Below are 72,089 nucleotides of genomic sequence, written 5' to 3' on the forward strand. Positions count from 1 at the left end.
TTTCCTCTGGGGCCTTTTTCATGAAATATTTTTTTCATCTATTATTATTGTAATCTTTGATGGGTTTTGTATTCTGGCATGGGACCTTCCCAGGTCCTTCTGGCTCCTAGAGTCTCTATTGAAAATTCAGTTGTTATTCTAATAGACAAGAAAAGGAGATCAAAGGGATACAAATTGGAAAAGAAGAAGTCAAACTTTCACTATTTGCAGATGATATGATAGTCTACATAAATGACCCAAAAAACTCTACCAGGGAACTCCTACAGCTGATAAACACCTTCAGAAAAGTAGCAGGATACAAAATTAACTAGAAAAAATCAGTAGCTCTACTATATACAAAGATGCTAAATCTATACAATGGAAGAAAATAGCATCTTCAACTAATGGTGCTGGCACAACTGGATTCGGACATACTTGGATCTTTTTAGATTTAACGCTGTCTTTGACTTATGTCTCCATTCATTTCTTCTATATAGTTTTCAGTGCCTGGGATTCTCTCTTCCATCTCTTGTATTCTGTTGCTTAGGATTGCTTCTGAGGTTTCTGTTCAAGTTCCTAAATTTTTTCTTTCCACTTTTCCCTCAGTTTGTGTTTTCCTTATTGACTCTACTTTCATGTCTTAAGTTGTCCTTTTTATCTCATTTTATTCCACTGTTTGTGTTTTTCCTTAATAGGTTTATTCATATCTTTTTAAAGGACTCCTAACGAGTCCGTAAAGGTTATTTTGAAATCACCATCTTGTGCTCCATTTGTATCACAGTTTTCAGAGCATAATATAGTAGGGTTGTTGGGCTCTAGTGGAGGTAATGGAGATATACTGTTGTGTCTGTAATTGTCTTTATGTGCTGGCATCTAGATATACTGTTATGTCTGTAATTGTCTTCATGTGCTGGCATCTAGGCATCTGAGTCTGGAAAATTGTGATTCTGGGTTCTGATATTTGGTCTTGTCTTTATTATGTGGGTGATTCATTCTTTTATTTCTGTTGCCCTCTCTTGTTCCTAGGAAGGTGTTGCCAGGGAGGGAATTTCCTTGGGATCCTGACAGTGGCCACTGGGGGTCCTGGATAGAATGTGTTTCTATATATTAGAAGCTGACACTTAGGAATGGGGGTAGGCTAGATGAGGGAAGTTGAGACTGTTCACAAAAGGGAGGAAAACAGGATTGTCACAGGCATCTGAGGAGTTTCTTGGGAATAGAAGCAGAGAGGGAGGAAAGGTCACAGCAGGTGGTCTTCTACATAGCTGGGGAAAGAGACTGGGGGACTAGATTTGTTGGAGAGGAGGGAAGGTGAATATCAGATCACCTACCTAAGCAGTTTAATTTCTTAATATGATTATTCTAGTTTCATACATTTTATTCAAAAGCTATAACTTCATCCATCTTTAAGAAGAAAAATGCTATAGTGTATATATGACACGTTGTCTTTCCATTGCTCTTGTTTTGGACACCAAATAGATTCTAAAATTCAGGTCCTATGATTAGTGCTACAAGAAGCATTGATATTCAAGAATCTTTGTAATATGCTGATTTAGATTCCTTTAAGGAAATAACTTCAAGTTAATAGCAGAGTTTTATGGAAAATTATTTTTTTCTTTTAAGAAACACCCATACTAACTTAAAAACTGGTTTGACTACAGTATGCAAGGATTCATTTGTTACTCATGCCTTCATTTGCGTTTGTTGCTACATTCCTTCTTTTTTTCTTTTCTTTTCTCTTCTTTTTCTTTTTTTGTGAGAAACTGATTTGGTCTTTTATTAAAAATATTCTTTATTGTATTTTTTATTCGTCTCTCATATTTTACATCCTGGCCTCAGTTTCTCTTTCCCCCTCCTTCCAGTTGCTCTCCGGCCTGCCACCTTTCCTCACCCTAGATTTACCCCACTCCCCAATCTCCCCCCAGAAAAGACCAGAATTTCCAAGGTGCCACTGAAGCACAAAGTTGCTTTAATTTGCATTTTTTCTGGTGGTTTCTGATGTTGAACACTGCTTTTTATATATTTGTTGGCCTTGTGGCTATCGCTTAAGAACTGCATGTTTGCTTTCAGAATTTTTTTTTTTTACTTTTTAAGTCTTAGAGTTCTTTATATATTTTAGATATTAATCCTCTGTTAGATATGTAGTTTTCTGTAAGATTTCCTTCCATTTTTCAAGCTATAACTTCACAATTATTTGCTCTCCTGTGCAGCAGCTTTTTTATGTCATGCAGTCCCATGAGTGATTAGAGACCTATACAAATATCCTCTCCTCTACTCATTTCTTTTGTTGTTGTTGTTGGTTTATTTCAAGTCAGGGTTTCTCTATATTGCTTTGGATGTTGTCCTGAACCTCCCTGTGTAGACCAGCCTGGCCTCAAACTCACAGAGATCTGCCTGCCTATGCCTCTGGGGTGCTGGGATTAAAGGTATGTGCCACCAACTCCCGGCTTCCTCTACTCATTTCTTAAAGGATTTTTCTCTAATCAATTCTGTTTCAGATATTGTATTAATGTTCCTAATAATTAGGAATTTTTTATAGGTAAGTATAGGGAACTAAAACCATCCTTCAAAAAGTTTTACCAAAGAGATTTGTTGAAAATACTCTTCATTATCTAATTATGTTGTGTGACACCTAAAAGAAAAGCAAATATCTATAGGAAGGTAGACTAAACTCTAGTAACTCAGTTCTACCCTACAGACCTGTGTGCTTGTTTGAGTGTCAGTACCATGTGAGTTTTACTTCTATGGTATGTGGTAACTGGAGATCAGGTATGGAGACACCCTCATAGTTACCGTTCTTTTTTTTTTCCTCAGAGATACTTGGCTTATCTGGGTTCTTTAAGCAGTTTTAAAAGTTTCCATGAATAATGTCTTATGAATTCTGGTTAGATTACATTAAATCTATAGATTGCTTTGTGTAGGAAGGCCAATTTCACAATACCAACTCCATTGTTCATTGAACACCACAGGATGTTTCTATTATCTAGTGTCACCTGAGCTCTGTTCAAATTCTAAAATATTATTTACATGCATCTGATTCCTGATTTTGAGTGCCAAATTCAATAGGTGTTCAAATTTGGGTAAGTCTCTAAATGATATTGTTTTATGAGCCTTATTGATAAGCAGTATAAAAATGTATTATACTGCAGTAATTAAAAAGGTGTTACACTTAGATCAATATTCTGTTCAACTGATGTCAAACATTTTCAACATCTAAAAAACCATTTTCAAACACTTATAAATAGACATTCCTTTTGAAAGCATTATCTAAAGTACTATTCCTCTTATAGTAATTCAATAAACATTCATTTCAGTCAGAAATTTTTAGTCTGACCAAAGACCCTATGTCACAATCTGGGTTGACACCAGCACTCTAGGGATTTGTTTTTTTGCTGATGTAATTGAGGAATCTCATCATAAATTTTTAGAAACATAGAGTCCCTAACAGAGAATGGCAATGTTCTGAATACAGATGACTAAAATTTTTGTGAGTGGAAGGAAATGACTCTGATATGACAGTGTCACAAATTAACACATTGTGAAGAAGAGCTGCCATAGAGATATTTACCTGAGTTTATAATGATGCCCAGAGAATATTTGTTATAGTAACATACACATGAGCTACCATGTATTACTCTGATTAACTGAAATCTTCAAAGTTTGAAGTTTATGTTAATTTTTTCTCCTCAATGTACACTAACAATGTGGAATGAAACTTTGTTGATAATCTTTTCTTTGTCATGAACAGTAACACTAATAGAGAATCTGTAAACCTATAGTGTGAATATCTTTTAATATGTTTCATATGGTTATATTCACAGAAAGCAGAGAATTGTAAGTCACAAAGACTGAAAATTTAAAATTATGTGGTCTTTGTATTCTTCAAAAATATCTATCATCTATCTATATAGATAGATATCTGTATGAAGCTTCCACTATCCTTACAAAGAGAGTAAGAATACCAGAAATTGTGGACTGGAACACATACACACATCCACATAGTGAGATTCATCACCATTGGTACTCCATTTGCAGAGATGCCAGCTCTATTGATTTTTGACCTTGAATAGAAACCTTAATTTATCTGAGCTAAGTTACTGATTTTGAAAAATGGTGTTCCTGATTCCATTCCAGATAGTTCAATGAGGCAATGAATATTTGAATGAAATTGATAAATATACCTATTTTAATTATTAAACAGCACTTGTTTTCATGTGATAACATTTGCTTGCTCGGATTCATAATCAAACATGGTTTCTGTCCTATATAATCCTAAAACATCTCTATATTGTGTCACTATTTTTGTTCAATTAAAATAATACTAGTAAAATGTCTAGGAGAAAAGACTTTAGCACAAAACACGGAGATTGTGACCTATAGGTTGTAAAACTTGGGCTCTGGATTAAGAAAGTTTCAATTGATCTGCTCTTGTTACTTGTAGACAAAATGTTTTTTCCTTTCCATGTCACAGCTTCACCATATGCAATATGTTTGCCAATATTCCATATCTCTTGGACCTATATGAGTTAACTTTGCTGCATTAGATATAAGTCACAGCACAGTATGATATGTCATAATATATGAGTTAGGCTTAATGGTCTCTTGTGCTTCATCCAAAGTGTGAATTAAAATGGTACCATGTTTCACTAGGTTCAAAAGTTCCTTTATTTATCACAATGCATGAAGTTACTCTTTATAGTGTCATTTAAGTTCCATTGACTTTATAATTGCATAAATTAATATAATTCATCAAATAACATTATAACTCTTATGGATCTTCAAAATGTATCTTAATAAATTGGAATGCCTTGACATTAAAAGATACTCTGTAGGACAACTGCTATATCTTGTTCTATGCAGGTATGATGGTAAGCCACAGCACATCCAAGGAAGCAGCACTTTCACAGCATTACTACCTGCTGTCACCTGCAGAATATTCCTGTTGGCGTCAAAGAAAACATGTCTTGATCTTGACTCTGCACCTGGCAGACACTGTGAACCTTCTCTTTTTGCAGACATGGACACTGAAATATCTAAGAATTCACAAGAGCAATTGTCATAGATGTGTATACATCACTACACAGTTTCTTATAATCAGCTCTGTAGCAATAATTTTTTTCTATTCTCATAATATGGAAAATAAGTGAAATCAATAGAATTTATTTATATTTTGAGCATAAGACATTAACTAAACAAAAGAGTAGATATTTTAAAAATTAATATATCAAAGAAAAAGCAACTTCCTGGTGAGAAATTTTCTTGCTACATTTAATGACAAACCTTTTGAAACTGGTGTGTTTGTGTAAATAATATTGCCAAAGATATTTATATTTTCTTTCCTCTATTGTATAAATGATACCTGCCTTACATGAAGAGTACAGTTTTTAAAATGTGCTTTAAGGGCCTATTTACTGGAATTACCCAACTAGTCCAGATTTAATCACAAGAATGAATGTAAAAGAAGATAAGTAAGTGTCATAGCCATGACCAAAGCTTTTCTAGAATCTGAAAAAGGCAAACCAAAAGAAACATTCTAATAATATCACTTAAGAAGTAACCAGCCTTTTATGATGCTTTGTTTGCAACATCTTTGGCTTATTTCAGATTTCTGGCTTTCAGAACTCTAAGAGAATCAATTGTCATTCTAATTCACTAAATAAGCTAATATGCTAAGGTAACATACAATTAAAAATACACAGTAAAGAAAGTGCCAAAATGCATGTATAAGGTGACTTTATTCCTCATATACTTTCTTTGGTGCTTAGATTTCTTGTTTGAAACATTCCCACACTCTAGCTCATATGAAGGTGAAGAAAAATTATGAAGAGTCACAAATAGTCATCATTTCAACCTTTATTTGCTAAACCTACAAGCAGTATTTTATACACTTGACTCCTCCTGGTCTATGTAATCTTTTCATTGGATTTATAACAAATACATTGTCTTCTTCACACACACACACACACACACACACACACACACACACACACACACACACTCACACTCACCTTTTTTGTTTGTTTTTGCTCAGATATTGTTGTCTCTATTATTTCTGAACTTTTATTTATGTCTTTTAATGTTTCAGGAAAACTTAAACTGTTTTTCTTTTCTTTAGACTATCTCATTTAATTCCCCTTATTTAAATATATTTCATTGAAGAATCCCTGCTGTATAGCTGGCAACACTGCTAAGCTGAAATCAGGAATACAAATTAAACTGCCTGTTTTAACAATATCCACATGTGCTGATATAGATTGTTTTGTAAAAGTAACAATGATATTTCTGATCTCACCTATACTCTTTCTAGAAATGTATCACTTCTCTTTTCAGAGGTAATGTCGATGTTTTTTCTGTTTGAACCGAAGTTGAAATTTTTGATTACTGCCACAGGAGAAAGTGACCTAATTAATACCTTAACATCTAAGGCTAGGTGATAAAAGAGAATGCATGATTATACTTTCTTTCTTTCTCTTTTGTTATGCTTGTCAGTTGAACAAAGACACAATATTGTGAAGAAATCTGGGCAATGTAAAATGCTGTCTGTCAGTACTTTGGTTATAGCCCAGGGAAGGTTCTTACTGAAAACTAGTAACTATTAGACATGTAAGTGAAATTTTAGAATATTCCCTCAAGCTCAATCTACCACATAGTGGCTGTTATCAATTCCAGTAGACTAGCAGGTATTTAAGTAAAATAAATATTAGTGCTTTTATTTTTAAGATTCATTTTAATTATGTTTTTGTGTCTATGTGAACTATTGTACTCAAGTTCAGGTGCCTACAAAGGCCAGAAGAAGGCATCTGATCTCCCTGGCATACTATAGGAAGTTGTGAGCCACCAAACATTGGTGTTGAGAACTGAACTTGTGAATTTTTGCAATAGTAGCAATTGCTCTAAACCACTAATTAATTGTAGCCTCTAATGTTTATATGTTTTATTTAAAAATTTCATTTGTTTTACATACCAACCACAGTTCTCCCTCTCTCCCTTCTCCAGTTCTACCCTACATCCCCCCAAAACCTTTCCCTCATCCACTCCTCAGAAAGGGTAAGGTCTCCATTGGGGAGTCAACAAAGTCTAGCACATCAAGTTGAGGCAGGACCAAGACCCTCCCCTGTGCATCAAGGTTGAGCTAGGTATCCCACTTAAGGAACGAGCTTCAAAAAGCCAGCTCATGCACCAGGGATAGATCCTGGTCCTACTGCCAGGAGCCTCTCAAACAGACCAAGCTACACAATTGTCACCCACATGCAGAGGGCATGGTTAGGACCCAAGCACTCTCCCCAGCTGTTGGTCTAGAGTCAGTGATGTCCCATAAGCTCAGGTGGGCTGTCTCTGTGGATTTCTCCATCATGGTCTTTACCCTCTTTTCTAATATAATCCCTCCTCCCTTGCACTCCCAGAGCTTAGTTGAGTGCTTGTCTGTTGATCTCTGCATCTGCTTCCATCAGTTACTGGATGAAGGTTCTATGATGACAATTAGGGTAGTCACCAAACTTAACTGGCCTTTGCCTGTTTGTATGTTTTATATCACTCTCTTGTGCTGTAGACTTTCCCCGGGAATAATTAACTGAAAATCATGAACCATAAACATCTCAAATTTTTATCTAATTGAATGTCAATTCTTCTTTCCACTATAAATATAATTGCTACTCCTTTATCTTCCCTATTTACAGGTAACTGTCATTTTAAAAGTTAGGTCTGGATCTGTTATTGTTTCATTTAAAATCATGAAAAAATCTACACAATTTATTTATAATAAGTAACAGTTTCACTGTTTTAAATAATAAAATACTTTATTGATCTTGTACTATTAATACTTTCTTCATCTCATTCTTCCAGTGTTTGTGCTCCTTTTAAATCTTCCTGAGTATATAGACCTTTTTTATGTTCTTTACATATGTTAACAGCACTTCCTGAAATGTCCATGTGTATGCTTTTTCCACTTCCTGTTTAGTTAACTCTTCCTTGATCCAGATTTCTCCCCATTCACCATTGCATATATATATATATATATATATATATATATATATATTATTCAACAATCCACTCTTTATTCCAGTCTGTTTTTCTTTTCTCTGGATAACTTAAAAACATATATTCCCCTTAATGTTTCCCTTTTCCACTAGATTATACCTTCTATCGAGGAAGGATTTTTATACTATATGCTACCATAACTCTAATACTCTATATCTATGGCTATGACTACTTTTTCACCCTTTCATGCTTTCTTCCAAGATGTTACTATAAATGGTATTTATCATTTGTCCCTGCCTATGGATTTTCTTATCACACAAGTGCAAATTCCTCCTTCAACTAGAATTTTTAATCAAGTCTTTTCTGACCATCAATTTCGTTGCCCTCTAAATGAAGACTCTGGCCTCTTCAGGACTTAGGTAATTAAAATAACATAAGTTGCCAAATATATCTCCCCAGTGCCACTCACCCTGCTGATTTCTGTTTTAATTACTTTATCTTAAATTCCCAGCTCAACGCTGAGACATTTTTAGACATTTTTGTCTAATAAAGTTTCTATAACTTCTTCAGTACTATATTGAATATTAAACAATGCAGTTATTTGATGTAAATGATTTCACAAACAATAATTTTCAATATAGAAAAACAAAGAATAATATACAGTTGCTCTTTTAAATATGTTCATAGGTTATTATAATGCTCAAATAGCTAGTTATGTTTGAAAATTTCACATGCTGTATAAACATAAAAGATTTAATTTATAAGAGTGGTGAAATATGTACAAAGCTTGTTGTATATTGTAACAAGACAAGAATGGATGACTTTGAAAGTTAAAATAATTTTATTTCCCTTTTAGGGAAATAGATCTTTTGATGTGCCGTGATACACATCCATGTTTCATCTACTAAACCTAAACTGATGAGAACTGTGTTAGAAAACATAGCTGATTTCATGATTTTTGAAAATAAAAGATAGCCTGAGGGATATTGTAGAGTGTTAATAGATATACTTTCTTTAATTTTAATGAAATAAAGTATCTGTTTGATATAAAACATCAATCACAGAACCTTCTGGCTGGATGAGTTCTCTAGAGACAAAAGAGCCTACCTCATTCCACTTCTCAAGAGAAATTTGGTGCAAGTTGTGCCTAAACAAAGAATATTTGGATCATCTGAGCCATTAAAAACTCATGTGTCATATAATCATGTCATTAAATTAGAATGTGTGGGTGATGGGGTTTTAGAAGTAATAAACTTAAGGCTGCAGTGTGACTTGTCTTTGGAATTATTAATGTTTTTATAAATTATCACATTTATGAAGTTATGTTTGAGAATCTACACTTAGATGCTGTGCTTTTTAGAAGGAAATAATTTTTCTTCCACTTAATAATTTGATTTTGGACAAATTCTACATTATTGTACCTCATTTTTCCAACCTTTAGATGAGCCTATGCTATAGTTCGAATCTATAAAAAGGACATGTCAAATGTTTTGTTTCATGGGAATGTGATGAAAACTCTAATTGGTTCAGTATATTTTTGATATTAGATTCTTTGAGAATTTTATTCATGTATGTGATGAAATATGATACTAACTATGCTCATTTCAATCTCCAAATCTCTTTTAGATGTCTCTCCTACTGTCCCTCTCAATTTCATGTTTTTCTTGATTTCTGAAAAGTAATTCACTATTCCAGTTAGCACTGCACAGATATTCAAAAAAGATCAGAGATCCACTAGATCATTCATAACCATTTGTAGCCACATCCTCAAAACCCCCAAATTCCTCTTCCCCTGCAGCAATCAACTTCTAATAGCTCATTAGGAAGAAGTAAGTCTATGAGTGTTGTTACCTTGTTTATGTTGAAATATTGACAGGCTTAATCTTGTGTAGGTCTTGTGCAGATAATAACAGCTACTGTTTGCTCACAAGTGTGATAGATACATCAAGTATATAAGACAGCATTTTGCGGCTCTCCTCCCCAGCTCTCTTCCCCAGCTCTCACATTCTTCCTTCTTCTTCTTTTGTTACATTCCCTGAGAAATGGTTGTACCTGCAGGTGTGTATGGGGGTAGGGTGGGATCAGTAGTGATACAAGTATCCTGTTTATGGTTGAGCACTCAGTCTCTTTTTCTTAGCGTTTTGACAAATTATAAGTCTCTGCAATGACTGCTATCAAACAGAGCTTCAATTTTCTTCTAACCAAGATTGAAAACAGAGATGAAATAAATTTTTAGAAGACTAATACACAACATCATGATTTAGCTGAAATTTGTATTGTTTGCCTTTGATAAGGAACTTAACTATTCATATACTTGTTACTTGTGCATGCTTATAGCATGTGGCTATAAGGGAAATTATAGAGTCAAATGTTATATTTCTTTCCTTCTTGTTATATATCAAAATATCTTTCTAATTTGTAACCATGTAAATCTTTTTAATTTTTTTAAAATTTAAATTAGAAACAAATTGATTTACATGTCAATCCCCTTTCCCGCTCCCTCCCCTCCTCCCCTGGCCCCCACTAACACCCTACCTATCCAATACTATTTCTGCTCCCCAGGGAGAGTGAGGCCTTCCATGGGAGGGGTCTTCAGAGTCTGTTATATCCTTTGGGATATGGCCTAGGCCTACCCCCTTGTGTCTAGGCTAAGGGAATATCCCTCTATGTGAAATGGGATTCCAAAGTCCATTCCTATGATAGGGATAAGTACTAATCTACTACAGGAGGCCCCATAGATTTCCAAGGCCTGCTCACTGTCACCCACATTTATGGAGTCTGGGTCAGTTCTATGCTGGTTTCCAAGTGATCAGTCTGGGGGCCAAGAGCTCCCCCTTTTTCAGGTCAGCTCTTTCTGTGGGTTTCACCACCATGGTCTTGACTACTTTGCTCATCACTCCTCCGTCTCTGCAACTGGATTCCAGTTCAGTTCAGTTTTTAGCTGTGGGTATCTGCTTCTACTTCCATAAGCTGCTGGATGAAGGCTCTAGGATGGTATATAAGTTCCATGTAAATCCTATAAGCAATGTGTGAGTTTGCTTTGCATCAAATCTCGGATATTCTTTTCTATAACTTATTATAATTTTTAAGTGTTTTAGTGTACCTTCATTTTTCTTAATTTGTATTTTCCCTAGCAAATGATATTTATTATTTTACAAAAATTAAAGTACTTTTGAGTATGCATATGCAGCAGTATTGTGAATTATATACCCACAGTAAGAAAAACTGAGAAATCTTAAATTCCATGACTATCCCAATTATAATGTATTATACATTGATTTATTTTACATGAAGAAATTACATTCCAAGGCTAGAAGCAGGAGATAGCATCTGAGTTAATAGGAAATATGAACCTAAGAAAATGAAGGTTGATTACAGATATGGCATGTCAGGATGCCTATAACCTTTAACTTCTATTAAAACAACCATTCTGCAGTCATCATTTAAGCTTTCCCAGAAGTCTTCTGATTTAACAGGAAATATTAGAATTCATTGCAAAATCAGTATTGGGCTTTATTTATCACAGACAATCCAAGTTTGAAATGTTCCCATATGGGCTCATTAAATTCATCTGCAAACTGCTTGCTGAGTCTTTTTGTTAAAATATGTACAACATTTCAAAGTAAAATAGAACCAGTTTAAAGAGAAAAGTATAGTGAAGTCCAGGTTTCTGTAATGGGTTAAGAAACCTTTGTTCCTTTTAAGAAAAACCTTATAATTTTGTAAGTATGGTATAATGTATGTATGTCAAAGCAGCAAAACTCTCCAGAAAAATGTGGGGTAATTTTGAAAGTAAAATTTCTTATAAGCAGAGTTTCAAAGATTGCCAAAATAGAGTGTATACTTTTTCTAGGCTGTAGCTGGTTGAAGTAGCAAAGATATGACTCAGAGATATTGCTAGAAAATATCTTATTCTTCCCATTTCATTAACAGCTACTTTCTATGGAGTGACATGATCATTGGTCAATGCAGCAATACCAAACTACATAAAGTTCAGATAGTAAATATGCTTGACTTTGTGTGTAAACATATTTGTCTCACAGCTATGAACACTGTCGATATAAGACAAAAGTCACTGAGAATAATAAATATGGATATCATTCCTTAAAATAATATTTACCAAAAGAGATGACAGATGGGATATGGACCATGGGCCTTTGTATGTTAAGTGCTGTTCTAAAATGTAACAAGGAAATACTTTCAAATTCAGAATTTCTAGATTTAAGAGCAGTATTTCTATAATGAAAACAATCATCATTCAAAAATTATTATTTGGGTTAAGTATCATAAATAGGAGAAAACCTTTTTGGAAATTCTGCATAAATCTCATTCTTAAGTACAGAATTTAAACACTCAAATCCCAGTGCTTAAAACTTTTATTATCATTTATAATTCTCAAAGAAAAGAAAACAAGCTCTAATATTATGGGTCAAAAAGTATCACTATTATGAACACATAGTGTTTGTTACCAAATGTTCATAATAAAATGCTGTAGAGATTGAGAGGGCACCAGTCAAAACAAAGAAAAGAAAAAGACCAAGGCTAATTAAATCATAAAGAAAAGTAAAAATTATGCAGAAGCTCATTATGTCATGGCAAATGTATTCTATTAAAATTTAGTGGAAGAGTTCCAACACATGGAGGGCTCATCCTTTATAATAGAAACTATTTAGAGAGATAAACCATGATCCTTATAATTCCCTCTGCTGTTTTTGAAAAAAAAAATCACATTTCAAAGCACAGAAGGAAACCTGAAAGGGTTGCATTGTTCAGCTTTATATATGCAGTGAGGATTAATTAGTGTAATAGCTAGCATGTACCCAGGGCCTACTGTGTGCCAGGAATTTTCAATGTATTATCTCTAATTCTCATGCCCTTTGAATCGCAACTGTGCTACTCAATACCTTTGTGACCCAGGGACATAAACTTAATCTTTCATGAGGTATTGTTCCTGAAGGGTCTCTCTAGAGTCACATATTCCACAGAAATATGTTTGAAGTGCTTAGAGAAAAAAATGAAATTTTCTTTGTAATTTTATGTGTATACACGACTACAAACATGAATTATTCAAATTAAGCATTTGCGGAATCTGTTGGTACTCGAACTACAGAATGTTGAGAGTCATCAAGTGGGTGATATAATATGAGCCCTGGTCCTTCACAAAAAGCAACATGTTAAGCAACAAGTATTTGTAACTACTGAGCCATCTCACCAGCACTGTAATTTACTCTTGAGAGAATAGTTAGCCATCAGTAGTGATTTATAAGATGTACTGACACACAAATGTCTTTAAAATTATAATCTGAAGACTATTATGAAGCAGGAATATTGGGGATGAATATTCACAATATTTAAGAAATTGAATTAGCTGTAAAATGATTTCTTCTGGATATGTGGCCATTGAAATCAGGAAATTTTAGCAGCTAGAGATGCTTACAACAAATGTCTATAAAAAGGAGTTCAGCAAATCAACAGTCAGGCATAGATGGAGGAAGGGCTCAAGGGATTCTTACATATCACTGCTGAGTCATTTTCTATTAATAGAGTCAAGGAGAGAACATTATTGTCTTTAGTTATGTAGCCACTTACCTCCAAACCCATGATTACATAGATGGCTCAAGTTAAACTCAGTATGTCATCAATAAAACAAAAAAAAATGTAAATGGGAGAAAGGGATTTCTAGGGGTGAGGGCTATTTGACAGGGGTGAGGTGAAAATACAAGGATGAGATTGAGAGTAATCATAATGTACCATACACATGTATGAAAATGCCAAAGAACATATTTAATTATTAAAGAATAGCAGAGCTTTGAACTTTCAAATTATTGTTCATGGCAGTTTTATAAAAGTTGAGAAGTTGAGTTGAATGTGCCCCATAGAAAAGATGATGAGGACTGCTTGTGACTGATGAAGTAGAAATGTGGTTGATAAGGAATATATAAACACCTCAGGTGGCAGGCAGAGGGCAGAGAGCATGGGGGTCAAGGGTGAAGTGTGGCCAGACACAGGGTGGGGAGGAATACAGGAGGGCAAGAAAGGAGATGCCTTGATAGAGGGAGAAAGTACAGGCTTGGAGAGAGGTCTAGCACAGGGTAAATGCTAGGGGATCCACAGGGATGACTGATGGGGGAAGTACTTCTGTGTATGTTTATCTTATTGTTAAATAAAATACTGTTTGGCCAATGAGACAGCAAGTTAGAAGGGACTAGGAGTCAAAGAGGATTCTGGGAAATGTAGTAGAGAAGTGGTGATCCAGGCAGGAAGTGACATGGCAAGGAGACTCATATTTAAGAAGGAAACAGGAAGTGTTCACTCTTTTCCCTTCTGGTCCTGCTCCAGAAGCACAATGTGATCCAGTGGCAAGGAAGGACGCTGATAAGGCATCCGATAAGATAAGTCTTATAAAATATATAGGTTTATGATAGTTAAGACTGAGCTAACAGATGAGAATCCTAGTCATTGGCCAAGCAGCTTTGTACCTAATATGTCTCTGTATTATTTTGTCTATCCACGCGGCGGGCAGAAATTGGGCACCTGGCAGAGACCGCCCATGTGGCGATGGGGCTCGGGCAGCTTTTGGAAGAAAGATTTATCGTAACAGATGACCTCAACTAAGAATCCAGGCACTGGTGGAGAGCATGACATTGATGCCCTTTCCCTGTAATGTGATTGATATCTACCTTGGTTACCATTCCTAGAGCCTTCATCCAGTTGTTGTTCAAAGCAGAGACAGGAACCCACAGCTAAGGGCTGAACCATACTCCTGGAATCCAGTTGTGGAGAGGGAGGAGTGATGAGCAAAGGAGCCAAGATGGTGCTAGAGAAACCCACAGAAACACTTGACCTGACCTACTAAGAGCATTGAGATCCTAGTCATAAAGCTGGGGAAACAGCATTGGACTGAACCAAGCCCTCTGAATGTGGGTGCCAGCTAGGCGGCCAAGGCAGTCTATGGGACCTCTAAGAGTGGAGTCAGTGTTTATCCGTAGAGCACAAATGGACTTTGGGAGCCCATTCCCTTTGGAGGGATACTATTGCAGCCCAGATACAGCAAGGAGGATTTAGGCCCTCCCCTGAATGATATGAAGGACTTTGAAGGTCTCCTGTGGAGGTTCTCACTATATCTGGGGAGGAGTTGGAGGATGGGTTGGGGAGGTTGGTGGGGAACATGGGAGGATGGGAGGGTGAGGAAATGAGACGTGGATTTGTAAATATGAGTAGTAATTAAAGAATTAAAAAATAAATTTGAAATAAAAAGAAATATTAATACAAAATATTGAGAAAAATAACATTTGTAAGATCAGTAATTGATTTGTTGGATTTTATATTTTCACTATCCATCACATTTTTATACACTCATCCACCACCATAAAAAACGTACTGGTATGAATTAGAATGGTACCCACAGATTGATGGATTTGAATACTTGGTCACCATGGAGTGGCACTATTTGAAAGGATTGAAAGATGTAGAGTTGTTGGAGGCAGCGTGTCATTAGGGAAGGTGTTCATGTTTCAAAACGCCCAAGCCAGGCCCAGTGTATATGCCATCCTGTTCCCAGAGGATACAATTTTGAAACTCTCATCTACTTCTCCAACACCATGTCTGCCTGTGTGCTGCGATGCTTCATGCCATGATGATAATGGACTAACCTCTGAAGTGTTAACCACTCTCAGTTGAATGATTTCCTTTGAAAGAGTTGTTCATGGCAGCAGAACACTGACTAACATATAAATAAATGACAGAATTAAATCTAGAAAATTATTAGATTTATAACTTCTTTCACATTTCATTTTTCTTCATCTACATTCTGTCCTTCATCCCCTAATATTATTTCTTTTAGTCTCCTTTCTAAATTCTACGCTATACTCACATTTGCATCTTTGTAAATATATACATATGTACATTATAAGATGGAATCCCAATATGAAGAAGAGCATACATAGTTTTTTTTTTTATTTCCGAAAATAGATGCCCTTACTTAATATTGTAGTTAGAGGAGAAAGGGAACAAAGGAAGAAAGACACAAAAGGAGGAAGCAGATGAAGTAGTAAGATGGAGGAAGAAAAATGTGAGTTGAGGAAAACAGAAGGAAATGCAGAGGGCAAGAGTCAAGGATCATTTTGATTTACTGCCCAGCTGTGCCAACTGTTTTCTCTATGTACTCAGGTATACTCAGCTGTAAAAGGAAGATGAAATAACTAGGTTAATGGACAGAAAGCTCTCAGAACAATGATTACCAAACAGCAAAAGCCCATTTGTAAGTGTAAACTGTCACTTTTTTTTTAGTTTAGAAAATACACTTTTTGAGTTTGTATAGTCTGTGATTAAGGTTTGCAGAGACTGTTAATGTAACAATGGCCCTATCAATCTTTGTTTTCTTCTGCATATACTTACGCCTTCTATGAAGGTCTGACTTCATAGAAGGCCTATAAAAGATGGCTGGGACTTCTCAAGAAGTATGAATAACAGTTAGATATCCATTTGTAACCAATAGGAAAATCTAGGCATAGGAAAATTTGTCAGTCACATAGTACATTGTACGAGATTTCCTGAGACATTGTAGGTAAAAAGCAAACAAAATAGAAGATTGTGCCCTATGAAACAGTAGCATTTCAAAGTTGAGGAGAAAAGTGAAAACTACAATGGAAATCAGAAGAGAAGGAAGAAAATATGGCATCTATATGATAAAGGAGTTTCTAAAATAGTAATGATCTATTATTGTACTCATAAAGTAAGTACATCCTTCAATAATACTGAGCACACAAAATTTCCAGTAAGTTTCACTATAAGCATTCAAAACATATAATGTCTCTTCCCAGCTCCTAGAAGCTTTTGCCGCACATTCCTCTCTACTTTATTCACATGGCTTCTTTTTCTTTATGAACTGCCTTGTGTGTCTAATTTAAATTGCAATATTTGAATCTACTATTTGGGTTTGTTCCTTTATCTGATATGCTGCTCATATGTTTCATAATGTGCCTAGTATCAAACATATTTTTAAAATAAAATAGAACATATCTAGGTGCATCTTATAGTCAACTATGTCTACTAGATATCAGTAGACTAAGTTGTCTCAAGAAAATGAATTTTTGAATTTAATAATAACTGACAATGTTGTTATACATGCATGTGGTTACTCACACAAAACTGATTAGTTTATGGTTTGAAATTGAATGGACATGAGACATGTACTACACTAACCTTTTCTTTTCACTTTCTCCGTCCATGGGGCTTTGGGAAAAAATATTTTCCAGTTTTAATAAGCTTCCAGAGTATTCTATTTACAATACTAGCACCTGTTAAGATCTAGCATTTGAATAGCTTATTTGAACTTGACAAATATTCTATCAAGAAGCACATAATAGATATATTCCTCAATGAATTTTCAGTCTTAATGTAAACAATATTCCTTCCCTTTATGACAAAATTATTCTCCAAGAATAACCTGCTCTCTTCTGGTTTCTGTTTCTAACACCAATTTTTGTGTATTAATTAGACTATGATGTTCCTGTGTGACCAGAACTCATGGCTTATTCATCTTCATACTCTCTTCACTAAACACAGTAATTGACAGGCGGTAGATTCTTGGTAAATGTTCACTTGATTATTCACTTTAACACATTTATTATGAATGTGGATTCAATGCAATGGTAAGACATAGAGTAATTACATAATGCCAATCTTAGTTTGTATTAATCTGTCATCAGTACTCAAGGAAAGAAAAAAAAAGGCATGATATTTTTCACTTTTACTTTATGAATAAAAGACATTATAATACAAGTCTGTGTGTGCCCATTAAAAGATATAGGAAACAGAAGAAATATTGCTGAAAATGTATTTCAGAAACAGTTGGTTAAATATGCAAGAGTTTAGGAATGTATCATGAACGTATCATAACTAATACTCAGTGACCTATGAGTATAGCTTGATTAGCACAATAGAGGAGTGGGATGTGTGAAATGCCTTATAGGGTTTCAAAACAATGTTGGGTTGACTTACATTTTTAAAATCCATTAGACAAACTATAAGTAATAATTATGTGAATGAATCTAGATGATTTGACCAATTTTAACTGAAATGCGAAAAATGACACTTCATAGCAATTTGTGTTATGTCTAAAGGACAGTAGTTGAACAAGGAAAATCAATAAATCACTTACTTAATATTTTAACTTTAATATATACAGGAATATATATTTTCTTTCAATTATATTGTATTGTGTATGTGTATGTGTCTGGGAATATGCATATTGCAGAATGCGAGGATTAGAAAACAACCCTTGGAATTCAATTCTTTCCTTCTATTATATGGATCCCAATGATCAAGCTCAATTTATCAGGCTTTGTAGCATGAACTTTTACCCACTGAAAATTTTGCAGAACATATTATAAAAATGTATTTGATATAAATTATATGAACGTAAAATTATTAAATTTTTGTTAGTTCTCCAAGAACATCGCACAATTCACTTTGATCTTGTGTCATATTCATGACCCTTCCGCAACTTCTCACAGTTCCAGCCCATTCCATCCACACCCAAATTTGTGTCCACATTTTCATTTGTTTATACACACTAAGTACAGTTTGTGCTGTCTATCTACAATTGATTATGTAGCCTTTCACTGAATTTTGGTAAATCTACCAGAGGCCACACCATTAAAGAAAATTGCCTGTCCTTCCCCTTGCAGCTGTTCGTATCCTTATTTATGACCACCTGCCACATATTGGAATTTTTTCTGGTTTGACCTTGCACAGGTCTTGTGCATATTGTCACAACTTTTGTGAGTTCCTGGTTCCAAACGTCCTGCTGTGATCAGAAACCACTGATCTCTGGAAGTTATCCGCTTTGTCCAGTTCTTACAATCCTTGTGCCACCTCATCGACAATGATCCCTGAGTATTTAGATGGAGGTGTAATATCTCATTTAGAACTGAGTATTCCAGTCTCTCAGTCTCTGCACCTTGAGCAGTTATGAGTCTCTATTAATAATTTCCATCTACTGTAGAAAGATTGGATGAGTGTTGAAAGATGAACTAATCTATGGGAACAGTGATAAGTCATTAGGAGTCAGATTAAAATCATGCCCATTTAGCAGAACATTCCTATATGTATACACAACTATGTTTACAGAAATGTTTTGCAAATCCCTAATAACTACTGATGTTACACATATTTCTGTGCACTTATATGATACCTGTATTTCATCTTTGGATTATTGTCCTTTTAAACATTTTTCTCATTTGCTGTTTCTGATATTTAGTTGATTGACTTCCTCATAAATTCTGGAAGGAAGTCTTTTGTACAATATTTGACATATTTTCTGTAGCTTGCTTTTCCTTATCTTTATAGCATATCAGAGCAAATCTTTGATATTATGATATACTTCGGTTTAGAATTAGGTTCACAGGTTATACTTATGGTCTCATATGAAGAAATATTTGCCTATCTAGACATAGAATATACTTTCTCTTTTTCATAAAGATAATGTGGTTTCACATTTTCTATTTATATTTATCAATTAACATTGCATAAACTTTGGGGTTAATTCTTTATATTAATATTCAACTCTTTCAATACAATTTATTGAAAAAATTCTATTTCTTTTAAATGTCCTTTGAATCTTTATAGAAAATTCAATAATATATTTCAGTGGATTTATGCTGAATACTCAAATTTGTTTATTTTACCTATCTGCTTTTCTGTAGACAATATCATTTTGTTCTGTACTGTTACTTTAGATGTTGCAAACTTCCTGAATTGTTTGTGTTCTTCATAAAAAATATTTTGAGTCTTTTATATTATTTTTCATTCCATATTTTTTTCAGAAGTTCACATTATCTAGGAAAAGATGAATTGCCAGATGTTGAAACAACAGATTAAATTAAGAAGTAATCATCAAAGTTTATCCAGTTGTGAACCGTGAGAGGTACAATAACAAGTGGACTGGAAGGATATAACCAATGGTACAATAGTGGCATGAATGTTATTGGAACAATCAACAATCTTCTGATTAAATGTAAGGCCCACTTTATGACAAGAAACTAATTATTTGGATAAGAAACTGGATAGCTAGGTCACAGGCCATACAGAAGAACTCATTACTATTATTCTGCCGAATGAACTACCAAAATGACTCCTAGTGACATATTGTATACCCAAAGATTACTATATTTCTCAACACCCATCTGAAAAATCACTTCTTGATGTAGAACAGGATTAACACAGAGACCCACATCTAGTCATTATGCAGAGAATAATGTTCAGAATGTTCAATGCTAATTAGTACATGTGTGTCATATTTTTGCCTTCCAGGGCTCAGGGATAACCGTGGAAAAGATGGTAGTAAGATTGTAATTTCTGGAGGTAGTGGACGATTACAAGCAAACAATGTTTGTCTGACAGAGTAATGCAGTTGCACATATGGACCAACATTGTGTAACAACATGCACAAGACATAAACATCAAGCCGGATAAAAATTCCAATATGGAAGGAGACAGGTGTGCATCAAATGCTATCCTTCAAAAAGGAGCAAATGCAGTTTTTAGCTCCAGGCAGAGAAATAATCAGGTTAATTTAATGGTGTAAAAACTGGGAGCCTGGGTACACTCCAGGGAAGTACCCAACCCCAGGAAAATCTGAACAACAACAACAAAACAATAGAACTTGATGGGTTAAAAAACAAAAGAACATGAAGTTGGGTGGGTAAAACAGTGACACTATATTCCATACTCTGAATTGAGGAGATAACTAGTGTGGGAAGTGTTGTAATAAAGCTACAATATGGACATATTTCACTAGAAATAACAGAAAAGAACTAATTTATTAAATATGTCAGTGCTTATATTAGAAAACTGAATAAATATGTGTCTGTCTACTGTGTGCCATTTGACATGAGTTAGTCCCTGGATGTAGTATAATTAATTGTTTGATATCAAAGCAAATCATAAGCAAATGCTACAACACTGAAATAAGTTCAGAAAAAAAGAGTACCAGAGACTTTCTACATGCTTGCTCATTTAGTTTTATCAAATTGTGAACATACCTAATGAGTGGATTTTCAGAATCTATTTTTCCTTTTCAATAACAATTCTTTTCATTAACACAAAAACAAGTGCACACATGTGCGCATGCACACACACACACACACACACATACACACACACACACACACACACACACACACACACACACACACACACACACAGAGAGAGAGAGAGAGGGGGCAAGCAAACAGGTAAAGAGGTGTTTGAGTCAAGTTTCACAATAGTCCTCCCCCTTTGCTTCAAGCTGCTCAGGAACAACACACCTATGGTGTGAAACATTTCTCAGATGCCATTCTCATTGTTTGCCTTCTGGTCTGTGTTTGCCTGTGCTGGCCTTGAGCATCACTGCTTTACAAAGTTCTCTTGCAGCCTCTCCCTCTTCCAAGGAATATGACAGCACATTCCTCTAGCTGAAAAAAATTGCTCTGCCCTAAATCTGTGTGTTTCTTCAAACTCTAATTTTCAAAAACATCTTCTTCTAAGTGATATGTAGAATAATACAGCTCAGCATAGTTACCAGTCCTGTCATTGTGTTAGGGGAAAATTTTCAAAAGTCAATGTCTAAATATAGAGTTGAAAAGAGGAAGTATTGACTCATCCGATCATTTACTTACTTTGGGGACTGCAAGAAACTGCTTGACCTCTGTTTTCTTTGGTTAAGTGAAGGCAATAATTCCTGCCTTGTCGTCCAGATGTAGGTGAGTAATTATGGGTTGCAGAGTCCTTTTGAAATTCAAAAAGGAAATTGCAAAGGCTAATCACTAACAATATTCACCTAAGATTTTGAGTAATTGACACACACAAAATAGATTGTCTGGATGAAGAATAGAAAATCATGAATGTTAACAAAGATACATCCATAAATTCACAAGATGATTATGTCAAGGGATGAAAAGCTCCTGTCTTTCTCCCCTTGTCTTCTTCCAGGCTTTGTTTTATGTACATTCTTTTAGACTCTTTCTGATACCTCTGCTAATTTATTCATCAATACGTTAACTCTGAAAACATATACATATTGAGTCTATTGAATCATTTACTTATATACTTGATTCTACTACTTCCAGCTGGGATTCCGGGAGAGTGATGATTTAGAAGCTCCAAACCACTTTGCTTTCATTTTCTTATTTTGTATAGTGAAATCAACTCTTACAATACAGAAATACACTTTGAAAATGACATGTTTATATTTTTGAAAGCATAGACCACCCATGACATGAACACGTTTTGTTTCTTGCTTTTTAGTTATTTATTTAATTATTTTGGCCTACATTATAAGTTGTCATGTATCCCATGCTTGATTTATTAAGTTAATCTATATTTCCTCCATTGCTAGTCTCTTCAGGGTTTTATTATGAAGTGGTTTGCATATGTCAAATATTTTTGTGATGATTATGTGATTTTTATTCTTGACACCACTTATGCAAAGAGTTTATAATGAAGCCTGTCTGATTATGGTAAATGTTATTGTCTTAAATTTGGCTTTCAACTGTTTTATTAAGAATTTTGCTTCTTTCTTCACCGGGGAGATTGGTTTGTAATTTTTTGTTGTTACAGTGTTTTGCCTGGTTTTGAAATTGAGATAGTTTTGGCTTCAAAAACAGTTTGTGAGAATGCCTGACTTTTCTAATTTATGGAATAATTTGAGAGGTATCCCTATAAGTTTTCTGAATGTCTCTTAGCATTTTCTGCTGAATCCATCTGGTCTTGAGATTTTTTTTAGGAAGATTTTATGGTTGGAGGTTTTTTTACATTGTAAATAAATAATTTTGTATTATTAGAAAATCATTTATTACCATAGTCTATACATGCTGCAATAACATGTTCTGGTGGTTCTCTGGAGAGGAATTTGAAGGCTCATTTTTCATGTTTGCATTATTTGAAGATAAGCACTCACTTGAGTGCCTACTTGATTACTGAAGTTGTGGTCATACAAGATACATTTTTCCATATTTTCAGGGTCTTAAAGAGCTGTGTGTGATAATCTTTCTTGTATCACTACTAAACTAATTGTGATTAACAATTAGCAAAAAAATGGCTCACAGTTTTCGAGGTTTCAACCCATGGTCTCTTACTTCTATTATGTTAGCATTGAGATGAAGTAGAAAACCATGGTGACAGAATTATCTGGACAAAGAGGACACCTACCTTATAGTGAATTAGAAGTTGCTGCAAGAGAAAGAGGAAATGTCCAAGGAAAAGAGAGAGCTTCCACTTACATGTTTAAAATAAGCTAAACCTTCCAACTATACTCAATTTTCAAAATTTCTACTCCTTAGCAAAAGTGCTTTCATAAAATTAGTCTACATTTTCATGGTAAAATCATGTTTCAAAAACGTGTCTTTAAAGAATGCAATGAGTATTTACCCTTTTTTATATAGTCCTTTTGGGTAGCACTTTATTTGTAAACTATAATCCCATTACTCAGGATTATCAATGTTTTTTATCAATAGTACTTCATTGATCCTTACTTTTTTGTTTTTCTTTTTTTCAGGGGGTCAGGGTTTCTAGGTGTAGCCCCGGCTGTCCTGGCACTAACTTTGTAGACCGAACTGCTCTTGAACTCAAAGATATCCTCCTGTCTTTGTCTGCCAAGTGCTGGGATTAAAGATGTGCACCACAATCACCCAGCTTCATTCCTTCTTTTTAAAATATATTTTAAAATTAAGTTTATAACACTTTATCCCTTCCCTTTCTTCTTTCTGTCCCTACCACATACCTTTCTTCTAATCCTTCCCATGTTCCCAATTTGAAATTGTTAACCTCTTTTGTATGAATATTATTCAATACATTATGTGTATTGCATATATGTAAATTTATGTATATAAACTTCTGTGTCCATTTTTGTTGTTTGTGTTTATATGGTTTCAAAGCTGGTGAAGGTGTATTAGATAATTAATAAGGGGAATCATCTTTGGGAGAGGAATATTCTGTCTACTCTAGCATTCAATAGATGCCAATAGCTCTTTGTCTAGATGTGGGACTTAGTGAAAATTTTCCATTTTTATTGATGTTGCCACTTTTCCAATGCTTTTTATTGAGCTATATTAAGATGAGAATGTTTACAGTAGGCTTCTTGGTACTTGAGATCTTACAATATTTCCATAGTCCCTTCAGTATCCTTAGGAGCTGTGATGTAGATATAGCCTCTTGTCTTGGGATCCTCACAATCGTTTCATTTCTATTTAACATCCACTTGTGATTCTCTTTGATGGTGCCTTTGCTATTAAGAGAGGCTTCTTTGACAGGGGGTGGTACCTACACTTGTATATGGGTATAGGAACAAGATTTAGAATGTAGTAAAGAATCATGATATTGTAGAAAAGTGGCATTAACAGATTCTTTTCTAAGGTTTATGACTTTGCTAGCACCTGGAATTTTGCTAAGATTTTAGTAAGGCTATGATTTTCCTCTCATTGCATAAGCTTTAATCGCAATTAGAAGTTAGTTACCACCAAAATGTGAGGGTCACTTATTGCAATTCTAGAGATATCCTGCTTTGCTCATCGCTGTGGTTGTAGTTGTTTTTGGATGAGATCATAAATCATTTCCTTTCTAGTGGATGACCACTTTCAGATTAGATCCAAGTTGCTCTAATCATTTAAGTCCTTTACTGTAAATGTTCTGTGTCTTCAGCAACCAGGGCTTACCTTCAACCTCTGAGAGGCAGTCAATGACTATATCAATAGTCAATATTGTTTAGAGATTCACATGGACTACTCTGAATAACTATTTGAAAGAAAAGTTTCTTGTGCTTGGTACTGGGGTTTCTGTTAGTCTACGATTTTTGTGGGAGAACTATCAGCCTTAGTGTATAACTTGTGTGTGTGTATGTATGTGTGTGTGTGCTCATGTATACCCGTGTTTGTGCTTGTGTATTCACATACACTTTAATGTATTATATATAGTTGTTTTAATATGAAAAATATGATTTCTTGGTTTTGCAAATAATTTAGTTATCCTTTCTATCTCCTTCTGTATTGACTTCCTTTTCTTTTACTTTCAAGAAATATCAAGGAAATAATGCTGTCACTGGGAGATGAAGAGAGATTATGCAGTTCAAGCAAGTCATGGGACAATTGGATATGTGCTTTAGATAAATAAATTTCTTAAATAGAATACTAAAGGCTTACATATATGTAGAAATTCTTACAAATATTAATAACATTGGTTCTAATTACTTCCCATACATACTTCACCATCAAATAAACCAAGTATATAAAGGAGTCTAGTCTAGGAATGCTGTGGATTTTCAAGGCACTAACACTCATAACAGGTATAGAAAAGCTGATATAATTAAACAGATGAGACTGTTTTGTTAAAAAGAACTGTTATTTCAGGAGGAACAAACTCTACTGACAGCAAAAAATGCAAATTTAAGAAACCAAATTTGAAGAAAAACATTAACCCTATATGGCCTTTAACATGAAATCCATAGAGGGCTCCAACTGAAATTCAGATAGAAAGGGGCAATGTATTATCACCAGCAACTCTCCATGCAGGAGAGTGCATGATTGTTGATGACCATTACTTTTTCAAAACTAAAACTCTGCTGAATTTGGCAATAGCAGTTAGGCACCTAACTTTGATATCAGGAAAAGAAGATAAAAAATATCTCTATAGAGCATCTTATTAAGTACATCTGTCAGTTCATGATGGCACCTTTTCTGAAAATGTAGTTCATATCTAACACAGAAGAGCTCTTGAAACAAAGTAAATTACAGAACAAAACAACAGTGAACAAAATATAACACATTATACAACTTTGAAAGATTTTTTTATGAAAGCTTTCAAAGAGATGTGGCAATTATATTCATTTCTTTGTCTTGTTTATGTGGCAATTGCTTTTAAAAGGAAAGTACTGCACTTTATTTGGAAGCAATTAAAATTTGAAAAATGACCAAAAATGAGAATATTCATATTTCTTAAAACAATATTTCTTTGCTGAGTATTGTAGTTAGCAGAATATAGAAAATAATATTCAAGATGGAGGTGAAGAAATGATCTACACAGTTTTACATATTTTCAGATATAATTTTCAATATTGTAGCCTGAAGCTCCAGCATCTCTCCTCAGAGGATCTACTGCCTGGCAACAGCCAAGGGCCAGCCATAGAGTGCAACGAGGACCAGTTTCAGTGTCGGAACCACAACTATGCCAAAAGAGATGATGGGGAATGTACTGTGTATGTTTATCTTATTGATTGTTAAATAAATTTCTGTTTGGCCAATGAGAAAGCAAGTTAGACAGGACTAGGAGTCAAAGAGGATTCTGGGAAATGTAGTAGACAAGTGGTGATCCAGACCTGAAGTGACATAGCAAGGAGACTTATATGTAAACAAGGAGAAACAGGAAATGTCCCTTTTCGCCTCCTATCTCCCTCCAGTGGTTCAATGTGATCCACAAGCAAGGAGGGACGCCAATATAAGGCATCATAAGATAAGTCTTATAAAATATATAGACTTATGATAATTGAGACTGAGCTAACAGATGAGAATCCTAGTCATTGGCCAAGCAGCCTTGTACCTAATACAAGTCTCTCTGTGCATTAATTTGGACCCTAATTCAGGAAGGCAGCTGGCATAGAGCATACATATGGCGGTGGGACTTGTTGACTTATGGCCAAAAGATTTATTGTAATAGTAGCCCATGTATTTTGAATATTTTCCATCCATTTCCCTGGGGAATAATTGCCATAAATCATGAGTGAAATCTTAAAGGAAGCTATCCCTGTAAATGTAACACAATTTAATGATAATAGAATTAGAATATAAACTTGAATCTGGCCATTTTCAGAGCATACAGTTTTATCCATAAAGATAGATCTCCAACCTTTATTGCAGGAAAAACCTTTGTTATTATCTTGTCTATATTACTAGTGATTTATTCCAAGACTTTTGGTTATCTCATTATAAGAAATACATACAATAAGTATGTTTATAATATAACCTTCAAAGCTCTTTAAAGATATTTGAAATAACATGAGCCTACAGAATGCATGGGAAAATGTATTAAATATCCCCTGTGTCTCTTTGTGAAATAGTTCTACCACTAAGAGTGTTTACAGTTTATCTTTGAAGACATTTTGCACGGAAAACATGGAATAATATACTGCCTTCCATGTAGTTACCTAGGTGATCTACTTGAAGGGAAAGGAGAACAAGTTTATTAAATATAAAATGCATGATTTTTCTTGTCTGTCAAACATTATAAGCACATCTCATTACTTTGCATTATTTTCCACGAAAATGTAAATCAACTTGAGATAAATCAAATACAATAACTCTGGGCCTAATATCTTTTTACAAGAATCATATGATTTTTCTCTTTTCTTCCTTAACTTTTATTTTATAATATAACTAGAAATATCACTCCATTGCAAAAAAAGAGACAGAAATTCCACCTAGTATAAAGGCCCTTTGAACATTTAATAATATACTCAGAGTTACCAATATTGCATTGGCATTCCATTATGGAAAGAAATCAAAGCACTGATTCTTAGCATGATTGAACCAAGAAGCAATCCTAGATTTGAATTCTCTACTTTATCCTTCCTGTGCCATGCATTCTCTGTCTGTTTTATGAGTCCGAATCTGGGCCTACCTGAAAGCTGACTTGTGAATCTGTTCCTATGCGTCTGTGTCTGTCCCTGTGAGCCTGTCTTTTTGAATGTGTGTGTCCCTAGAAAGGGCTTTAAAATTTTTATTGAGCATAGAAAACATTACATAGGAACTCAAAATGATCTTCGCAGAAATTTTTAACAGAACTTTACAGGATATTTATTATGGCTATTCTTAGGTGTCAACTTGGTTTCATGATAGGGTAGAATAATATAAGAGTCAGACATGGTAATAGGAGCAGGAACCTGAGAGATCACTTCTTCAACTGTAATAATAAAGCAGAGAAACAAAATTGAAAGTGGAGTGAGACTATAAACTCTCAAAGCCCGATCCCGGTTACGTAATTCTTCCAGCATGGCAGGAACTACCTATAACCTCCACAAACAGTACAGCCAAAAGTGGACCCAATGTTCAAATATGGAGGCCTATTCAGGCAGTCTCATTCAAAGTACCACACACCACATTGAAAATCACTGTCACATATAGTTACATAAAACACTAACATGCTCCACATTGCATGACTGTATGTGTTGGATAGGAATCCCGTTGGTTTACACAGGTTGCATTTCTTTGGCTGCATTCCATTGATCATAGGCTCAAATAGAAAGATAGAAGTCCCATGGTCTTTTTTATTTTAGTACTTCATCTTTGAGAAGATGTTACATCTAGTCAAAGCTAGTACCATTGAGCTTTTGTTTTACTCTCAATGAACATTAGAAGAGACATATTCATAGAAATTATTACTCTATTATTTTATTTATTTACTTTATTATTATTACATTAAAGACTAGTAAGCTAGATAGTTGTCTTAATAACTTTTGCGTACATAGGAATGAATTATTCGAGGGGACAACTTTATACTGGATGTGTTTCTATTGACTGATGGCTTCAAAGTTTCAAGTTTATGATTATGTGGCTCCATATTCTTGAGGTGAACATCAGCATAGCAGGAATAGGTGATAGCAGTGTGTCTTCCCCTCATGGAGGACAGCAAGCAGAAGACAGTGAAACAAGCATGGGATTTCACATTGAAAGGCACTCACTCAACACTTTATTTTTCCAGCTGAGCCCCACTTCCTAAAATTTATATAAATTCTAGAAAAAAGAAGCACCAGGTGAAGAATAAATATTGAAACATATGAGCCTATGGGGTATATTTCATGTTCAAACCATAACAACAATAATTTGCAGACAAATATGCTTTGGAATTGCCAGGAGGGCTTGGGTAAGTCAAGTTTTTGGACAATATCTGTAAAGTTGTTTATTCAGTGAATTTACTGTGGGTCCAAAACTTAGCATTTCTGATAAGCTCCCTGGTATATCTGCTGCTGAGTTGTAGATCACAATTTCAGAACTTCTGAAGGAACAAATTATGGTTTTCTGAATAACTATAATAGGAGTGTCTTTGTACCAGCCTAAATTTAAAGATTTAAAGCTCTATCTACCCAAGTGAAAATTCTAGTATTTATTATCACTGTTTCCATAATAGAAAGGGCATGAAGAGGACAGGGATATGTTAATGAGCAGAAGAGGACAAACTATTCATGTATGCATCCACATATGTATATGTTTTCATGAACATGTGTGTTTGAATTATATAGCTAAGATGAAATGGACAAGAGCTTCACATTGCCTACATTATATTATTAATACTAACAACCATGAATATAACCCTTCTGTCAATAGACATGGAAGCCCACCAGTTTCCTGAAAGCTAGTCCATTGCATCATGGAAACTCTTCCATGAACAAAATCACTTATTCCACTATCAATAAAATACTCTCTAAGTTGTATGTCTGCTTTTCTTTTTGCCTAGCCTCATTCTACCACAATAGTAAAACATGTCATTTCTTATGTTCATTTTTAAATCTTATTTTACATGTCAATCCAAGTTCCCTCTCCCTCCCCTCCTCCCATGCCCCCTACCATGGGCAATCTTTAAAATCTGCTATGCCATTTGGATCCTGGCCTAGACCCTCCCATGCGTCTAGGCTGAGAGAGTATTCCTCTATGAGGAGTGGGCTCCCAAAGTCCATTCGTACACTAGGGATAAATACTGAACCACTATCAGAAGCCCCATAGATTAACCAGACCTCCAAACTGACATCCACGTTCAGGGGGTCTGGGAGAGTCCTATGCTGGTTTCCCAGCTATCAATGTGGGATCCATGAGCTCCCCCTTGTTCAGGTCACCTGTTTCTGTGGGTTTCTCCAGCCTTGTCTTGACCACTTTGCTCATCACTCCTTCCTCTCTGCAACTAGATTCCAGAGTTCAGTTCAGCATTTAGCTATGAGTGTCTGCTTCTGCTTCCATCAGCTACTGGATGAAGGCTCTATGATGGCGTATAAGGTAGCATGAAAGTTCAGAAAATGAAAGTAATTTCAAATATCAATATGTGTTTAAAGTATTTCATTTCATCAAGATACCTTCCGATGCAACTTAACTACCAAATAGTGAATGCTACAAAATTAACAGTATGCAGTGTTTTCAAGGTAGGACAACTTCTCTGGGCTCTTGAACTCTTTCTGGTTTATTATGCTGTAGATGTGAAAGAATAAATTAATTACAAATGTTTGAAGAACAACTGGGCATCATGTACTCAATGACTGGAAGAATCATTTATATGTCCAGATAATTATGGCTTAGTGTAATTGCAAGCATACATTTTCTGCCTACCAGGAATAATAAAGACGACATCTGGGAACAGTGATTTACAGTGTAAAATTGATACCCACATCAGTGCAGAAGAAGCAGAATTGCATAAAGTTTTTCCATCGTCCCTGAGAAGAACTCTTTCTCCCTTAATTTATCTTCATTTATTTTCTCTACTATTTGACATACATCCACATACCTCACTTCCTGTTTAAGTGTAATACTTATTAATTCACAAATCTAGTCTGATAAACACAGAGTTAACAGAAGCATATTTTCTTATAAAATGGGTTTGGAGAAAGAGTAGAAAGTGTTATGTTTGGATCAAATTTCTGTCACTCATTTACACTATCCTAGAATGCCAAACACTTTTTTCTCCTTTTCATTTCATTTGAGACAGTTCATATTCTTATTTCACTATTAGTATTCTAGCTGTATGAGTTCCTTCAGCTGTCACTTAAAAATGCATAAAGCTAAATTAAAAGTAGCAAAGGCATTGGGAATGATAATTAGGTAATCATCCTTGTGAGATGTGATTAAAAACTTAATCATAACATATTTTATTTTGCTAGATATAAAAAAACAAACTAATACTGTAACCAATGCCATTTGGTTTTACTGCATTATTGTTTAAAAATAAGATTTTACCAGAAAGTATATATTTATATGTGAAAAACAACCATTCTTTTAAAATATTGTCACTATAGACTGATCCATTGAGTGACATATAATCTTAAATAGTTACTCCAAAATAAAAATATGTGTTCAGTAGTAATCTAATCCACTGCTTAAATTATTTTCTCATTTTAAAAGTAAAATCCTTTTCTTTTGTCAGATACATGAATATTTTTAAACTTCTTTTCCAACAGTATTATTTATATTTTAAAAGGACAAAAAGGAAGCTGGGTGTTGCCTCTACTTCCCGAGTGCTGGGATTAAAGGTGTGTGCCACCAATGCCCGACTAAACACCAGTGTTTTAAAGCTACCACAAAGTATAATATTTACTTAGTACATACATTTGTTTCTGACTTAAAGGAAATCCTAAAGGCCCTCTGCATGGTTACAGATATAATCAAACTCCATTTGAAAAGGAAAGAAAATACTAAATGTATTTTGCATTTAGAACATCTGCTGAAATTTCAGTGAACACAGTTACATCCCACACCAATGTCCATATGGACTATGAATATTTGGAAACAAAAAACAGTATTAAATTGGAATTTTAGATAAATAATTGACATATTAGCAAAGACATACCTCAACTACCCAGCATTATTTAAAGTTGAAATCCAAGCTTGTATCCTCTGTTACATCAGACAACCCAATCAACCCACAGGGAGTAATTTTAAATTTTTCTCATTCCTACTTTAGGAGTAGTAATCTCAAACCCTAGTTTTGAAGTGATAGAATCAGACTCATAGGCCAGTATTTAATTTCCTCCTGTCTTTCACAAATACCAACTATTAATCCCTTACATTTTCCTAATAATGAAAGGCTAAGAGTTGGAAAATGCATAAAATAGTGTGTCTGGCCACTACTTTATTATTTTTATTGTGTTTGATGTTTAATTTTTTTTTCTCTTGCTCATCCTTGTTATTTGGAAAATGCGGATGTCATTAATATTTTTATTTTATTTATGTAAGTCTTTTTTTCTTTATGTATATATGTGTACCACTTGCATGTCTTGTTCATATGGAACACAGAAGAGGATATTAGATTCCCTAGAACTGTAATTATGGGTGATTGTGAACTACCATTTGAATGCTGAAAATTGAACCAGGGTCTTCTGGAAAGGCAGTCAGTGCTCTTAACCAATGAACAATCTCTCCAGTACTAGCTGGTTTTTATTTTTGTCTGTTTTTTCTTTTTATTTACTGGATGTACTAAAACATTTGTGTTTATGGTCATTTAAATTATTTAAATTTCCCCAATTTCCACCTAGTAGACAGTAAAATTGTAAGTCTTGTTTTCATGTGTCTCTGAAATGATCCTACTTCCTTGAATTTTCTACGAAATGAAATAAATCATGACTTATTTTTTGAAATGATTGTATCTCTCCAAAATTTACATAATTGTTGTTTAAAATAGTGATTGCATGGAAAATAGCTGCTTTTTAAATTTATTTTATCAAATTTTTAAAATAGTTTGTCTTTCTGTAATTTTAACTATTTAATATTATGTTCTTTCATTTTTAATAATATCATTTTGTGAAGGTTGAATAAAAGATATTCTAAAATACTGCATATTTTAATTATATAATCTGATGGCTCAGTTTATATTTAAATATAGATGTAATATCAAGATGATCACAGTAACAGGGGATGCAATTACTGCTTTGTTCAGATGTCCTACAAAACAAGGTACATTCTATCCTCCAATTTCTGTGAGAGCTAATGAGTTCTTGCAGTGGATTGCTGTTTGTTACACAGAAGCCAAATCACACTTAACATCCACAGACAACATATCCTTTAAGGTGGGATTATTTGTGTGAATCATGCCCAGTGTATTCTGATTCTGACACCAAAACTATTGCTTAGTAACTTTATTTCCCTCTTCTTCTTAGTTCTTGATTCCTTGTGCTGTGAAAGGGTTTGTTTGGCAATCACTAGCACAAGAATATCTAACATGCAGTCTCCTTACAGAGAAACCCAACTGAGGACACCATTTATATTGCTATTGTATTATTGATCTGATGATGAATCTGTGAAAATTATTTCAAACTTTCTAGGCACATTTTAGATACAGGGACCCTGAAAGCAGCAGCTCTATAAGTGTACTTGTTCTCAGCAAGGAGTCAAAAATATTCCTGGTTTTTGATGCTGCTGCTTTAGTTGTGTCAAAAAGGAAATCTCACTTATGTCTCTATTATTAAATGAATAAACTTGTCTAGAAGGTCTATACTACAGTGTGACTGAAGTCCAGTCCAGACAGGACTCTATTCAAGTAAATCATTCTAAAATTGGACCTAGGATTTTCATTGTAGAAATAGGTTATATCTATTCCTCACCTTCATGTCTCCTTAATGACTTTAGGACATTAAATCTTGAGAGAATAATAGGTAGCTGGAAAGGAATGAGCAATCCTATCTATCATATCAAGCATGGTCCTCTCCTTAATGGTTAACTCTTGACCTGATTTGTCCTGTTTTGTCTTAACACTAGAAAGGTAAACATAATATTTGTCACTCATTAGTTAGACCTCCTGATTAAAGGTAAAGCAATACCTCTGTACCAAAGTGGAGAAGTGACATTCTGATCTACTACAAAAGATAAAACATGGCATACTCATAATTCAGGTGATGCCATAAATTACCTTACCAAGAGACCTTAGGATTATTGTTCTCTCTAAAGCCATGCTAAATAGATGAGAGAAGTATTTTTTTTCTCTTAGCACAATAATGTATTTATCCTTTCCAGATATTCATCTTATGGTGTTTGTTTCTGTGTTTACTGATTAAGTGAAACTTCCCCTTTTCACTCTTTCTACAATGTTTTCTCTCATATAAGGACCAAAATTCTAAGCATGCTTTCCTTAACACTTTTTTCTCTCAGTTTTTCTCAGTACAAATTCATCCTGTTCTATGATTTAGCCATTTGCCAAACTCCATTGCTGACTTTTCTTTTTTCATTCGTCTCCATCCCCCTCATACTTTCGGCAGCTGCCAAGATTTGCAGCTTATCTGCTCTTGGTTTTCCTGTCAAACTTCAAGAAAACTGTCCTCAAATTTCCTTGCAAGTCAGTTTCTAAATTACCTTATCAACTAAACTAAGGACCTAAAATGGGCTACCAAATAGTAATAGAGAAATTCATCTAGGTATGTGCTATTATCCCCGTGGTAAAGGAAACATCTATGAATCTCATGGAGTTTTTGTACTAATAGTAGAATTGGCCATAAATCAATAAGGAGTAACCTTAGAACAGAGAATGGAAATAATAAAAGGTTATCCTTAAAAGGACTAAATACCCAAGTTTTAATCATTTTTATTACTAGTCTAATTGGGAGACATATTTGAATCACACTTCTACCTAAAAGAAAAATAGTTTAATGATTTTAATTCAATTATGTTTGTATGTTCCTATTTCTGAGTTTTCCTAGTTTTGATTTGAAAGTCTATGATTTTACCAACTCCAAATGATTTGATCTCTGTAATTCTGGTTTAACACTTCTTTGAATTTGGGTAAAATTTTTTAAACATTGTTCATTCTTTTTTATTTTAGAAACAATCTTATTGTGCATATCAATCCCCCCATTCCCCTGCCCTCCAATCCTCCCATTCTCCCTGCACACCCCCAACCTCTAGGAATTTGAGGCCTTACCAGGGGGATCATCAAAGTCTGTCACATCATTTGGGGGAGGGTCTAGGCCCTCTTTCATGTATCTGGGCTGCAATAGTATCCCTCCACAGGGAATGGGCTAATCCTATTGTAGAGAGGTAGGAGGGATAAGCAAAGGAGCAAAGACTGTGCTGGAGAAACCCACAGAAATTGTTTACCTGACCTAGTTAGGGCACAGAGACCCTAGTCCTCAAGCTGCAGAACAACCCTTGGACCAAATCAAGTCCCCTGAATGTGGGTGTCAGCTAGGAGGCCTTGGCAGTCTATGGGACCTCTAACAGTGGAGCCAGTGTTTATCCCTAGAGCACAAATTGAATTTATGTATAAATTTTATAATCAGCTTGTTGATAAATATTTTTAAAGGCCTGATAAAATTATATTGACATTGCACATAAAGAAACAATCTAATCAGAGATAACTTAAATTGTTTGGTTATTTTTGTTCTTATTGAGCAATTGTCAGCATGCAAGGTTGGTTAATATTTGTAAAAATGAACACCTGAATTAATTTTGTCTTTATTATTACAGTGTTGTTTTATATTCATAGGTTTAGCTTTTTAAAGTTTTATTTTTATTTTTGATTGTATGATTTGGTATCTACTATATGGTGTCATATAGACATTAGTGCAGTTGTCCAAAGAGGTCAGAGAGAGTTTGAAACCCCTGAAGCTAGAATTTGAGGCAAATGTGAGCCAGAAATGGGTGTTGGCAACTGAATTTCGTGGCTCTACAAGAGCAGTACATGCTTTTAACCACTGAGTGTTTTTCTAGCTCCTAATATTCTATTTTTATTTCTTTATTTTTGTAATGCTAAAGATGGCTGAACACAGACCCTTGTACATGAGAGGCAGGCTGCTCCATTTAGCCATACCTCCATGCACTCCCCAATTATCATTAAAAGAAAATTCCAGTTGGTCATTACTTGAGAGTAATAATCAGAGTTGATTTGCACATTATCCTCCTTCTAAAACCCTAAGGTTATGCTAAGGTTTTAGTCTCTGCTTACTTCAGAATTCCCCAATTCTTCCCTCAATGAAGTTTAATTTAGTGGTGTTGTTTTCTTTCACATTTTGCTTTTCCATTCCATTCTTACAACTTTAATTTCTCCATTGAAATTGACCACTTTTTACTTTAGATCTTTCAGTATGTAAATTATTATAAAATTCTCTGTCAAAATATATGCTTCAAGTTTAATAATTTATTGCTCTTCTGATAATTTGAGTTTCCTTTATTATTGAGAAGTACTTTCACATAACAGATTAAAAATTGAGTTGAATTGCTTTTCTACTTTTAATGCCTGGAAATAGAAAATGTGTTCTCTTAGGATTGGTTTTTCTTGTTAGTATTTGAAATAATCTATATAATAATTTGGGGTAAAATATTTCCATTCTCATAGAATCACAGATTTTTAATATATTTAGCAAAAGTCATGTTTGATGTGGGGATTAGCTTGCCAGAGGGTTTATTTTCAATATTTAATTCAAACTTTAATTCTCAACTTTTGTCTTTGTGTTTTGACTTTTTTATTTTAAAGTAACTTGCTTCTTAATATTTACCTTGGAATTCTGGAAGGAACTGAATTTGGTTTGGTTTTATATTGGTTTTCTCCTAAGTAACAGTCTGGTGTAGAAATATATTTCTCTTGGATCTTGATTCTAGGCTTTGATTACTCTAGAACAGGGTTTGGAAAACGTGTTTTATAACATGTAAATACTTGTCAGTTTTGTAAGGCATGGATTTCCTGTGGCAAGTACTCAGTTCTTTAATAACAGCAGAAAAAGAACCACTGGCAATGAGAAATTCAATACAACATTGCATGCAAGTACAGATGGCTGACTGTATTACACCCAAGGAAATTACTTTGCTTACTCTTACTTTACAGGATGCTTTTTATACCCAAGGTTTTGTTTTCATGGTGTCTGAACACAGTCTCCAGTTACCAGTGACGATTATCCTTTGTATGTAGGTCTGAAGTCATTACAATCAGCACTATTTTACCTCTGGACTATCTGTTCCACTAACAACCCTTATTGTAGAATTTCTCCTATAAACCACAGAGAAACTCATCCACTGAATGCAAAGGTCAGCTTTTGGCTTAAACATCATCAGAGACGCTTATGGACCACTTAAAGTTCTATGCTTCTGCTGCATAGCTCTTTTCTTCCTCAAATTCTTTCCCTTCAATTCTAATTTTATTTTTTTTCTCTTTTGTTGTTTCTCTAATTTTATTGGAATGTATTCATTAAAAACAGTACTGGGTGTCATACAGGCACTTTCAAACAAGTAAGTCATGCGGCATAAATGCATTCTTTTGTTTCTTTATGCTCCTTTTTAATCTTCTCCCTTCTGTTAGCCACTTAGTTCCTTTGACTTCTAATTTCATACCATGCATATAATTATCTAGAGGCACTAAGTGAATTGTCCTAGTTGGCTTTAATTGTCAACTTGACACACCTTAGAGTCATCTGAGAGGGGAGCCTTAATTGTAGAATTGCCTAAATCAAATTGGCATGCATGCATATTGGTGGGGGGAGTATCTTGGTTATTTATAAATGTGGGGAATGCTAGCTCACTGTGAGTGATACCATCTCTAGGCATGTGATCCTCATTTGAATTAGAAAGATAGTTAAGTATGAGCCTGTAAGGAAGACAGGTTTTGGGTGCATGCATATTTAGGTCAACTCTATCTTCTGAATTTAAGGGACATACACTATCATACCCTATTTACTGTCCTATGCTTGTTTATGACAACAAATGCATATGTGTTGTATCAGATGCATCTCAGGAAGTAATATGAACAGTAGAGAAAGACTATATAACTGGAGACTTTCAATTAAAAAAAATAGTATCCAATTCCCTTTCCTCCTGGACTCCATAACAGGAAACTCCAAACCATTACCAATGGTCTGGGTCTTCTAACTCAAGAAGCTTATCTCTACTGTCACTTTGGTTTTGAAAATAGTGTCCTTGCTGCCTTGCAATTGGGATGTGCTACCTCAATACCCTGCAAAAACGCAAAGAACCTGGCATCACCTGGTCCATAGGAGCCCCTGGGAAACAAGCTGATAACTCAGCATTGCTCTTTATTCTTAGGATTACTTTGGGAATTCTGGTTTGTTGTTGTATTTTTATAGTTTTAGTCATTGATCTATGTGTATTTTAGTGTTTCTTTATATATTTTATTATAGTTCTGTGAAGACTGTTAACTAGAATTTTGGTCGGGATTTCATTGAATCTGCCATTGTTTTTCATAACATAGCCACTGTTACAATATTTTTTCTGTTGGATATAAATATAAAAACACAGATCTCACTACAGTAGGGAAAAGACAGCCAAATATGAGTTACCTGAGAACATGTATTTAGACTACTCCAAAACCATGTTCAAAGATGAGTACTGTCTACTGAGGTTTTTAGAGCAGTAGTATAGTAGTAAGTCAGTGGAAACATGATATAGGTGAGGTTTCCAGAAGTGGCAAATGTCTATAGCATGCCTCGGATATTATCTGATGAGATTCTTAACCTTTGGGTTGATGAGTGCTAGGAGATTTGTCTGCATAATTTAAATGTAAAATCTTATCAGCTACAAAAGAGGATCCTTTGATTCTTCATTTCCTATTTGCATTCCCTTGATCTGCTTCAGTTGTCCTATTGCTCTAAGTCTTCAAGTACTATATAGCTTGTTCTATAGCCATATGCAGCTGACAGAAAAAATGAAGATTGAGTTCATTGCCAACCTCAGTGAATTTCTGAGACCCAGTTGCTGGGAAGGAGATAGTCAACTTCACCTTGGCATAGTTGACTGCTTAGAAGAAAACACACAAAAAAGAGTTGTCCAGGACATTTATCATAAAGGAATTTGTTGAATTTTTTCAAATTCCTTTTCTTCACCTAATAAAATCATGTGGATTTTGAATTTTAGTCCATTTATATGGCTGGTTTTTTAATTCATATATACAAGTTGAACCATCTCTGATCCTCTCGGATGAAGCCAACTTGATCAGGGTGGATAATATTTTTATGTGTTCCTGAATTCAGTTTACAAGTGATTTGTTAAGAACATTTGCATCTATGTTTATAAAGTATATTAATGTGTAATTTTTAAATTTTTATTTAATATTCTAATTTCATTTTATCTTCCAACTAAAGTTCTTCCTCCTACCCACTCTTGCCTCCCTCCCAGCAAAACCCATACCCATTGCTTCTAAGAGGTAAGAGATCCCATATGGAATCCACAAGTCTGGCTCATTAAGTTGGGACAGGACCAAAACACTCCCTCCCGTGTTAATGCTGACCACAGCATCTCCTCCTAGGTAATGGGCTCTCAGTGTATAATTTTCTTTCTTACATTATTTTTTGTGGATGAGTAGGGTCTTTGTGTAGTTTTAGTATCAGGATAATAAAGGCATCATAAAGTCAGTGAATAATTTTTCTTCAGTTTCTATTTTAAAGAATAATTTGATGAGTATTACCATTATTTATTCTTTGAAAGTCTGACAGAATTCTATGCCAAATTTATTTGGCCCTGGACTTTGTTTGGTTGGGAGACAGTTTATTATATGCTTCAATATCAATAGGAGATATGATGTGCTTCGATTAAACTCATATATTTTGATAACAATCAATAAATCATTCAATAAATAAATTCATCCTTTTTCTTTAGTTTTTGCAGTTTGAACAAAAATTTTCAAAGTTTGCTCTTATGATTTCACAGATATCTTCTTTGTCTGTTATAATGTCTCCCTTTATAACCCCCATCTTATTAATTAGTTCTTCTTGAACCATTCTTAAAGAATCAACTCTTTGTTTCATTGATTTTTCATAATGATTTTTTATTTCATTGATTTCAGCCCTGAGATGTATAGTTTTGCATATCTCATCGTATCTCATCTTTGGGTATTATTTCTTCTTCTGTTTATGCAGCTTTCAAGTGAGTCATTAGGTTATTAATATGGAATTACTCCAGGTTATTTTTGCTTTGTATAAGCATTTAATACTATGATCTTGCCTCTTATAACAGCCTTCACTGTGTCTTGGAGGTTTAGGTATGTTGCTGTTTCATTTTCATTTTTTTTTTCTTTTTCTTTTTTGGTACAATGCTGATGGCCAATGGCTAGGATTTCTTATCTGCAAGATCAGTCTTAACTATCAACCATAAATATTAATCTATATATTTATAAGACTTATCTTATAGAGGATGCCAGCCGTGCCTCCTGTCTTCCTGGTGATCACATGGCAACTCCTGTCTCTACTACATTTTCCAGAATCCTCCTTGACTCCTAGTCCCACCTAACTTGCTCCCCTATTGGCAAACAGTACTTTAGTCAACAACCAATAAGATAAACAAACACAGAAGGACCTCCCCCATTACCTCCTCTTTTCTGTCTAAATAAAAAGAACGGTTTACCATTAACATAGTAAAATACATAACAAAATATTTGTCAAGTTAGAACTATAGGTACTCTATTTAGTTCATCAACATTTAGCAAGATTTAAAGAAAATATTCTGTCATCTATCCTATCTTTGTGAGTCTAAGGTCTTAGATGTAGCTCAACATTTATAATAACTAAAGAAAACTATAACCATAACTATCTGTTTCAACTTCATCACAGACCACAAAAGTGTAATATATAAACTCTAGATCTGACAGAGACATCTCACTACCTGGAGAGTCACCCAAAGTTTCTCTGTAACGTTGGGGCATCCAGCTTCAGCCCATAGACCACAGTGTGTCTAGCAGACTTCTCCATGAAGCAGGAATCCTTCAGTACTGTCTTGTTTTGCAAATTCAGGAGTCACTTTCCAGTGGGTCCTGCATGTACAGTTTATACAGCAACAAACAGTCCAGGCAAGAGCAGTTTCTAGCCCAAATGGCTAATCTTGCTATGTTGAAAGCAAACTATATTGAGTTTCTTCAATGCCCATCCTCCTTTCTGATGTAATTGGTGTGCCAGGAGCAGTTGTGTCTCATTGTCAAGAAAAACCATAAACCATTTAAATGCCATATATTCTGTAGCTCTTTGAAAGCATTGAAGAATATCTATCAATCTCAGATACATCTCTGTATATCTAGAAAACCTAACTAACCTAATTATAAGTTCTGACTATTATAGGTGACTATATAATCTGTATTTAATTAATTTTAAAGTTTGTCATTTCTTTCTTGAATTCTGTCCTCCATGATTTATATTCAGTAATGAATTGTTAGCTTCTGTGTGTTTGCATATTTTTTGCTATTATTATTTTTGATGATATCCAGGTTTACTCCAAGGTTTTCATAGCTGGGTGCTATTTTACTTTTCTTATATCTGTTGATCCTTGTTTTGTATCTTAATATGTAGTCAATTTGGGATAAAGTGAGCTGGTGAGAAGAAAGTTTTTTGTTTAGTACTAGGATAGAATGTACTGTAGAGCTTTGCTAAGTCCTTTTAATTTATCACATTAGTTAATGCCAGAAATTTTCTTTTCAGTTATTGTCTGATCTATTGGTGAGAGTAGGGCATGGAAGACACCAAACCTCACTCTGTTAGAGTCAATATGTGATTTTAGCTGTATTAGTGTTTCTCTCATGAACTTTATGACCTTGTGTTGGTGCACAAATATTTAGATTTGTAGTATCCTCTTGGTGCATTTTTCCTTTAATGAGTGTGTAATGTCCTTCCCTGTCTCTTCTGATTTGTTTTGGTTTGACGTGTTTATCCGTTTGTATATTTTAAAATGTATTTGTTTAGTAATCAGAAAGATGTTAGGCCAAATATACAGGTAATATTAAAAGGCTACTTATGGACCTAAATAGAGACCAGCTCTCTAAAATCACATAAGTTATACTTACTCAACTTTGTATAATCTTTAACACAGTTTTGATGGGGAATGTACTGTGTATGTTTATCTTATTGATTGTTAAATAAAATACTGTTTGGCCAAAGAGACAGCAAGTTAGACAGGACTAGGAGTCAAAGGTGATTCTGGGAAATGTAGTAGAGAAGTGGTGATCCAGGCAAGAAGTGACATAGCAAGGAGACTCATATTTAAACAAGGAGAAACAGGAAGTGGCCACTTTTTCCCTTTGCCTCCTCCAATGGCAGGATGTGATCTACCGGCAAGGGAGGACGTCAACAAGGTGTCTGATAAGATAAGGTTTATAAAATATATAGATTTATGACAATTAAGACTGAGCTAACAGATGAGGAATCCTAGTCATTGGCCAAGCAGCTTTGTACCTGATACAAGTCTCTTGGTGTATTTATTTGGGCCCTAACTCAGGCAGGCAGCTGGAGTAAAGTTCACACGTGGCGGTGGGGCTCAGGCGGCTTTTGGCAGAAAGATTTATCATAACACAGTTTCAACCTGATTTATGTTATAGTTAATATTTTTGCTTTCTTGATATTTATTCTTTTTGTGCATATCTATCCTATTCATTTCCCCCCTCTTCATATCCAATTTCTGTCCTTGTGATCTCCAAAAAAGTTAGAGTAAAATTTTTTAAAACAACAAAAAGTAAAGAAAAAAAGATAAAAAAAATCTCATCATAGAAGTGAATCACACAATAAACACTTTTGTCCATATATTTTTATTTGCAAGTGTTCAGTGCAAAGAGACATTAGTTCGAGGCCTCTGGTTTCTGCTAAAGTACTGATGCTGATGATGAGACTCCTTTTAGATATCCTGTGGTTGCCCTGTGTTGTGAAGATCCTGAAGATTTGCATCTTTTGGATCAGCCCCTTCATATGTTCCTGCATGTCATAGATGGATGGATGTTGGGATGGGCCAGTTAATAACCCTGGTTCTGGGCCTAGGTAGTTGCAGGGTTTGTCATCCTACCTGCTCTCCCCATTCCTCTCAACCAGGGTGACCCCTCTAGCATTGCCCCAGCTAGTTCTCCTTTCAGCAATGAGCAAGGGCTATTCTGTTTTCAAAACCTCAGGGTGAGCTATCCAACACCTGGTCTGTTATGATATGTCTTTCTGCAAAAGCCACCCGAGCCCTGCCACCATGTGGGAACTTTCCGCCATGCCACCCAAGTTCTACCCACGGCGACGTTAAGGTTGCACATAACAAAGAGAGACTTATATTAGGTACAAATGCTGCTGGCCAATTGACTAGGATTTCTTATATGCTAGCTCAGTCTTAAGTATCAACTATTAAGACTTATTGGATGCCAGCTGCAGGCGTCTTCTCTTGCCGGGATCACATGTTGGCTCTGTAGAGAAGAGAACAGGAGAAAGAGCAAAGAGGAAGAGAAAAGGGCAACTTCCTGTTTGTCCCTGCTTATATATGAGTCTTCCTGCTATGTCACTTCCTGCCTGTATCACAAGACTTCCTTTTACTACATTTCCCAGAATCCTCCTTGACTCCTAGTCCTGCCTAACTTGCTTCTTCATTGGCCAACAGTACTTTATTTATCAACCAATAAGACAAACATATACACAGAAGGACCTCCCCCATGACTGGTCCATCAAGGTCAACTCTACTATGTTGCCCTGATGAGTTGTAGTAACCACTCTCCAAGGTACAACAGCTAGTGAGGGAAGAGACAGCTTTCCCACTCTTATGACCTCAGGACCAGCTCTCCCTACTGCCACAACCGCGAGGGTCAGGGTAGGGCACAAGACATTTCACTTCCCCACATCATCAAATGGCAGATGAGAGGTGGAGCCAGATCTGTCATGCTTGTGTTCTTGGTACAGGCTTACCCATTTCTCTCTCCCTACCCCTTCACTCCTTCACTCCCTACCCCAGTCAAAGGAGCAGGTTTGCTGTGCTACCCAGACAAACTGCAGGGCTTACTTTCTAAAGTGTTGGGGGTGATAAAGAGGAGGGTCAGCTCCCTTGCCAGCTGGATGTGTTGTGGGCAAGGAGGGAGGGCATCTATTCCTTGCTTCTATCACCACACTGCAGATGAGGGAGGCAGTACCAGCTATTCCCCTCTCATGCCCTCAGGGATGGCTCACCCATGCTCCTCTCTTCTCTACTGTGCTGTTAGGTGAGGCAAACTGGGCCTGTTCTCCAGAGTGCTGCAGCTTATAAGGGGTTTGGTCAGGTCTACCTGCTGCAGGTGGAGGGGTGAGAGGAAAAGGACCCCATTCCCTCACCTCACCCATGCTACCACATGACATTAGAGAGGGGTATGATCTGCTCTCCTCACACCCTCAGGGCTAGCTCACTCATGCCCTTTCACCCAGGTTCAGCTGTATTATGCTCCCCAGATGGGATGTAGGATCCTCTCTCCTCAGTGTTTCAGTTTGTGAGGAGATGAACCAGTTTACTCTAGTGTTATGGCCAGTGAGACATGTGGGACCACTTATTTACAGCCCTATCCTCTCTGCTTTGATGTTATCAGGAACCATGGCCATCAACAGAGACCATGGCTTTATTAGAATCATGAACCCAGACATAGACCTTAGCGGCATCAGAGGCCCAGAAATCACCCTAGTCATGGGTGACAATGAATCCACCACTTAAGTCTATTCGTCACCTCTTCTGACTCATCATATATGCCTTTATCCATAGGACATGAACAAGTCTGTCTCTTTCTTTCTCCTATATGACACCACTATATGCTCACCATAACAGTGCCCTATCTGCCTGGTGGTGCAAGGTCCTGGGTGCTCCTTTGTTTTCTCCTTGGCATATGGGAAAACTGCTCCAGGCCTTCCTTTGGGTTTCCTTGTCCCACACAGTCTCTTATGGCTCTAGGCAGAACTATGCTTCCTCATCACAAAGAGCCTATAATAGTGCCTCTGGAGCCAGGCAAGCTTCTGGTTGGTGCCGAAGTATTGCTGGAGTCCTCTTGAATACCACAGCTACAAAGCCCTATTTTTAAAACTTTTATTCTGGTCATTTTACTTGGCACAATCTGTGAACACTGGTTTCCTCAGTTCCTTATGCACTTTTTGTAGTGCCTTAAAGTTTTCAATAAGATTTTCTATCTCCTTAGGTGCAGCTTATTCCTAGGTATTTTTATCAGTTCTTTGAGAGTTTTGCACAACAGTCTCAACTGAAAGCACAGAGAAATAACCAATATGATCTCTAATTTGATAGGAAAAATCACTCATACAACATTTTGCAAAGACAATATCAGAAGAAATATACTGGACTTCTGTCATAGCTCAGGAGCAGTGAGTGCACACCTGAAGTACTGTTAGTGAAAGATAAATGAAGGGAGGTATTAGTAGGGACCCCCTGGTAAGCTAAAACTATCTGTGAATCTTGCAGGTGATGGTGAAGATAAAGTGAGAACATGGATTACATCCCTCTTTCCTTTCTATGGTCAAATCTGAAGCAAAAACAGCTAAAACCCAGGTACAAGTAAGACCTATTGTAAATATGACTGTATATATTTCAATTCAGGGTTCATTGAAACTTTGTAGATCTGCAAGTCAGACTTGACCTGCAATAATTTTTTTGGAATCAAAGATTTATCAGCCTCTTGCTGATTCACAGCATCAAAATTCAGTTTCACCTATCACCTTGAAGTCAGTCTTCCAACAACCACAGGCACTAGTAGCATTTTCTTCCTATCATTGATTTTTCAAACTGAAAGCAGAACCTTTTTGACTGGCATATGCTATTGTACCTTGCTGCAGTTCTCCTTAGCCCCCTCCATTACCCTGTTATGCTCCTCAAATGACTAATTACCTTCTAGACACTGCTATGACATCTAATAAAAGGATTTTGCCATCTCAGACTGCCATGGTTCTTCAACAGCTACATATTTTTTCACTGTTATGTCAGTTTTTACATTTTTCACTCTACTACTTGTTGTCTCTACTACTTGAATGTTCATTTTTCTCTTTTATGCTTTAGTAGTATTTTAGCTGAATTTATCTCAGAATTAGAATTCAATCAATGTGACACATTGAGACAAATTTTGGTGTTGTCTTTGCAAATGCACTTCAATTCAGGTTGAACAAGAATGCTGTGTATGGTTAAACTATAATAAAGAGGTTTGGTGTGTGTGTGTGTGTGTGTGTGTGTGTGTGTGTGTGTGTGTGTGTGTATCACAAATGAGCAGAATGTACGAAATCATAAAACAATAAAGTAAAAACAAATATTGATAATGGAGCTTTGAACTATCAGGATATGCTGTCTTCTTAATGCCCCAATGTCAGCATATTGAGCACTGTTTGTCTGATTTGGAGGCTCAACTTGTATTTTAATATTTTCTTGTGTGGAGTATCTAAGTGTGTCTGTGTGTGTGTGTGTGTGTGTGTGTGTGTGTGTGTGTGTGTGTGTGTGTTTAAACAAGAGTTTGACATATTAATCACATACCTTCATCATTCTCCACCTTGCTTTTTTAGATATTGTCTCACATTAATCCTGGAGTTTAACAGTTGGCTGGAATGACCAGTGAGAGTTCTACATACTCCTGCATCTACTCCCCCAGTACTGGGATTATATGCTTGTACCACCATCTTTGGATTTTTGTAGGTTATCTCAAAGTTTTTTTTATGATTTTATTCTTTATAATGTATTTTGCTCATGTTCTCCGAGGCCTGCATCTGCTTCCTTACCTACCTGTTCTTGTTTGTTTTCTTAACTGATCAGGTATAGTTTGTGATACCTAAGATCACTTGTAGAGATTCAAGCATCAGTAGGATAGCTTGTTTTCTTATATGTACATGAATGCATATAATCTTAGTCTTTTCAAGGTTTTTGAGCTGGAGAAATGGCTCAGCTGTTATAGGCTAGGCTCACAACCAAAAAATATTTTTTTTAATTTATACATGCATATATATATATATATATATATATATATATATATATATATATATATGAGAAACATAAAAGTGAATACATGTCAACCATTATATGCAGTAATAAAATTTTATATGACCTCTAACCTTTCAATACATGTGAATAGGAAATATTTCCTAAAGCAGATAGTAATACAATTCATTGTATATCAAACTATTTTTATTCTCATTTGCACTTGTTACATGAAGTACCATTTCAAGTCACTTCCACACTAAAAGTACATAAACCAAAATCAGCATGTAAAGAGAGTGATAGTAAATAAATAGCAAAAGAAGTGAGTAAGAAGTCAAAATACTAAAATAAGCATGAAATTAGAAGAACTAACCTTTGGCTTAATGTTAAGATGAAAGAGTTGACAGTGTTGACATTGGGAATATATGGGACCCTAGATTGGCACCATCTTAGGAACATTTGTAGGCTCCAAGTACAAATGAACAGGGAACTGTCTGCAGAAAAACATTGCTAACACATGTCTCGTGACTAACTAACAGATGTTCTCGTGACTTAAGGTTTACCTCGTGTAAAATGAAAATCTGGAACATGCTATGTAAAATCATGAGTATAAGAAGACACTAAGTATATACATCAAAAGATTTACAGATTTATAGTCTCTAATATGACACATACTTTGTTGAAAATGTTTCAATAAATAAATTCAAAACTATGGGACTAGTAAGAGAATGTTCAAAGTGATTGTCTTAGTTAGAGTTTCTGCTGCTGTGAAGAGACACCATGACCACAGCAACTTTTATAAAGTAAATCATTTAATTGGGCTGGCTTACAGTTTCAGAGTTTTAGTCTATGACCATCATGGTACAACATGGTGGCATGCAGTCAGATATGATGCTGGAGAAGGAGCTGAGTTCTACATCTTGTTCTGCAGACAAAAGGAAGAAAACTGTGATACTGGGGATAAGTTGACTGTTGGAGACCTCCAAGCCCATCCCTACAGTGACACATCTCTTCCTACAAGGCCACTAATATTCCAAAAAAGACACAGCTCCTAATAGTGCCACTCTCTTTGAAGGCCATTTTGTTTCAAACCACTACTGTGATCATGTGTGTTTATAATAAATAGAATCTATGAAGCAAATCCAATGCATAAGTGCTTAGATAATAGGTAATCATAGGAATAGATTTTATTTGATTTTTTGGGACAATGTCGCATGTCACTGGTTGACCCTGAACTCTGTGTTCAAGGATGACTTTGACTACTTAAACTTACATATTCACATTCTTAAAGGCATGTGCTACTACACTTGGCTGTGAACAGTTTAGATGGTAGACTAGACAAATAAAAATAGAAAAATTATTTGGAATGAAGTTCTAGAAATTTTTCATAGTATACAGGACAGAAAGATAAAGATTTTAATGTTTCAGGCTAAATGATAGACTATCCAGTAAGTGTCTAACTGTAATTAATAATGGAAAAACATGCTAAAAATAAACAATACAAGTAATATCTTGAGTTTTCTAGAACTTGTGAAATATATAAAGGTAAAGAATCAATATGCACAGAATAGACTGAGTAGAACTAATTGAAAGCAATTTACAACTAGTCATTTGTCAGGGAAATGAGACATAAAAGTCAAAGAAAGGAAGCAAAAGAAGACATATTACTTACCAAGGAATTAAAATAGACTGACAACAAAGCTTTTAGCAGGAACAGTGTGTTGTAAAATACAGTGGAATACTATCGGAAAAGCATTTAGAAAAAAATTATCTATCAAGTACAGATACGTCAAACATTATATTTAGATTACATCATTATTTATATAATGTTCTAAATTTCCTTGTATAATTAGTATCTCTCAATATTATATACTGATTGAGTAAATAATTTCCCCAAGAAATTGTTCTGATAATAGAGTTGAAGTTAAATCTACATCTTTGTTCAGCCCCATGAAAACCTTTTCATTTAAAGCTATATTCCATCACACAGTTCTAGTAGAATTGATTGTATTTTGAGTAGGAATTAACATCACAGGACTATTACTAATAATAGTTACCCATTATTATAACATTATATTTTCCTAATATTAATTTAATATTTAGTGTCTGGACTTGGATATGAAATTGTGAAAAACAAATGGAATGTTGTTATGAGGTGATGTAAGAAAACAATACTTTAGAAGGGGTAATGAAAAGAGGCACAGAGCTAAAAATGTGTCCATACCCTGTAGACTAGTTTAGATAACAGATACTATATAGAAAGAAGAACCATCAAAAGAAGTCTATGAAGGACAGATGAGGTAGTCACTTACTAATAAGTCACTGCAAAATCTTTGTCATTATGAAATGACATTATTTTGGTCATGCTTCTAGTTGATTAGTGTGGCTATTAAATTTTGCATAGCCTAGTGTTGTGAAAGGAACATAGTTAAGGAAAATGACTAAAATTTTCTATTAATGAAAGATATAAGAGAGTATTGACTTAAGGTTTCTGCAGTGGTTAAAGTTGTAGAGAGATAGGAATGTCCTTGACATATATGGATGATAGATATATAACTAGATGTATACTGAAAGGAGATACTAACATTGTCTACTTTCTATTGTGAAAACTAGTCAAGATGATGGTTCCTGTGATTTCTTATATTTACACATTGTGCTATTTTGTGGTGTATGAGAGGAAGAGACACAGTGATTCTCTGCAATTGTGAAATAAACAAAATGGACGGTTTGCTCTGTTTGCTTGAGAGATTGGAAGATAAAATATAGTGTAAATACTAAACTTGTTCATTCTTTATTGGAATTCTTTATTGGAACCTACAAAAAACATACCTTCTTATATTCACCCATCTTTCATGTACCCATGCAAGCAATCACATATAACTGTGTTTTTATATAAAGGAAAGAAACTCTTTGTTAGTGTATTTCTATAAAGTTTGTGAAAATCAGATTAAATTTTAATCAGAATATCCAAAACAGCAGTAGCAGCACTATACACATAAATGGCAGAGGGCAATTATCTTTCCCTAAGTATCTTGATGCCCATAATGAAAAACAATAATCCCTTGAATTTTTTGACAAATTCATATTTTAGAGTTAATTTATGTAAATGCAAATATCTATTCCTTTTGGCATACAGCCATCAAAAGTCAGTTTGGAATACAAATATTTGTGGATAATGTGGAATCACTGAATCTAGCTTACTTTAGCAGTTGTCCTTAGAAAACTTAAAAATTGTAGAAAGTTTCTCTGAATACATTTTTATTAGGTAGTATGATACTGTAGATTTTAAATTAGAATTTATCATGACTAGGGAAATGTCTGGAGATCTACAAAAATGACACCAACTAACAATCTAAGCAACAGAGGAGAAGCTACCTTAAATGCCCTCCCCTGATAATGAGATTGATGGCTGACTTATATTCCATCCTATAGCCTTCATCCAGCAGCTGGTGGAAGTAGAAGCAGATACCCAGAACTATTCACTGAACTGAACTGGAATCCAGTTGCAGAGAAGGCCGAGAGTGATAAGCAAAGGGGTCCAGACAAGGCTGGTGAAACCCACAGAAACAGCTGACCTGAACAACGGGGATCTCTTGGTCCCCAGACTGATAGCTTGGAAACCAGCATGGGACTGATCTAGACCCCAGAAACATGGTTTTCAGTGAGGAGACCTCAGAAATCTATGAGACCTCCTGTAGTAGATCAGTAATTATCCCTAGCATAGGTGTGGAGTTTGGGAGCCCATTCCACATAGAGGGATAATCCCTGAGCCAAGACACACAGGGGTGGCTGTATCCCAAAGGATATGATAGACTCTGATTACCCCCTATGGAAGGTCTCACCCTCCCTGGGGAGCAGAAAGGATATGTGATAAGTAGAAATTTTAGTTGGGGGAGAGTGGTAGGGGAAGAAGGGAGGGAGAGGGAACTGGGATTGACATGTAAAACAATCTTATTTCTAATTCAAAATTTAAAAATCTGAAAAAAATTTATCTTGAAGATAAGGGAACAAGTTTTACAACAGATTTCACAGTCTTATAATTGAATTAGTCTTGAATATAAAATAACTGTTTGTACTCATAAAGTCTTAGTCCCAGAGTGTAAGTTAATATTACTGTATGTGGGAGAATTATATCTACATGGGTTTATCACAAAACCTGAAGAAAAGTTACAGAAAAGTATTCATCTTATTGGTTATGTGGACTATATTTACTCCATCAAAACTTTTAATATTTATAAGTACAAAAGGAAATACAAATCAGACAAACAGTTGCTAAACTGATTTACACACATATTGATAGTGTATAAAGATTCTTCTTTGGATCATTTAAATTTTTTATTGGGATCATTTTGATTCAGCTAAGGTGGAGTCTCAGAATTTTTGTCTCAATTTTGTATTGCCTAAATTTGTTGAAAATATTTTAGATGGTTACTAGCCATTATTATATATTGCTTTAAATTTTGAAAGCTCTTAGCTCAGTTTTATAGCCTAATTTTAAATGAGTTGTTCAAATTCTATTCCTAGTCTTAATCAGAGAAGCTTCTAATTACAGTGAAAGGTAGTAAATGCCATGATCATGGCTGCACAAGGTGCTGAGAACATTTAATTTAGACATTTATATTACCATCTTTAAGGCTTGGTGAACATTGCAAAGGAGATGATAGATAGAGGATAAGAATTAGAAGATGAGCAGAAGGACTTCAAAATGTCGTTTCTAGACATGACACAAATGTTACAATAATGAACCTATAATGGTTGCAACCTTTGAATTGGTCCTGTACAATATCTGGCTTGTCAACAGTCAGTCATGGGTAAGGGAGGATTCATGGTGCCCTAGATTTCTCTAGAAAACTATTGAAAATTGATGCATACTTAAAGAAGGCAGACATTGCCTTAAGTTGTACACCCACTGGTAAGTTCAGTAGACACCAGTGGATAGTTATACCTATATACATATAGATAAGCCTGGTTAAACTCAATGAATCGTAAAACAAAAAGACATCATTTTTGAAAGAAGCTTGTTTCTAATTTAAAATTGGTCTAATGACAATTATAAAAATAAAAAATAAATACACACCAAAAAAGAAAAAGGATTTTTGAGGAAGCTATATAAGGAATTGGAGTAATAAAAATGCATTGTGTACATGTATAAAACAGAGAAGAAATTCAATTAATCAAAAAATCCCAGGAAGACAGGAAAAAAACAAACAAATAAACCCACTAAGGGTATGATCACAAGTATTAAAGTAAGTAAAGATAGAGGATTAATTGTGAAGTACTCCAGATAGTCTTTGTTCCATTGCCTTTGTTAGAAAGAAATTTCTGAATTGTTTCTTATGAATCTTTACCAGTTTCTTTAATAAGATACATTTTGTGGATTTTTGTACAAACATTATCTCTTTCTTCATAGATGGCACTTTAATTGAGGGGAGAAGTACAAATTAAATAGGTGATGATGAATAATTTTCGATGTATATTTTAACACTGGTAAATGTGCCTTACCTTATTTACCAGCATCTGGAGATGTTCAGTGTTAGCATTTTGTAATCAACATTAAATGAATCATGGACTATTACAGCTGCAAGGATCACTACAGTTCATGTATCAATTTTTCCCTACTCTTCAGATTAGAAAACTGAAGTCCACTGAGCATAAGTTACTTATGCAAGGTCACAAAGCAGTTAGAAAGTCTCCTCATAGTGAACTTCCAGTAAATTGTATTCTAGAAAACTTTCCTCCTTCTTAAATCACTGACAATTAAAAAGTAAGTGTGCTTGTTTGGCACTCTAAATATTCATTTTTCCTTCTTTTTTCTTCAATTACTGCTCATATTTGCATGTCCATACCCCCAATCCCTTGCCCTCCCATCCTCCAATGTTCCCTATCAATCTTCCCCAACTCATTCCCAGGGATAGTGAGGCCCTCCACGAGGGATCTTCAAAGTCCATCATATCATTTGGGGGAGGGCCTAGGCCCTCTTTGCTGTATCTGATCTGCAATAGTATCCCTCCATAGGGAATGGGCTCCCAAAGTCCATTTGTGCTCTAGGGATAAAGACTGGCTCCACTGTTAGAGGCCCTATAGACTGTCTTGGCCTCCTAGCTGACACCCACATTCAAAGGGCTTGGTTAATCCAATGCTGTTTCCCCACCTTTATGATTAGTATATCCATGCTATCAGTAGGTCAGGTCCACTGTTTCTGCAGGTTTCTGCAGCCCTTTCTTGGCTCCTTTTCTCATACCTCCTCCCTCTCCACAACAATTAAATATTCATTTTAATAGCCACTATTCATAATATATTTATGTGATAAGTCTTCATCCATTGATAACATATTCAGTAATATATTCAAATGTGTTATATATTAGATGAGAAAAGTTTATGTTATTTTATAATGGGATATTATTGTCTAATTTTATGTTAAAATGTAATTCTAAAATCTACTGTGGTGTGTATTGGTACAATTTACTACTGGAAGCACAGCTTAATACATTACGAAGACATACATCCTGTGATAAACTTTCATGTGCTATTATGAAATTGTATTTTGAAACATATAAGGAAAACTACAACTTCAAATTAATGTTTTATAATGTGAAAAATCTGTAATAATAAACAAATTTACCCACTGAAATATTTATAAGTCATGTTTTGTAACTTTTAATTATCTTAAAACAAACCTTGGGGTTTAAAATTAGATTTTAATCCAGTGCTCTGCTTTTCAAACAACATGAAATGTAGCAGGTCTTCTTGATCATGTAAAATAACTAAGCTTAACATAATAAGACTTCTTCAGAGATAATCTGTGTTCCACATGGTCTATGGAAAGCAAGATTAAAAGCAATGCTATTCCTTCCTCTTATCTACTTCATATTATTTTAATTTTGATTTCTTCTACAATACATTATTATGAAGCAAGTTAAATAAAACCCTTGTTCCTAATTTACAAGCAGGTGGGCATCTAAATTTTAGTCTTTGCTCAAGTAAGCACTTGGTAATTTTCTCTTCTTTCTTTTCATTCTGTGTATTAGTTTTCTGAAATAGTATTTCTGTCAGCTTCTTTTAGGTGGTCTTTCTGACATGCTGGAACAGGGTGTACCGTCTCTTACAAGTGATGGCACATCTTGTAAAGAGATTGTGCTCTATCAAAGCCCATCATTGGTCTGATTCTGGCTTTGCAGTGGATATATAAATAGAGATTACAGGGTGACCTTGCACTACAAAATCATTACATATATTCAGAGCTATCTTTTGGACTGAAATCTGAAGATTCTACAGAACTCCTTTGTATTTAATTTTATTTAAGTAGTTGCAATTTTTGATGAATAGATTGGCAATGAAGACAGAGAAACCATAAAAACAAGCTTCCTCCCATAGCAGTTAGTAGAAAATTATTGCTTTTAAAGAAAATTGCCTTCTTCACTCTGCTTTAAAAATGCAGTCTTTGTTTATAGTGAATTTTATCCTTAATGCTGTAAAGCTTTATCATTTACTCTCCTCCACATTGATTTCAAAGTGTAACACAAAGTATTAAATGAAATGATGTTCATATTGGAATAGATTTTATTACTTATAGTGTAAATTAGGATTCTATGACGTAGGTAAGCTTCATGGGTGATGAAAAGGGCAAGGGTTAGCATATTACTTTTAGCAAAATCAATAATCATTTTCAGGGGAATACATATAAATTCAAATATGCTTATATCTTCCAGTGTGCATAAAGGCAGTTGATTATATTGGTATACAGTCAAAGTAGATCATGTTCAGAGTAAAGCAACCAAACAGGAGGTAAACTGGAAATTATGCCAAAATAAGTGCTTGAAATGACAAAAATGGTTTTCTCTGTAGGCCTGATGGTATAATTAGGGTCAGTTAACGATAGGGCATGTGGATGTTAAAGAAACTCCCCAAAAATAAAAGTAGCAGGGGTATTTGGGATGTTAGGAGTGATGTAGATCTCTCACAGGATGCACATATTTACTGAGCAACTGATCAAATGGTTAACTCTTATCTCTGAACGGATTTCACGCTCCCTGTGGAAAATAAACTCAATAGCATATAACTGTCATGCGTATGAGTATCAAGCTTGTAGTACCTAGAAGACTAGTATTAAGTGAGGAATAGTAGATTTTTGAACAGGAACTTTTTGAAAATGTTACATCACATATATTTTTATTTATTACTTTGTATTCCTAGTTGTATTTCTTCAAATCCCAGGTTATGTTTTCTGAACAGCTATTATCACATATAAAATCACTGCTTTTGTACTTTAACTCATTCTCTCTCTCTGAATCCTTGATTAGATGTAAATGTCCAACCAAGATATGGAGGCTAAGCACATTGTGATTTATATTTCCAAAGGTAATTTGTGCATATGAAACTGTAAATATTTTCCCATGAATAAAATCATTTTATATATTTGATAATCTTTGTATGTGATATATGACTACTACACTAATGTTTTATGTTGAAAACAATATAAGATATTACTAAACATTCTTGATTTTCTAATGTTTTAAACAAAACTCTGTATTTGTTAGATAACCGAACTTGGAAAATCAAAACACATTGTGATAGAAAGAGGAATAAAATCCACAATTTCTCCATTACTTTGCACAGACACTGGGATTAAGATAAGCAATATTATACACTGGATCTGTTTTTTACTTGTGGCTCACATAGAGAAAGTCACTAAATTGCTCTGCCTTTCATTGGGAAAGTGTATGTACATATTCCTAACTGTTGATATAGGAAACAAAAATAAATACACGGTCTTTTCCCATTTCTCTATAAACAAAGGGCATTCCAGAAAATAAACAACAGTATAAGAGTGAATTTGTAAAACAGTAAACAAATGAAATAGTTCAATTTTATGATAAATTTATTCTAGATGTTCAGAAATAATGAAAATTCTGCAATTTACTATAGTATGGTTTGCCTAATAAGTCCCCTAAAACCTTACATGCTGAAGAACTATTCCATAGCACAACAGAGCAGTTGCACATATAAACACAGAGTGGTTGTGATAGCAAGCCTGATCAAATCCCAATGTGGAGAGGGAGGTAAGCACACAGTTATACCCCTAGTTACATAGTTATTGATAACTTATAGTTCTGGGATTAAAGGCATGAGATCCAAGTGCTGGTATAAAGGTGAGAGCTCTGTTCCTGTTTTAAGACTGGATCTCAATTTTGTATAGCTCAGTGTGGCCTTGAACTAACAGAGACCCGTCTTCTTCTGTCCTCTGAGTCCTGGGATTAAATTTGGTTACCACCACCACCTGGCCTCTATGACTGTGGCTAACTTTGCATTTTGATCTCTAGTTGCTTTCTTAAATCATAAATAGTATGTCACCTTAAATCATAAATAGCATATATATATATACATATATATATATATATATATTATGTGTGTGTATAAAATGTATATCACTATATATATATAGAGGAATATTACATAGCCATACAAATACACTATTAATTTTGATAATATGAATGTATTCAGAAGGCATTATATTAAGTGAAATAAGGCAGACAAAATATTGCATGATCTACCTACATGCGAAAGTAAAAAAAGCTGAGAGACTTAGAGAGCGTGGCGATAGAGGACGTGCTTATCAAAATGTCAGATAAGAGGAATAAGTTTGTAGAATTATTGTATGGATGTGTAAAAAATTTAAAAAATCATAAAGTTTGTAACAATCATGAATTTCTAATATATCACCATGGAAATGAAGCGATGGATAAATATTGTGAGTTACTAAATCATATACATCAAAACAGCACATTTTAATGAATAATTGTAAGTAATCATTGTTTGACTCTATAAATACTACATTTTACAATGACGCTTCATCTTTTTCTAACCTTTTCACATTTTTATTCACACAGTTTCTTGGGAAAACACAGAAGAACACAGACTTACATCATACAGTATTTGTCATTCTAGTGCTGTGTTGTAACCACTTACGTTTTGAAATTCCAGTGAGGCATGATGAGATAGTCAGGATAAAGACAACAGTTAAGAAAGACTGATTTGGTGGGTGAGCAGCATTTAGTGGAATGATGTGTTATGTTTCTGGTTCAGAAGCTTTCAAAGAAATACAGCTTGAACACACACACACACACACACACACACACACACACACACACACACACACACACACACACACATCCCCTGCAAAAAACCCCTAGTGTCAGGGTCTGAAAGGCATCTTGGAGCCCTGCATCAAATCTCAGCTTGAGAAGTGAGGCATGTTTTGCTGCTTAGTATTTGAGTATCTCTTAGAGAGCTTCCTCAAAATCCCATGAGTACAGTTACTTCCTATGATGAGTGTGGAATAATCTACACTTCTCAGGGGAGTCCTAAGAATGAGATAGTATATGGGAGACCATCTGGTGTACACATAATATGTGATTTTTTAATTTATTTTATTGGAGTGGATAGACTCTTGGGAATACAAACTGAATACTGCAATTGGTCTTCAAGCAAAACTAACTGACAAGGCAAATCTCTCTCTATGCCTTTCTCTGTCTCTCTGTATCTCTGTTTCTCCCTCCCTCCCCCCTCTCTCTTCTCTCTCTCTCTCTCTCTCTCTCTCTCTCTCTCTCTCTCTGTGTGTGTGTTTGTGTGTTGGCTCTAGAAATAAGGGTTCGAAAAATTCACAGACTGAAACTGTCAATTTTTTTTATTTAAAACATAACTTGTCTTAGCAAATGACCTTAAGAAGAGCAGATTTAAGATGAGCTGTAATTAGCTCAGTTATTTAGAACTTAATGATATATAGTTCAAGCCTAAATTTAGCACTTGTACCAATCTTCCATATGCGAACACAAAGTAACAAATGAGCCATTATGAAGGAGTATGGAGAAAAAAATAATATTTATCATATGAGCCTACTGCATCATGCTTTATAACATGGAGCTTTATAGTATATTATGCATAAGAGTAAGGAAGATAAATTAATTAAAAATAACAAAAGACCCAATTACTAAAATGCCATATATTTAGCCATATATTTGACAGAAATCTTGAATGTTAATCAGCGAGAACATGAGATAATTTAGTGAAAAAATGTGAGGAAATATTCTAAATCACTGAGCTCAAAATCAGTTGGCATCAAAAAGTTAACAACACATACAAAAGCATACTACTTGAATCCTGTCACATGGCCTCTTTCTCTCATGCGACACTTTTCTTAAATTACAAGATATATATCAGTTCTATATATTTACATGGTATAATATGATGTTTCACTATACCTATATATTTTAATCTCTGAAACAAATTGCTTCAAATATTTCTTCCATTATTATGGTGAAAGTACTCAAGAAACTTTCTTATAACCTTTTGAAACATATATAAAATAGAGCCTTCTCTATAATAGTGTGCCAAAATTCAGCTTTTCTTCGAGCTCTTTTCTCTAACTAGAAAATACAAACTTATTTCCATAATGGTAATTTCTTTTTCTAAAAATATTCTCCATCATGATTAATATTTCAAGGTTCAGAAATTTGAGATTCAGGATATTTCCATGTTATAGGGAGTGAATGGGAGATGGGAAGAGGGGTCAGTGGAGGGCATGGGAGGCTGGGAAGGAGAGGAAACTGGTATTGATATATGAAGTAAGATTTTTATATTTTTAGTTGTGAGGCAAGCCTTTAATGGCTAAAACATCTCCCTTGGAATCCAGTTGCAGAGAGGGAGAATTGATGAGCAAAGGGGTCAAAACCATTCTGGAGAAACCCACAGAAACAGCTGACCTGAACAAGGAGGGGGCCATGGACCCCAGACTGATAGCCGGGAAACCAGCATAGGACTGGTCCAGACCCTCTGAACATGGATGTCAGTGAGGAGTTCTGGGCAATCTATGGGGCCTCTTGTAGTAGATAGTATTTATCCCTAGTACACAAATGGCCTTTGGGAGCCCATTCCACATAGAGGAATGGACACATGGGGGAGGGCCTAGGCCCTGCTTCAAATGGTAAGACAGACTTTGAAGATCCCCCATGGAAGGCCTTACCCTCCCTGGGGAGCAGAAAAGGAATTGGATAGGGGTTTGGTGGAGGACAGGGGACAGAGGAGAGAAGAGGTAACTGGGATTGACATGTAAAACAATCTTGTTTCTAATTTAAATAAAAAATAGAAAAAAGATTGTTACTAATTTAAATAAAATTTATAAAAATTAAAGTTTTATAAATGAAAGTGTTCATTTCATATTAAAAATCAGCTCATTACTGTAAATCAAGTATCAAAATTGGATGTGATGAAAGAGTGTGACTCAAGGACACTTACCTAAATGCAATATAAGCTTCAAAGCTTCAATAGATACTTTTCATGAAGTGATCATAAAGTTTATTCCTACTCATCCATGTATGCCTTTTTGAAACTGAAATTTTCCTAATTTTCTGGAAAGACATGATCATTGCTCAATGGTAATATGCACATGATTTTTCTTGTCTGTAAGAATTGCATTTTGGACACAAACAAAGTGACATTAGTTTTCCTACAAAATGTCTTTCACTGTAAAGGACAATTCCTTCCCTAAAACAAGTGTCTGTGTACATATACTTGCTTATTGTATATATTTTCAGTATTGCTCACAGTCTATGTTTCCCTTTTAATGGAAAAATTGATATTTTTAGTGAAGGAAAAATATGAATTAGTGCAGACACCATATGTTTTCCTTCTCAGTATGAATGAAGTGGGCTCTCTCATAGTATTTTGTGACCTTTGTGGGAAGAGATAGCTGTAGATTCTGTTTTTCTACTTTGTAATGGTGGGTAGTTTCATACTTTCATACAATAAATTTTACTTATTTTTCTCATTCACCTCTATTTCCCCATCCTTCTACTGCATCCTTTATCTCAACAATGCTTTCTCTAATTTTCAATTGCAAAAAAAATATTATGTGTAATGAAACTGTATTACAAACAACAAGGGTAGATGAAAACTTTGATTGAAATGATCCCAAGAAGCTATACATAGCTTCATAGTCTAGATGAATATTTGACATACTTTGAGGAAAACCTGTGGCATAGCAAGTTATACAAGGGCATGGTAGTTATTCTTTAGATTTCTACCTGAATACATACCCCATAACTGATGTCCTTTATAAACTATTTGCACTCTATAGCAATAAATCATTGTCTAGTTTCTAGATTGCAATTTATTTCTGTTTGTTATCACTTGGAAGTATCAGAAAGAACAATGAAACTATTTTTGAGCATGAATATAATCTACCTAACATAGTGACATAGTTTAGCTACCTCTAATGTCCCCTCTTGTTTGTATGGCTGTCTGAGAGCTGTTGCTTGCTGCCAATGCCCAGCAGTACCAGAAAGAAAAAGTACTGCATATTTCTAGTCAAGAGGAATATTAAATTGCAAAGAACATTTTGTGACAAGTTCATGTCATCATATTGTACAATTATAAATACCTTTCTATGAATATTTGTAATCATCATGTCACCTATCTCTCTTTAATACTTTTCTATCAGACTAATGCATAAGGTGCATTAATTTGTAATCCCAATTTAACCAGTAGTTATTCAGTTATTCATAAATATCTAGAGAATCCATGCTGACTGTGTAAAGTGCTGAGAATAACTGTTGGGTGCTCAGCAAGAAGTGGGACATCTGTATCATCTCCCTGAGTGAGGAAACATTATAGGAGAGGAGGCACGAAGAATCTAAAAGTTGGAGGAAGGAAGGGAGTACTGTGGAATACTATCTTGGGCAAGATACAACTACTGCATCCTTCACCTCTCAGAAACTGTGGTGATCTTCAGATAACCTGTACAAATTGGGTGCATCAGTGTTCATAAAAAGATGGCATGCTCATGAGACCCCATTTCTCCCTGAGGATTGAGACATTATTTCTTAATAGGTATATGACCACTAATAAGTTTTCTATTTTCTGGTCAATTGGCCAACAAACCATATGTACGAATAAAATCATATTTAAACTCAGTGATTTAAAAGAAGTTCAACTGTAGAAAAGTTTTGAAAAAAGATGTTAACATAGAATGTGGGCATGCTGAGAAGAATGGTTTTAGTGGGAGATGGTTTTGGATGAAAAATAATAAAGGAGATAATAAAGAACAAAAAATCATTATGTTCATGTATGAAATTGTAAAACACTAACAAGGTAAAGTAAAAAAAATCCATGTTAATTCATGAACTATTGTTTTCAACTATCAGGTTCCCAGTATCTGTATCTTGGCTTTGCTTCGTAATTTTTGCTCCTTGTTATTGACACTGCTTCTATGATACCCACAAAGTAGTTAAACTGCTATTTCTTATCAGGGAAATACTTCAAAATCAGGATTAATTCCTTCCTAACAAAAGGAAAACACAGTCTAAGAAAATAAAAATCTTTAGAAAAAAATACAATTGGACCAAAAGAGTGGAAGAATTGATTTTATGGTACCTCACATCCTTTATATCTACAAAATACTCTATCACATCGTCTAAGTGAAAATAAGACATATGTATTTTCTCCTCTATTTGATGCAGGAAAATTATGCGAAATTCTATCTAAAGCATTATTCACATTATGCATCTGAAGTAGGAATCCTCTAAAGACAAATTGGTTTTCATTTGGTGTTGAGAGGTATGTGTTATGAAATTATGTATCGACTAAAAGTTCCACAAAGCTCTTAAGACTCAACTCTCAGTCCCCAAAGCTGTCAAATAAAATGCTTTCCTGTTAGTCCACCCTAAATAATGCCTAGGTGTTTTGATACAAGATCTACAGCCCTGAAAATGTTGATATTTCAACATAGAAAAAAAAACTGTTTTCACTTTGTGGCTTATATTTTGGTGTGTGTGTGTGTGTGTGTGTGTGTGTGTGTGTGTGTGTGTGTGTGTGTGAGAGAGAGAGAGAGACAGAGAGAGAGAGAGACAGAGAGAGAGACAGAGAGACAGAGAGACAGAGACAGAGACAGAGACAGAGAGACAGAGAGACAGAGAGACACAGACAGAGACACAGACAGAGACACAGAGACAGAGATTACTAAAATTTAAATAGGCTTCTGAAAATCTCTGTATCTCCAGAATTAACATTTTCTGCATTATAAAATTTTATTTTTACCTTTTGTACACAATGTAAATACTATTGAATTTACTTTTTTCAATTATATAAAGAAAATATAATGAATTAAAAAAACTTTCCCATATTATCTTCCCCTTGTATATTTTATTACTTATTATTTAGTATTACACCTAAATAAATATTTCTGAGCATACTCATTGCTTCCAGATATCATTTCAATTCAAAATGTAAGCAAGAAATACTTACGGTGCATAGCTTCTATGTAGTTACTGTCCAGTAACCGACATTTTTTTTTTTTGTAAAATAACAAAAATGTCCATTAGTCTATATAACCTTAAGAAATATAATTGATGTATAACCACACAATGAAATATATTGTAAAACAAGATGTGGCAAATGGAAAAAGTGTTATATTTTCACAAAGCCTGTCTCTTAGAGTGTTCTTTTTTGTTTGCTCTAGAGAGTTATTTTATTCATTCTTTCGAAATGCTTTATTCCTTAGATGATGGGTTGTGCCACTTTGTTATATCTTAAAGGTTAACTCTGTAATCTGGAAAAAGTATATAAAAATATCCTGAAGTGGAGAAGAAAGAATCACAACTCAGGACACTGCTTTTTCCTATTCCTTGTGTGTGTTATATGCATGTTTATACGTGTACATTTGTAGCAGATGATGGAGTTAAATTCCTTAATTTACAGTGGATTTAATACCTAGTTTCTACAAGTAATGGTCCTACATTCTTAAATGCATATTCTGTATTTACATTGAGTTACCATTCCTTATATTGTCCTACCCCAGATAGCATATCTGAATTTCAGAAATATATGCCAAATAACAACATAAGCATTGCCTAATTCAGTTGATACTGAATATGTATTTGTTTATACACATTATCTTCTCTCAGAACTGATTAGGTTCCTATAGTCCTCTATCTGGTAGGGGCATATTAGGTTTTCACCTTTCATACTAGCATGTCTAGTGGTGCTATATTTCTTAAGGTTTTGTTTAGGCAACTTGATTGTTGAGATATCAAGTGTGAACCCCTAATAGGGTATGCACTACCAAGTAGTCAGCCTGGAAATGAATAACATAGGAGTAACACTAAACAGATGAACACGTGTGTGTGTGTGTGTGTGTGTGTGTGTGTGTGTGTGTGTGTACACATATATATTTCAGACCTATCTATCTGTCTGTCTGTCTCACTTTCCACCAAATCTATCTCTATGCACCTATGTTCACACAATCAGTAGTGCATGAATCCCATAGCACTCATAATTCGAGTTTCACATTTGAGAATGTGCGATATTTAAACTCACTTTCCTCTAACCCTGCTGTAAATTTGATCTATCCTTAATTGTTCATCAATAAATGACATTATCATCCATATAGTCTCCTCCTGAGAAGACTCCAAATTCCCAACACTTGTATTCAAGGCTTTCTGGGATCATATCTTCTTGAGAAGGATAGGTTTATGACTTGCTTATAGACGTGGACAAATAATGAAGGGATGTAGTCTTGATGATAAGGCTATACCTTGTTTACTTAACTCACTGAGGAAATTCTCCTTGCTTTTCACAGCAGAAAAGCCCTTAAGGACTGGTACTGTGGGAAGATTCTACTAGAGAGGTTCTCAACCTTCCTACAGCTATGTCCATTTAATGCAGTTCATCATGTTGTGCTGACACCTAACCATAAAATTATTTCATCGCTACTTCATAACTGTAATGGATATTTACATTATGTTTAAAGTAGTTAAAAACTTGTAAGTAACTAATATGCAGGAATTTAAAGAGAATTTCCCTGACATGCAGAGAAGAATTTGTCATCAGGACAAAACACTGGTTTATTTATTCAAGATGTTTCTTAACACCAACTACTAGCAAACACATTTCTATGGAATGAAAATATATTGGTGAAAAGAAAAAGAGTCCCCCTCTCCAGTACCTTTTATTCGCAAGAACTAAGTCAAGTCACGGATAAATTGATCTATATGTGGTTTCACGTTTGAATCTTAAAAGAATTCAAATTAAAAATTAAATAGATTATAAGGCAGGATAAAACCAAGGAGAACTGTAATCATTCACATCTGGAAAATTTGAGGGATTACATTAGTTTTAAATATCAAACAGAAAAAAAATGAGTAAATATGACAGGGCAAACAAATGTGATATGGCTGTCTATCACAAGTGAGTACAATACTAAACCATGTTAACGTACCGAATGAACACTGATCATATTCTAGGAGTCTTCTTTAGGTTTACTATATCTGTGGTAAGACACCATGACCAAAACAATTTAATGAGGAACAGGTTAATTTGGCTTACAATTCCACATTGTAGTCATCACTGAAGGAAGTCAGGACAGGAACTCACACAGGACAGGAACCTGGAAGCAGGAGCTGATGAAGAGTTCATGGAGAGGTGTGGCCTACTGGCTTGTTCCCCAGGGCTTGCTCAGCCTGCCTGTTTTTTTTAATAGAACCCAAAACCACCACCCACAATGGACTGTCCCCTCGCCTATCACTTGGCATTTAAGAAAATGCTCTACAACAGTATTTTGGGGAGGCATTTTCTCCATTGAGTTTCCTTCCTTTTAGATAACTTTAGCTTATGTCAAGCTGACATAAAACTAGTCAGCATAGTAGACAGTGACTTCATAAACCTTGCATGTTCACAACCATTTGGAAGGAAGCTCCTTGGATTTGGATTCATTTATATAGATCCCATTTTGGCTCTTCTCAAACAGGTTATGTTTCACTGATCCTGCTATTTGACAACTACTTTCCTGAGGTAACATCTGAGGGCTATGCATTCACTTTATTAGAACAGTAGCTCTCCTGCCAACTTGTAAGTATGGGATGTTCCTAAATCCCCTCATTGTTGTTCATAAAAGAAATAGCTTAGCCTCTACTTCCACTGGAGTCACTGAGCTCTGGACAGAGGACTTGATGGAGACTTTCAATTTGGATTCTCTCTCCACTTAATGCCTAACTGTGGGTCTCTGCATATGTTCATATCTGCTTCTAGAGAGAACCTCTCTGATGATGCCTGGATAAGTCACTGGATTATGAGTATGGCAGAATATCATTAGGAATCACTTTATTGTTTTATCTTTTTCTTCCTTTGCTATTTGACCATTTATGTTTGGTTTTATCCTAGGTCTCTGGGCTATCTGGTCTCTGATTCTTGGTTACCCAATCAGTGTCCAGCATGAGTTCTTTTCCTGGAGTGAATTTTAATCAGGGATTGTTTGTTTGCTCCCACAAGTTCTGTACCACCATTGCCCTAGCCTAGTTTTTTAAAACTGTCCTTTCATTTATTCTTTGTGTCATTCATATATTGTCTCCTGAGCCCACTCACCCCCCCACAAATAAAACAAAATAAAATTTAAGAGAAAAAAGGGAAAAGAAGGAAGAAAGGGGAAATCTCATCGTGGAAGAAGCAGTGTGACATAATGAGTTATGGAGTAAACCCATTTATCGATACATTACATGCAGGGAGGCATTCATCAAAAAAGTGTCATCAGTCTGGTTTGAGACCCCCGGTCCCTGCTATACAGTTGATGATGGGCCATCACTGGGACTCTTCCTCCATCCCATTTTGCTGCTCTGTGTTGTGGAGATCCTAAAGGTCTGGGTCCATAGGATTGACCCCACTCCCATCGCAGTACTCCAGCAGCACACAGATGGGGTGCACGTTGAGGTGGGCCAACATACAATCCTGGTTTTGGGCCTGGGTAGTTGGAGGATTGATCAGTCTGACAGTACTCCCCCCGCCCTGTATTCACCACTACGCTGAGCTCTCTGGCATTGTCCTGGCTAGTTCACCCCTTGCAATGAAGAACAAGTACTCCCACTTTCTCTTCTTCAGGACCCATTCTCTCACACCTACACCTTCAAGGCCAGCCCTATTGTGTTGCCCACGCAAGGTTAGCAGTCACTCTCCCAAGTGCTGCAGTTGATGAGGGGTCCGGTGTTTCATGCACAACTCACACACATAGTTAGGCTAAGACAAAGTCAGTGCAAGAGTTCTTGAAGAGGAGCAAGCCAGGTGGGTGAGAAGAGTTAAGGTGCACTGAGTTGTATAAACCTGGGCAAGTATTACAAGAAGAAAAAACTGCAGTGCTCAGAGACAAGGAAGACATAAAGTGAAGGGAAAATCACTTACATCAAGGCTAGTGAAAGCATTTTCTAGATATAGATCCAGTTAACAAGAAGAACTTTAAGGCACTGTAATTAGCTACCTTGAGTGCCCATACTAATCTAAGCAATTCATCTTTTTCATGTTTTATGGTACAGAGCTGCAGATTTTGTTACTGCTTTGGTATTAAATCAGGGATAGGATATGATGTAATTCTCTGCTGATAGAATTAATCTGAAGAAGGCACTGTATTAAGAGACAGAGAGAAATAGGACTTCTGGTTTTTAAATCATTACCAGAAAAAAAGTCGTTTTAACAGTACATCAAAATGATTCTGGGGGAGAGTTAAGGGGAGAACAGAGAGTGCTAAGGAGCAAAGACAAAGTACTGCTACAAACACAGAATAATGAAACCTACCTTTATGTACAATGAAAATATGCTACATTTGCTTTGAAATATAAAGTGCTTGTAATAGATAACAGGAGTTTGAGAACAGCTAAGTTATTCATTGTCTTCAAGCCACGTCAACCAATAAATTAAGGAGCTGTACTGTATCAGTGATGTGAAAACTGTTTCCTAAAGAAGCTACTTCTAGGACTCTGCTGGAGTTAGAGAGTGATGAGGGGGAAAGGGAGAGCATACCTTTGCCAAGCACACCTATCTTCCATTCAGTGTTGCTGATCCTTGTAAGACTGCGTTTGAGGGAAGTTTGCAGAATGGCAATCATATAAAAATTATTGTATTGAAAGAGCATGGATCAAACACTATAACACATTATTAATTAAAACAAACAGATTTTTTTTAAAAAAAGTAAAAGTTTAAAGTACTCTCATAGGACTCTGACTGCTGCAGGGTCACGGAGCATCACACAACCAGGCCTCTAGTGCTGACTGCCTTTCTAACTGCATAGAAGTTCACTGGCATGTAGATAATTTAGACTTGCTACCTTAATCTAGATAAGATGATGGTCTTAGCTGTGAGTTAATTTGAATGAAACTATTTTATCAAAATTCTTTTGCCACTCTTATAAATTGATTGCTTAAAATTTTCAATGTGGATTTAAATTGACACAGGTGCATGATTTAGAGCATACTCAAATTAAATTTCAATCATATAAAATATTACATTGTGCTTTTCAATGTATGAAATAATATCTACATGTAAATAAAGTTGCAAACAATCTATTATTGTCCATTAAAATTTCATGAAAAATACTAAAACTGACAAGTATTTGAAATTGTTCCCTCTTGTCTTATAAATCATAATACCTTTCTTTATAGAATTTTTAAGTCATGTAATATATTTTATCATTAATTTCTTTATTGAACATCAAATTGTGTTTATTTCATACAAACTTATAATTTATATTGGAATATATTATTCCATGTCTATTTAAAAAATTCAGTATGTATACCTCCTTTTAAGATAAAAACATCTTAACCCAGTCACAAAAAGACAAACATAGTATGTACTCGCTCATATATGAATTTTAGACATAGAGCAAAGGATTACCAGCCTATAATCCTCTTCACCAAAGAAACTAGGAAACATGAAGGACTCTAAGGGATAAATGGACCCCAGGAATGGGAAGTGGCATGAACTCCTGAGCTAATTTGGAGCATGAGGTTAGGAGAGAGGGAGCTGCCACAAAAAAAAGCAGGAGAAGAGGAGAGGAAATGGAGGAGCAGAAATGTTGAGTTGGTGAAAGAATAGAGGAGAGAGAGCAGGATGAGAGATACCATATTAGAGGGAGCCACTATAGGTCCGAGAAGAGATCTGGAACTAGGGAGATCTTCAGAGACCTACAAGGATGACATGAACTGACAATCCAGGCAATGGTGGAGAGGATAACCTAAAAGCCGTTCCACTAAAACGAGATTGATGACTACTCTTTATGCCCTCCTAGAACCCTCATCCAGTGGCTGATGGAAGCAGAGACAGACATCCACAGATATACACTGAGCTGAAATCTGGAATTTAGTTGAAGAGAGGGAAGAATGAAGAGTGAAGGGGTCTGTACCAGGTTGGAGAAAACCACAGAAACAGCTGGCCTGAACAAGGAAGAGCACATCGACCCCAGATGCTGTCTGGGAGGCCAGTACAAGACTGATCCAGACCCCTGAACATGGATGTCAATAAGGAGGCCTCTGCACTCCCCTGAACATGGATGTCAATAAGGAGCCACTGGTAGTGGATTAGTATTTTTCCCTGGTGTAAGAAGGGACTTTGAGAGCCCATCCCACGTGAAGGGATACACTCTGGCCCTAGGCACATGGGGAAGGGCCCAGGCCCAGCACAGGAAGATTTGGTGGACTTTGGCGACCCCCCCCGTTGAGGGCCCTACCCTGCCTGGGGAGTGGTGGGTGGATGGGGTGGGGGGTAGTTTGGGAGTGGGGGAGGATTGATGGGGGTGAGGGGAGGGAGAGGGAGAGGGAGAAGGGACTTACATGTGAAACAAGCTTGTTTCCTAACTTGAACTAATAAAAAAAATTTTAAAAAGCAAAAAAGATAAAAATATCATTTAACATTGAGTTCTATTTTACATTTATTTAACAGCATACATTTAGATATTAAATGAATTATACATTTGAATAAAAATATTCAAAGAAATTAACTCATGAGAAATGCATTTTAATAAATTGGAAATAAATAATTGTTTCAATAAATCTAGATTTCTTTAAGGAAAACGATTATTTGTAGTCAGATTAAGTTCATTAGTCATTCAGGTATTCCATTCAGGTTAAATTGTTTTTGGACAATTTGTATGCTTTTTGTACTTTATATGGTTGGCTAGCTTTTTATTTATTAATGTCTCTCAGTCCTTTGACCTACTTCATAAATATGGTAAAGGTTAATTATCTGTTACAGAATGTAACATTCCCTTTCATGTGGTTGACAGAAATTACAGAAGTCTCAAGAATTCTAAGGAACATATAACCCAGTGAAAATCTGATTCATATTCTCAACAATTACTAATATAATTTAATTGTGTATCATCTTTAGTGCTTTATAAGTTTTCTGTCCTCTGTGTACTACCCTGTGCTGTCACATGAGGGACAATTTTAAAACAGAGCCTTTGCTTTGTAAAGTCAGAGAAGGTTAAGTGTTAAGAGAGGTTAGAATAGAGAAAAAGCTTGTAGCCCATACTCAAGGTATATCTAGACATAGTAATTTTAGAAAAGTGACAGAAGTAGATAAACTAGGAATAGATTTTCATCTACCAAACACCACCCATTACCTAAAGTCTTCAAGGACATCTGTACTGTGACAGCACAATTGCACTTGAAAATATCCCATGTGTGTTCTCATTTTATAAATCTGTAGCAGTAATGGTTTATTCTATTATAGATCCAAATATTAAAATGAATTTGTAATGGATAAGCAAGAAAAGAAGCAAGTGCTTTTCACCTTGTATTTGCATCATATTAAACATTGGTAAATATTGCCATTCCTTAAATCAGTTATTGTCCTTCCCATGTGTATCTCACTGAAAACTCAACTTGAAAATTGAGTTTTCCAGTCTACTTGTAAGTGTATCCAAAGCAAATCAACCCCGTTTCATGCCTCTTGCCTACTGATAAATTGAATTGACTAGAGCAGAAATACATTAAAGTGTTACATGAGAAGGATATAGGAAGAAAGGAGAAGTGGCATGATAATTGCCATAGATACTTTGTATCGACCCTACCATTAGTTCTCATGTCACTAGTAAAATGAGAGGAAAGCTCATTAGAGTAAATATAATGACTTATTTTATGTTCTAATTGCATTGTTCTAGTTTGGAAAAGAATCATGACACAGCTACATGGATTCTGTGCAGGGCTCTTTAGGTAATTAACTCCAGTAGTGACACAATTTTGAGATAACAAGGAATGTGCAATTTTCACCTGAGGGCTCCAAACATGTGAATTCCTTGATTTGAAGACTCTAGATTCCAGTGGTGAGCACTATTTGACTCATGGCTGCATTTGGGCACATTCTATCTCTCCTCTCCAGATTTTTCACTGTCCACATAACTGTAGAGTAGCTCAATCATGTGAGGTGATCAGTGTTTGCTGACAGAATCAGTGGTTCTTTTTGGAATAATACATTCATTCAGCATGAGAGCTTCAAGTTCTTGGGTTCTGACAAGAGTATTGTGAAATTTTGATGAAAGAAAGAATGGAATGGAGAAATGAAGAAGTAAGCTTGACCTCACTACATCTGTATGTACGTGTATATAATGTCCACATGCTACTATCAAAATTTTTATGAAAATGCAAAAGGCAGGAAAATCAATGCACACAATTTACACCTTAGCAACCACACCCTAATGGTTTCATGTGTGACCACAAATGACATGAGAATTTTCATATAAGTAATCTGAGCCTATTACTACTGACCAATACCACCTTACCCAAAATGGTCAGTTTTAAAATGACCTTTTTTCTTCATGTTTTATTATTTAGCAACATAGTGAGATATTTGCTTATCTATACAGATATCAAATTCATATGATGGCACATAAAAACAAGTAACTTCTCTCTATGTGTTATAAGAGTTTCCAGTCTATCTCAGGAAGTGAATCTCTCTGAGAATATACCTGCTGCAACTCAATCTCTATCTCTTCTTGTAGTACATTTCCCTTAATCTTTACTCTATCTATTCTGGTCAGTGAAACATTTCTACTGCCATGACTTTGGATTGTAACCTGCAAGTCTGGCACCACAATAAAGGCTATGCTTACAAAAGGAAATACGAAGAATCTACACACTTGTATGTGAATGAAATTATTTTATAGAAGCAAATGGTCATAATCATTTACAAAATTATATAACCCTGTAACAACATTCACATGCTTTCACATATGTGTACATATGTACATATAAAATATGTGTGCATAAACATTAAAATATATACACCATGAATAACAGAATGGTCTTAGAATAACTGTATGTTTTTAACTGAAGACTTAACTTATTATAATTAGGTCTAAGGCTATGCCAGATTCAGAATGCAATCAAAACTAAATAAATTCAATTATTACAAAGATAGATATAAAACTGAACCAAGAGTATGTAGGAAAATTTTAACTTCTACAGTACTGTGGATGTGGAGGTATACCATGCATTTCTTTCAACTCTCATCAGCCTGGTGTTTTCATGAGATACCTACATGATCTCAGCTTCAAAGCTTACTTTCTTTGGCATGTTTGGCAAAATAATTAACCTTTATTCACCTTAATTTGTAGAAAGGAAGTTGTAAGTGTTCTTTAAAAATTATGTACATGATCCCTCTCTCCTTGTCTCTCTTTCCCTTTCTTGTCTCCTTCCCTCCCTCCCCATTGTCTCTATATGTGTATCATGTGCATAAGCTACATGGTGCAGTATATGCGCGGACTATGACCATGCACATGGCTTTCAGGTTATGAGCATATGAGTTAATGCTCACTCAATTGACTTTTTGCTGACAAAATATGGAAGACATTCTTTGTATGTTCAGTAACTGGATGTTGGCATGTAGAAGACTACAGATAGATCCAAATCTATCACCATGCACAAAACTTAAGTCCAAATGGATCAAAGAACTCAACATAGATCCAGCCACACTGAACCTCATAGAAGAGAAAGTGGGAGGTACCCTTGAAAGAATTGATAAAGGAGACCACTTTCTGAACATAACACCAGTAGCACAGACACTAAGATCTACAATTAATAAATGGGACCTCCTGAATCTGAGAAGCTTCTGTAAGGCAAAAAGAAACAGTCAACAAGACAAAGCAGGAGCCCACAGAATGTGGAAAGATCTTCACAAACCCAATATCTGACAGAGGTCTGATTTCCAAAATATAAAAAGAACTCAAGAATCTAGTCACCAAAACACCATATAATCCAATTAAAAAGTGGGGTGTAGAACTGAATAGAGAATTCTCAATTGAGGACTCTAAAATGGCTGAAAGACACTGAAGAAAGTGCTCAACATCCTTAGACATCAGGAAAATGAAAATCAAAACAACTCTGAGATACTATCCTGCTCCTATCAGAATGTCTATAATCAAAAACACCAACAACAGCATATGCTGGAGAGAATGTGGAGAAAGGGGATCTCTCCTCCATTGCTAGTGGGAGTGCAAATAAGTAGAGCCCCTTTGGAAATCAGTATGGCTATTTCTCAGGAAAATGGGAATCAGTCTACCTCAAGATCCAGTAATTCCACTCTTAGTCATATTCCCAACAGACACACATTCATACAACAAAGACAGCTGTTCAGCTATGTTCATAGGAGCATCATTTGTAGTAGCCAGAAACTGGAAGCAACCTAGATTCCCCTCAACTGAAAAATGGATAGAGAAAATGTGGTACATTCACACAATGGAGTACTACTCAATGAAAAAACAATGGAATCTTGAAATTCACAGGCAAATGGATGGAACTAGAAGAAACCATACTGAGTGAGGTAACCCACTCACAAAAAAAAAAAACAAACAAACATGCTATATACTCACTCATATGTGGATATTAAACATAGAACAAAGGATTACCAGCCTGCAATCCACACCTCCACAGAAACTAGGAAACAGGGAGGACTCTAAAAGAGACATAT

The 72,089-nt window shown here is 35.2% G+C and overlaps 1 long non-coding RNA gene across 5 annotated transcripts; it reads left to right on the top strand.

Moving 5' to 3' along the window:
• Positions 1-14,577: 14,577 nt before the first annotated feature.
• Positions 14,578-49,788, top strand: LOC107979936. 5 transcript variants are annotated; one of them, XR_003488500.1, is made up of 6 exons: positions 14,578-14,616; positions 16,126-17,609; positions 19,785-19,975; positions 44,823-44,909; positions 45,908-46,033; positions 47,248-49,044. It is a non-coding gene; the product is annotated as an uncharacterized LOC107979936 (long non-coding RNA). The 5 variants fall into 5 exon arrangements; XR_003488499.2 differs by lacking the exon at positions 14,578-14,616 and having other exon boundaries at positions 14,944-16,216; positions 17,456-17,609; XR_003488497.2 differs by lacking the exons at positions 14,578-14,616; positions 47,248-49,044 and adding an exon at positions 49,749-49,788 and having other exon boundaries at positions 14,946-17,609.
• Positions 49,789-72,089: the final 22,301 nt, after the last annotated feature.

Source organism: Cricetulus griseus, chromosome X (genome assembly GCF_003668045.3).
Source record: "Cricetulus griseus strain 17A/GY chromosome X, alternate assembly CriGri-PICRH-1.0, whole genome shotgun sequence".
Classification (NCBI taxonomy): domain Eukaryota; kingdom Metazoa; phylum Chordata; class Mammalia; order Rodentia; family Cricetidae; genus Cricetulus; species Cricetulus griseus.